The sequence below is a fragment of the Coregonus lavaretus genome (assembly GCF_964263955.1).
Source record: "Coregonus lavaretus genome assembly, contig: HAP1_SCAFFOLD_353, whole genome shotgun sequence".
Classification (NCBI taxonomy): Eukaryota; Metazoa; Chordata; class Actinopteri; order Salmoniformes; family Salmonidae; genus Coregonus; species Coregonus lavaretus.
The window spans coordinates 54,386-126,474 of record NW_028162578.1 but is presented as its reverse complement, the minus strand read 5'-3'; the positions used below and the strand labels follow the sequence as shown (position 1 = coordinate 126,474).

Here is a 72,089-nt window from a genome sequence, read left to right as displayed (position 1 = left end):
CGCATACGATAGACACATACTTGATAGAGGTCGAACGACCGTCTCTAACATGTTTGACTGGAATTCTCAACAGACATGGACCCTCAAGATTCCTCACTGATCTTACAGAATGAGCTGCTGGAACCTGCCCATCTATCTCTAATTTTCACAACAGAAGAATCAAACCACTCCCTTTAGTTTCTCTCTCCCCTAACGAGCGGTACTGATCAGATACCTCTCCTTGTCTGTCATTAAAATCAAAGACCTCATCCTGTCCTCCATGATGAATCTATATTCTCTCTACTACTATCTGTTCTCCTATTTTAAGTCCTTAAAAGTTGTTGTCGATTTCATTCTTCCTACATTTGCTATTGCCATCGTATCATTAATCCCTTCCAAAGTTACCATTAAAGTAGTTGATGTATTAACCTTAATTCTTTCTAGTAGCAAAAGTTCCCATTATCCTCTGTGTATTATCTACTGTTGGAGTGACTACTGTAACATATTCTTCCTGAACTCCCTTGGTGACTGTGGAACTTCAACAGATTTCAAATCTTCCATCATAAGCGTTACTTTACGAATTACATATCCTTTTAACCAATAATTCTTAACCGGAACAACTTCTAATGCTTGCCCTAGATAAGTATACTTCTTCTCCATAATTATCTCTCCATGTGGGAGAACGTCCCCATCCTAACCCTAATAAGTATTTTTCCCCTAAAATTGGTACTGTATTGGTTCCCTTATAATCAAATGCGATATATTTATGGCTTTAATAACTATCAATGTTGAAAGAGTTAAATTGCTTCTCACTGTTGTTATAATAGACTGAAGTGTTAATGTCCTTAGTTACTTCTAGTTTTCCCCAAAGTAAAGTTGTCTTTGCTTGTACTTCCATCTATCACCACTAGTGTCACTTTTTCCTCAAATCTCAGTCCTTTCTCTAATCCCTGACTTTCAAACTTTTGATTATAAAAAATACACCTATAATTACCTTGATCTTCCTACTCTAAAGTGTCATTCACCATTGTTCTCTCTCTTACTACTAACTTTGAAACTTAGCTTACTGTCTTAGAGTTCCTTCAACCTAGTTCTCCTAACTTATTTTAATCTAATCTTTTCCTCCTAACATTTAAAAACGTTTTCCACTGATTTATTCACAAAATCCCTTTACCACCAAATTTTTAGAATATGTGATTGGGAAGTCCCCACCTGCTTCTGACTCATTACACACAGACTTGGCAAACGTCTAAACACCTTTTAGCCTAGCCTGAAATCTCTTAGTGTAAGAATGTAACCCAGAATAACAGTCTCCCCTTTTAAACTTTATTTTTCAGACAGATTGTCTAATAGATTATCATCCTATTGTACAGTTCCATTTACACAATGCATCTCTTTCCAATAATGCAATAGGTATATGCTCTAATATTAGTATCTTAAGAGTAATTAACTGTTTTACTACCTCAAATCCCTATCCTAATTAGTCGATTTTACATAGTGATATGTTTAACCTCTTTAGGCTGAACACAGATAAGTTTTTCCACTATTCACCATCACTTCTCATGGTCCTCTGGTTTTACTTCAATTGTTAGCTATTTTCTCTTCTTCTCTAATCGATGCTATCAGCTAACACCCCCCTTCCGGATCTTCTAGGCACTCTAGAATCCTTAGGGTTCACCTGGAGAACAGGTGATCTTGAATTGCCCCTGTATCTTCCTTAAAAATGTTCTCTGTTTTTCCTCCTGACTTGTTGCACTCACAGGTAAAGTAACCAACCTGTCCATAATTATAACAGTCTTCTGAAAGCTGCTGGAAGTGTAGCTGAAATCTTCCTCCTCCTTCTAAGTCTTCTCGTCCTCTTCCTCTCCAATTCTGTGTCTGTCCAGAAACTGGCTGTGGATATGGAACATTTGGTACCCCCCTTGGCTGGTACAATTGCATTTGATATTGTTCAGTTGAAGCTGTAACAGTGATTGTTGATTTGGTTCACTCTGATTCTTCATAACCAAAACTTATCTTCTCCACCAGTTGTATGATTGAGTTCTCAGAGTTTCTTCGTCCTGTTCCTTTTCGCCGTTGACATATCAGTATTCTTCAACAGCTTATACTCTAAGTTCTGTCCTCGAAATATCATCTTCCATCATCTTCTTACTAGTGGCCTTTTCTTGACCTCAATCTTCTCTTCCAGACATCTCATTTTCTTCCTTCTGGAGTTTTGATTCATCTTCATCGTCGTTTCTGCTTACCCTCTATCTATTATTCGTCTTCATCTCTGATGTAACAATCACCCTGCTGGATGATCACTGAAAGCTGAGGATAAACATCCCTAAGCTCTACTTTTTGCTGAATCCGTATGTGAGAAAGGTGTACTAACTTCTGCCATTAGTTTTTCTAACACTACTTTCTAACACTACTTTAGTTAAAGGATTACAATTTTTTCCCTATATCAATCGGTGTAATCACCTTCATCTAGCCTTGCTGTCCTTTCTCCCCATTGTAACAACCCTTTTATATTCCTTTATTATGAATTATCTTATTTTAGACTATATAGGCTATGGCTTCCCCCCTGTAATTATTAATATAAAACTAACAACTCCAAAAAAAAAAAAAAAAAAAAAATTTTATTTTATTTTAAATAAATCAATTAAAAATCATGAATAATTCAAACCAATTTTTATTCCTATATCCTATGTCACCCATTTATCAACTAGTGTTGGCTATCTTACCACAACCCATCACATGCAAGTAAATGTAAGTTAGTCAACTCTAAAGCAATCTCAAAAACAAAGCCTGTAACCCCTTGCTCTGTAATTACCATAAACCCTTTGATCTATAGGCACCTAATTATCATAAATTTACAGAATAATGTCAGTCCTTGATTCCCAACACAATTCCAATCAAACCCCAGTGATGCACAGAGCCTCAAAAATGAAAATTTTAATGAAATAGTATTTGCCAAGCCTATGTAAAATTGTCATAACATCACATATTTTGTAAAGGATGATTTTGTGAACTAGCCTGACATCTGATCCTCTGCCTCGTCACACCTTGTCACATGACGCACGTCAGTCACACGTTAGCCCCTCCTCTCTCCTGTCGTATCGTATTGCTCCTCTCATATGACAGAAAAACAGAGACACAGAAACAGCTTTTAGTAGTTAATGCAATCACTGAGTTATTTCAACCATTCAATATTCGTTCGTTCTTCATTCGCTCCAAGAATTAACTCAGGAATAATTATCGATCGCTCAAAAACATTTTTATTTAATTTTAATCCGTCATTTAATTCAATTCATTATACTTCGCCAACATATATTTAATTTATAAATTCAATAGGTCACAAAACAAGTTTCATCTTTAACCAGCCGCAGATGTAACAACTAGAATACTCGTGTCCAAATATCTCTTTGTCTGTGTGTTTCTGTCTCCCCCTGCAGCCCCCAGATGGGACCTATGACCTTTACCCACCATTTTGTTTTGTAGGCTTAGCACAACCGCATGTCGTAGTTTTAGCCCCGTAAAATCAAGCGCATGCGCACCTCCATTTAACCCCATGCTTTTCCACCATAGAATGATAGAATTACGCTACAGCTTCACTATTTTATACCTTCTACTCACACAATTACACATAACAGAGCTCACATTTGCGTAGAACTTTAAATTCCACACACACATACATATTTTAAGAGGCTTAGTCCATCGCAATGGGACCTCTAAGGATACCTTAGCATGTAGCACACCACACAATTAGCATTAGCCGCCCTGTACCATGTAGCATGAAACACACTCCCAGTTAACATTAACATTAGCCTTAGCCTTTAGCTAACTGCGGCCTACCCAGCCCTAAGTAACCTGCACTGCCCTATCAATTTTAAACATATTTATCCTACCGTTTTTGTTACCGGGACTTAATGACCATTACACCGAGAAATTAGACCCAACAAACCCCCCGTCGGACGAGAGTCAAATCATAATCACAATCAGATAAACCCCATTTAATCCGAGCTTTCCCTTAAAAAAAAAACACCGTCTGCCCATTCTATCGTGCAAACGGATTTGCCGGCCCAACATCTAAAATGGCCCCCCCTGGGGGTCTTAAGTGGTACAGTGCCCTAATGATGCGCATATCCGCCTTAATTGTACACTTCAATACTTAAATCCTACCGTTTAATGCTCTAAATGTCCAATTATCTGCCGTTTCCAATGGAATAAATTATAACAGACTCTAGTCGACCGCAATAACGCCACCCGAGGCAAGGTCGTAATGGTACGTCTCTCCAGTGTACACAAGTCGTATCCAATCTAACAAACTCCGAAGCGGTAAGAAAAACTCACCCTTTTTGGCCATGCTTCAAAGCGAGTTGGCCTGGCGGTTGACTGAAACAAAGAAGAGACGCAAACCAGCCCCACGTTGGGCGCCATTATGTCGTATCGGGTGAATGGTGGCATATTATTGCTGTCAACAAAGAGTCCGTTTATGCTGCATCGTGTTAGAGGCTTTTATTAAAATCACGAGCTTTCAGCATAAGTGACAGGTGACATGACACCCGGAGAGCGACGCCTCAGAATGGCTGCTCGTTCTGACTTTCTTCTTCGTTTTCCCCCCTATTTATAAACAATGATGCTCCCTCTTCTGGCCAATCCCCAGTCTCCCCTGTCTACAACACACTTCCGGTCTGTTGTATGTGGCGTTACACCTAAAACATTCCCTCTTGATACTAACATAAACAACATTCCATTTCTTCATGAAAAACATTTAACACCATCATAATCTTAATACACCACATTGTTCTTTCAAAAGAAAATAGTACAATAAATGCTAAGTCCGAAGACCTCTCGCATTACCAACCTTACTACAATGGCAGCAAATGTTTTTATGAATTCAGTAACACAAAATTAAAGGAAACTTTATTTATATCACCCCTTTTCCTGAAGTGAATGGTTTCACCCACTACTCCACCACGAACTGCACCGTTCTTTGATGTCTACATTGCACCCAGGTTGATGGAAACTTTACATTTTCACTTTGCTACACTTTATCTTTGCCAGAATCTTCCTATTTGTCTTAACTCATCATTTTTTAAGACTTTGGACTCGGCAATCTTGTAATTTGTCTGGGGTTACAAAAACCATCGTATTCGTAAAGCCCACTTGCAAAAGCCCAAGGAAAGTGGCGTCTTCGGCCTCCCCATCTTTAAGCATTATTACTGGGCAGCAAATGCCAGGGCATTAACATCCTGCCAACTGGGTTTCCCTGATCAGTTGGACACTGTTGTCCCCCTGTGGCATTAACGTCCTGCCAACTGGGTTTCCCTGATCAGTTGGACACTGTTGCCCCCCTGTGGCATTACAGTTTTTCTCAATTGCTAAAACACTAAAACCCATTGGCTGAACAAAGTTCTCAGTTGCCTGGACTCATTTAGCTAATTATGCAGTCTGTTGTCAATACCTTAAACCATTTCACATGGTAAAACACAATTTGCAGATCTCACTTAGACTTTTCAGCAAAACTCTAAACACATTCTCATTCTCCAAACACATTCTGCACTCTAATGCACATGTCATCCATACTGGTAAACACAAGAGGCAACAATCAAATACAAATAGAGAACACATGTCATTGATTGAACACAACCACTCAAAATGGATTTAACCTGTTTCAAATGATGCGACACAACCAATATAAGGCAGTTCAGAGAGCAAACAGGTTGTTGAAGGTGGGAACAGGGGCGGTGTGTTCATTAGGGCGATATGGGCGACGCACTGCCAAACGTGAAAAGGAAGGGATTTTTTTTCTAATCAATTATATCACGGCAACAGTAGTTATCAGTGTTGTAATCTAGACGTCTGATCTGCCACAGTGCCACTAAATGTCCAATCAGGCTAAAGTCGTGCTTCAAATGCCCCCCCCCCCCCTTTTGGGGCGATTTCAGTCAGGTTGAAAATCGCCCAGAAGTCTGTCATAGACTCCCATGTAAAATCTATTTTTTTCAAATATCAGAGCTTTCAATACAATCTCTATGGGTGTCTGAGGGCTTGCACTTACGTGCTTTCGTCATACGTAAACATAACCATGAACGTAACTAAGAAAAGAGCGGGTAGCAGCGTCTCTGTTGCGACCTGCAGTGTGTGTGACGTTTGGTGTGGCGTTATCTTATGTTTTTAATCTTATGTTTTTAATTTGTACACTTAGTGGCGTTATTTTATGTTTTTAATTTGTACACTTAGTTTACAAACATTCTGCCAACCATGGATTTCCAGTGGTGGGGTGTTGGACTGATCTTGTTGATCGTGTACATACCCGCTACGAATGGACTAAATAATGAAAACGCTGCTGGCAGCGGAATCCAATACAGCAGGGAGTTTTTACTACAATGCAACTCAAATACCAACGCGATGGATATCCCAATGGCCCATCTAATACCTGATTGTCTGCGAGTGGATTACAAACCCAAATGCAAACGTGGAAAACGCGGGGGAATCAGACAACGACTTAAAAAAAATTAAGAACAAACTTCCCTTACCCACCACCTTGCTGATTAATGCCCAGTCACTGAGGGGGAAAGCGGATGAGTTGTCAGCGAATCTGCGCTTCCAACACGAATATCGGGAGGCCTGTTTGCGGGCATTTACTGAGACTTGGCTGGATGACAGAGTCCCGGACAGAGAAGTGGAGCCGGCCGGCTTCACCCTGGTCAGAGCGGACCGCGATCTGACAGTCACAGGGAAACTTCACGGCGGGGGCGTCTGTCAGGGACCAGTGGTGTAAATCGATCCTGGTAAGAGAGCGACTCTGTACCCCCGACATTGAACTGCTTTCTGTGTCACTGCGACCTTACTATCTGCCCCGTGAGTTCCCCCAATTGTTTGTTACCGTTGTGTACATTCAACCAAAAGCTAATATAACAAAGGCATCAGAGATTATTTATAATCTGTCACAGAAACTGGAATCCATCTCCCCCGACGCACCCACATTTATTTTAGGGGATTTTAACAACTGTACCTTGCACAAAGTCTTGCGCACATACCATCAGTATGTGAAATGTCACACTAGGAAAAATAGGACTCTTGATTTGTGCTATGGGACAATACCAAAGGCGTTCTCTGCCACCACCAGTTTGAGTTAGCTTTGCGAGGCAAAGATGAAACTGAGGGCTCCACCAACCCTGGTAAGCCAACACTTTTGAGATCAGTCAATAAATGCTTCTGGTATTGACTTATATGCTGCCCCTGTCTTCATGTTGTTGCTGGACATATCTTTTTTAAAATGTGTGTAGGTCACCTAAATCATCAGAAAAATTGCCCCCCCTGAGAATTTTTTCAGGAGCCGCCACTGGGTGGGAAGGAGAAAGTCTGAGAATGGATAGAAGAAACAATGTGAGAGGATGAGGACCAGTGCGTATGCGAGGTGGGCGACGAAGAGGAAGAGGAGGAGGAGGAGGGCAAGAAAGAGGAAGAGGAGGACAAAGAGGAAGAGACAATGATGGAAAAACATGACATTTGTTTTGAGATTTAAAATGTACTTCTCCCTGAGAACTGTATGTTTTGAACAATGTGTTTTCTATTTTTCTGTGTATTGTTTACTGACTGCTTGAGTGTTTATCATTTTGATCACTTTGTTTATGATTTGAGAGCAGTGTTTGATTTTGAACACAGGTAAAAACTGTTTTGAGTCAGAGGTTTTGTAAATAGTGCTTGAAGATGAGGTTTTGTGTTTAATGTTTTCAGGAAATGGAGCAAGGTTTCAGAAATTGTGTTTTAGCAATTGAGAACAACTGTAATGCCAAACACCACAGACTACAATTAAAATGTACTTTCCATAAAAATGACAATTTACGTCACATTAAATTAATCTCTTTTTCATATATCACTTCTAAACTGACAAATAAACATCAAATATACCTTTTACAAATACATCAGCACGTTTAATACATTTGTTTCAAGCAATAGAGCATATGTTTGAATACCAAATATGCAGTTTTGGGCAAATTCTCATATCAATTTGCTCAATGTGTCACATCCAAGGCTTTTGTATGGCTGTTGAAATGTGCAGAACAGTAATCAGCTATGCCTGCCCCATATGTACGGCCCTCTTTGAGTTGTTGCTGGTGCTGCTTTACTTTCTTGACTGTGTCATGTGACCTGCGCCTCACGTTGTCACACTCCATTGAAGCAGCATCAGCTCTCACAACTCCTTTCTGATTGCTTCCAGTGTCACCAAAGTGCTGCCAATACACAATTAGTCCATCACATCTGATATAGCAGTGGCTCCCTCATTGAACGTGGCTACTGCCATACTGGCAATGAGGCTTTTGCCCAAGAAGACAGTTTTGGGGCGTCGCGACCATATTAGAGTTCAGACATTCATATGCATTCTGGGTTCCTCCGTGCTACATTCTTTTGAGGACGTTATCATTTGACATCCTATGATATACAGGTACCATTTTCTGTGCATCCTCTCAATTAAAGAATGTTTTTTGTGACTTCACCATTTTCTAGGGCTCGCTGGTACAGTGGGGAAAAAAGGTTTTAGTCAGCCACCAATTGTGCAAGTTCTCCCACTTAAAAAGTAATTTTCATCATAGGTACACGTCAACTATGACAGACAAATTGAGAATTTTATTTCCAGAAAATCACATTGTAGAATTTTTAATGAATTTATTTGCAAATTATGGTGGAAAATAAGTATTTGGTCACCTACAAACAATTAAGATTTCTGGCTCTCACAGACCTGTAACTTCTTCTTTAAGAGGCTCCTCTGTCCTCCACTCATTACCTGTATTAATGGCACCTGTTTGAACTTGTTATCGGTATAAAAGACACCTGTCCACAACCTCAAACAGTCACACTGTCACGATCGTTTATGAACGAGACGGACCAAGGCGCAGCGTGATAAGCGTACATATTTATTAAAGTACTGAACACGAACAAAACAACAAACAAACGATACGTGAAGTCCAAGGTAGACTAATAACATACCTATACAGAACAAGATCCCACACAGACTGGTGCCAAACAGGCTGCCTAAGTATGGTCCCCAATCGGAGACAACGAACTACAGCTGCCTCTGATTGGGAACCACCCTGGCCAACATAGATCTACACGATCTAGACACTAAACATAGAAAACTTAACATAACACGGAATATACACACCCTGACTCAACAAATAAACGTCCCCTGAGTCAGGGCGTGACAGTACCCCCCCCCAAAGGTGCGGACACCGACCGCGCCACATAAACATAACAGGGTAGGGGCCGGGTGGGCATTCCGCCTCGGAGGCGGATCCGGCACCGGGCGTGACCACCACTTTCTCTCCACCTCCCTGTTGCGCTCCTGGTCTGGTCTGGCACTACTGACTGGAGCTGGACCCGACGACAGTGGATCGAACTGTACAGGCTCCGTACTGGAGCCGCTGACCGGAGCTGGACTGGGCACCGGTGGAGCGGCCTTCTCTGGCTCCGGAGTGGAGCGGCTGACCAGAGCTGGACAGGACCCCGGTGGAGCGGATTACTCTAGCTCCGGAGTGGAGCAGCTGACAGGCACCGGTGGAACAGGCACGGGCCGTGCCGGACTGGACACACGCACCACTGGCTTGGTGCGGGGAGCAGGAACGGGCCGGACCGGACTGGACACACGCACCACTGGCTTGGTGCGGGGAGCAGGAACGGGCCGGACCGGGCTGACGACGCGCACCACTGGCTTGGTGCGGGGAGCAGGAACGGGCCGGACCGGGCTGACGACGCGCACCACTGGCTTGGTGCAGGGAGCAGGAACGGGCCGGGCCAGACTGGGAACACGCACCACTGGCTTGGTGCGGGGAGCAGGAATGGGCCGGGCCGGACTGGGAACACGCACCACTGGCTTGGTGCGGGGAACAGGAACGGGCCGGGCCGGACTGGGAACACGCACCACTGGCTTGGTGCGGGGAGCAGGAACGGGCCGGGCCGGACTGGGAACACGCACCACTGGTTTGGTGCGAGGGGCAGGAACAGGCCGGGCCGGGCTGGTGACGCGCACCACTGGTTTGGTGCGAGGGACAGGAACAGGCCGGACCGGGCTGGCGACGCACCCCACTGGCTTGATGCGAGGAGCAGGAACGGGCCGGACCATACTGGGAACACACAGCTCTGGCTTAGTGCGGGGATCAGGAACGGGCCGGACCGGACTGGCGACACACACCACTTGCTTGGTGCGAGGAGCGGGACTGGGTTCCCTTATAAACCCCCTCTCCTTCTGCTGCCTAACCAGCTCCTCTCGCCGTGCCTCTACACTCTCCTTCTCCCTTATAGCCTCCTGTAGCTCCTCCCTCTGACCAATTACAGTTTTTCTCAGTCGCTTTGGTGCATTTCTTAGATCAAAAGTGCAATTCTTGATACTACTTGTACAAATTCCAAATCATCTAGTCACTTGTGCACATCATTAAAGCAATTTCTTATTCCTTTGAACAAATTGCAATTGCTTTTGTACATATTGCAATTGATAATGTACAAGTGTCAGCTTTTTTCCACATTTTCAATTGCTCATGTCATGTTGATCAAAATATAGTAGATGGTTCTCTGTTGAATAGTCTTACCCCTCAAAACATCTAGGCATTAGTTCCTTGCATAAGCCATTACATGCAAAATTGTTGAACTATTTGTCATAAACTGTCAAGCATAGTTTTACACATTTCTATTAGACCTTTTGTACAAAAACGTAAATTGCTGAATCGTGCAGGTGAAATTAACCCTCACTCATGAAGGAATGTAAAGTGTTAGTTCAACCAACAATCAACCAGTTGTCTAAATTGCTCAAAGGTGCATCTCATGAAGAATCAATTGGCAAGCATATATAGACAGACCACAACACAGAGTTGCAATTTTCCAATAATGGATGGACCAGGAAACGAACAGGGTCAACAGCCAAGAGGAGGAAGAAGAGGAGCAAGGATGCGTGGTGGAAGGCAAAACAGAGGAAGAGGCAGAAGAGGACATAGGCGCATATCTGATGACATAAGGGCCACTATTGTAGACCATGTTGTCAATCATGGCCTTACAATGGCTGAGGCGGGTCGAAGGGTGCAGCCGAATATTGGGAGATCAACCGTGTCCTCAATAGTACAAACGTTTCGAAGAGAGAACAGGTATGTCCACCAATGTACAGTGCACTGTTACTGTATATAAGCAGTATACTGTATACTTCCTACAATGCTTCATATTACAGTAGTCCACTTGTATTTCACAGCATACAGAAATATACTCTATACAGATACATACTGCACCTTACATGCACCCACCTGTATGTTTTACAGTAAAATGTGTGTTCGCATAGTTTTTGTCTATGTGAAAGTGTGCGATGCATCACTGCATTTTTCCACACATAGGACTGCAAGATTACCTCAAACCGGTGGCAGAGGACGCCTTTTCACACCTCAACAGGAGGAGGCTATTTGCACCATGGTCCGAGCAAACAATGCCATGAGACTCAGGGAAATACAAAGGACCATTATAGAAGACAACGATGTCTTTGAAAACATCAAAACGGTTAGCATCTCAACCATCGACAGGGTGCTGCATAGAAACCAGATGAGTATGAAACAGCTGTACCGTGTACCATTCCAAAGGAATGAGGACAGAGTTAAGGAGCTACGGTACCAGTATGTACAGGTAAAACATATATCTATGTAACTACTTTACAGCAACATTTTATAGTGTTACATAGTACAGTAAGCATAAACTGCACACATTTCCATTGCTGTGGAAGGAACATGCAATATATGTACATTTTATGTCACTCTTCCTTACCAAAACAAATTCAACTGTGTGTTCTGGGATATAGCGTATAATGGAGTTGGAATCAAGTGAACCCTCTCACAACTTTGTATACGTGGATGAGGCTGGCTTCAACCTGACCAAATGCAGAAGGCGGGGTCGGAATATCATCGGTCACAGAGCTACTGTGGATTTGCCAGGCCAACGGGGAGGAAATATCACCATGTGTGCTGCTATTTCGGAGCATGGTGTCCTAACCCATATCCCCCTTTTAGGGCCATACAACACCCAGCATCTACTCAACTTTTTAGAGACTCTCTACAGGGCTCTCATCCCTGATGATGAGAGGGGTCTGTTTAGAGAGGATTTGCCAAAGTATGTGGTCATTTGTGATAATGTGAGTTTCCATCGATCAAACATCATAAGGCAATGGTTTGTGTCCCACCCGAGGATGCTCATAGAATTCCTCCCACCTTATTCACCATTCCTTAACCCAATTGAGGAGTTATTTTCAGCATGGAGGTGGAAGGTGTACGATCGTCAGCCACACACACAGATGACCCTGCTGGCTGCAATGGATGCAGCATGTGAGGACACCACAGTAGACGCCTGCAGAGGATGGATAAGGCATTCCAAAAGATTCTTTCCACGTTGCATTGGAAGGGAAAATATCCGGTGTGATGTGGATGAGAATATGTGGGCTGACAGACAGGAACGTCTGGATGTGTAGAGACAGCACTAGAACAGTGCTGTGGGCAAAGTTGTGCCTTAGGGGTGGTTTCCTGTGTTTCTTTCTAATTTAGTTTTTTTTTCCTTTGTGCCCCTTGGGTTGTCCAGTCTCTTTCAATCAATAACCCACATACAGTAATATGTAAATAGTACTGTTGAAATTGATATATGCCATAGAAGTGCAGCCTTGTGCATTTTCAATACAGTAACTGTCATCCAAACTGTAGCCTAAGTTTACATCAGGTAATACTGTCAAAGTACACAGTTCCATTGACAACATGCCTAAACATTTTGACAACCTTGTTCGTGAACAATGACTCAATGACTTATCATTCTGATGACACTGACATGATCATTAGCATGAATATTTACTTTTGAGAGATGTACTAAGGATTTTTAGTGACTGACTAGCTTTAGAAACATATCTATTGTATATTGCAGTTTGTACAAATTGTTCTGAGAAATGCACTTATTATTTTGCACATGTTAGGGATGATGTGAAAAATGCACCAAAGCGACTGAGAAAAACTGTAACTCCTGCTCCCTCTGGACCAATAGCCCCCGTAACCTGGTGGTCTCCTCTCCTAACCTGCAGATTCGCCCTGTTGCTGCCTCCTGCTGCCTCGTCGTCCACACCGTGTGCCCCCCCAAATTTTTTTATTGGGGTTGCCTCTCGGGTCTCCGTCGTCGGCACTGTTGGCGCCGTTTCTCCTCTCCTACCTGGGCATCCTCATTCATTGCCCTCCGGTAACGGACGGCCTCCTCCTCCGTGATTCTCCCCCAACCGAGGAGGACATCCACTAACGTCACCTCCTGTTTAGTTCTCGGCGTTTGCTTGCGCTGCTTGGTCATATTTTGATGGGATCTTCTGTCACGAACGTTTACGGATGAGACGGACCAAGGCGCAGCGTGATAAGCGTACATATTTATTAAAGTACTGAACACGAACAAAACAACAAACAAACGATACGTGAAGTCCAAGGTAGACTAATAACATACCTATACGGAACAAGATCCCACACAGACTGGTGCCAAACGGCTGCCTAAGTATGGTCCCCAATCAGAGACAACGAGCTACAGCTGCCTCTGATTGGGAACCACCCTGGCCAACATAGATCTACACGATCTAGACACTAAACATAGAAAACTTAACATAACACAGAATATACACACCCTGACTCAACAAATAAACGTCCCCTGAGTCAGGGCGTGACACACACTCCAAACTCCACTATGGCCAAGACCAAAGAGCTGTCAAAGGACTCCAGAAACAAAATTGTAGACCTGCACCAGGCTGGGAAGACTGAATCTGCATTAGGTAAGCAGCTTGGTTTGAAGAAATCAACCGTGGGAGCAATTATTAGGAAATGGAAGACATACAAGACCACTGATAATCTGGCAAGATCTCACCCCGTGGGGGTCAAAATGATCACAAGAACGGTGAGCAGAAATCCCAGAACCACACGGGGGGACCTAGTGAATGACCTGCAGAGAGCTGGGACCAAAGTAACAAAGCCTACCATCAGTAACACACTACGCCGCCAGGGACTCAAATCCTGCAGTGCCAGACGTGTCCCCCTGCTTAAGCGAGTACATGTCCAGGCCCGTCTGAAGTTTGCTAGAGTGCATTTGGATGATCCAGAAGAGGATTGGGAGAATGTCATATGGTCAGATGAAACCAAAATGGTGGAAACATCATGCTTTGGGGCTGTTTTTCTGCAAAGGGACCAGGACGACTGATCCGTGTAAAGGAAAGAATGAATGGGGCCATGTATCGTGAGATTTTGAGTGAAAACCTCCTTCCATCAGCAAGGGCATTGAAGATGAAACGTGGCTGGGTCTTTCAGCATAACAATGATCCCAAACACACCGCCCGGGCAACGAAGGAGTGCCTTCGTAAGAAGCATTTCAAGGTCCTGGAGTGGCCTAGCCAGTCTCCAGATCTCAACCCCATAGAAAATCTTTGGAGGGAGTTGGAAGTCTGTGTTGCCCAGCGACAGACCCAAAACATCACTGCTCTAGAGGAGATCTGCATGGAGGAATGGGCCAAAATACCAGCAACGGTGTGTGAAAACCTTGTGAAGACTTACAGACAAAGGGTATATAACAAAGTATTGAGAAACTTTTGTTATTGACCAAATACTTATTTTCCACCATAATTTGCAAATAAATTCATTAAAAATCCTACAATGTGATTTTCTGGAAAAAAAAATCTAATTTTGTCTGTCATAGTTGACGTGTACCTATGATGAAAATTACAGGCCTCTCTCATCTTTTTAAGTGGGAGAACTTGCACAATTGGTGGCTGACTAAATACTTTTTTTCCCCACTGTACCAGCACCAATGTACACACCTATCCCGTAGTTGGAAGTGAATCCTCTCTTGTGCCAAGAGCCATCAAAGGATCCATGAATGTCTATGATGGCATCCTCATCCTCCTTCAGCAACTCTGCTATGTCTGGGTCTATATCTACATATTCTAATTAGCTTTGCAGCACTCCCCATTGGCTGTTGCCCTCTCTGAATCTCTGCTACTAAAGTGGGTGGAAAAAGTACTTATTTTGATGTCTGTCGACATTACAGTCATAACTGCAGGACTAAATATCAGCATGTTACCCTATGTACATATTAGCATATCAGCATGCATTTACTTTATGTAAAGCTAATTTCTCAGTAATCACAGTTGTCTACTAAATAGTATTTATACACAGCAAGTCACCTGACAATAATGGACTACTCTCCCTTTTTATTGACCTGTCACTCTCCTGTCCTGTCTCTGATATGAGCTGTGACTCAAGGAAGGAATCCCTAGGACTTTGTTTGTTTTCTTTAGAGCTGCATAACCAAGTCCAAGTTTGTGTGCTAGAAGAACCATCCTCACATTTATATAAAATGCCACATCTCCCCCTGGAGCACTCCTTCAGCCTGGAGGAAGTGTAAACACTCCTCCTAAATGTATCACGATCAAATCAAATCAAATCAAATCGTATTGGTCACATGCGCCGAATACAACAGGTGCAGACATTACAGTGGAATGCTTACTTACAGCCCTTAACCAACAGTGCATTTATTTTAAACAAAAAAAGTAAGAATAAAACAACAACAAAAAAAGTGTTGAGAAAAAAAGAGCAGAAGTAAAATAAAGTGACAGTAGGGAGGCTATATATACAGGGGGGTACCGTTGCAGAGTCAATGTGCGGGGGCACCGGCTAGTTGAGGTAGTTGAGGTAATATGTACATGTGGGTAGAGTTAAAGTGACTATGCATAAATACTTAACAGAGTAGCAGCAGCGTAAAAAGGATGGGGTGGGGGGGCAGTGCAAATAGTCCGGGTAGCCATGATTAGCTGTTCGGGTATCCATGATTAGCTGTTCAGGAGTCTTATGGCTTGGGGGTAGAAGCTGTTGAGAAGTATTTTGGACCTAGACTTGGCACTCCGGTACCGCTTGCCGTGCGGTAGCAGAGAGAACAGTCTATGACTAGGGTGGCTGGAGTCTTTGACAATTTTGAGGGCCTTCCTCTGACACCGCCTGGTATATAGGTCCTGGATGGCAGGAAGCTTTGCCCCAGTGATGTACTGGGCCGTACGCACTACCCTCTGTAGTGCCTTGCGTTCGGAGGCCAAGCAGTTGCCATACCAGGCGGTGATGCAACCAGTCAGGATGCTCTCGATGGTGCAGCTGTAGAATTTTTTGAGGATCTGAGGACCCATGCCAAATCTTTTTAGTCTCCTGAGGGGGAATAGGCTTTGTCGTGCCCTCTTCACGACTGTCTTGGTGTGTTTGGACCATGATAGTTCGTTGGTGATGTGGACACCAAGGAACTTGAAGCTCTCAACCTGTTCCACTACAGCCCCGTCGATGAGAATGGGGGCGTGCTCAGTCCTCTTTTTTTTCCTGTAGTCCACAATCATCTCCTTTGTCTTGGTCACGTTGAGGGAGAGGTTGTTGTCCTGGCACCACACGGCCAGATCTCTGACCTCCTCCCTATAGGCTGTCTCATCGTTGTCGGTGATCAGGCCTACCACTGTTGTGTCGTCGGCAAACTTAATGATGGTGTTGGAGTCGTGCCTGGCCATGCAGTCATGGGTGAACAGAGAGTACAGGAGGGGACTGAGCACGCACCCCTGAGGGGCCCCCGTGTTGAGGATCAGTGTGGCAGATATGTTGTTACCTACCCTTACCACCTGGGGGCGGCCCGTCAGGAAGTCCAGGATCCAGTTGCAGAGGGAGGTGTTTAGTCCCAGGATCCTTAGCTTAGTGATGAGCTTAGAGGGCACTATGGTGTTGAATGCTGAGCTGTAGTCAATGAATAGCATTCTCACGTAGGTGTTCCTCTTGTCCAGGTGGGAAAGGGCAGTGTGGAGTGCGATAGAGATTGCATCATCTGTGGATCTGTTGGGGCGGTATGCAAATTGGAGTGGGTCTAGGGTTTCTGGGATTATGCTGTTGATGTGAGCCATGACCAGTCTTTCAAAGCACTTCATGGCTACAGACGTCAGTGCTACGGGTCGGTAGTCATTTAGGCAGGTTATCTTAGAGTTATTGGGCACGGGGACTATGGTGGTCTGCTTGAAACATGTTGGTATTACAGACTCAGTCAGGGACATGTTGAAAATGTCAGTGAAGACACTTGCCAGTTGGTCAGCACATGCTCGGAGTACACGTCCTGGTAATCCGTCTGGCCCTGCGGCCTTGTGAATGTTGACCTGCTTAAAAGTCTTACTCACATCGGCTACGGAGAGCGTGATCACATAGTCATCCGGAACAGCTGGTGCTCTCATGCATGCTTCAGTGTTGCTTGCCTCGAAGCGAGCATAGAAGTGGTTTAGCTCGTCTGGTAGGCTTGTGTCACTGGGCAGCTCGCGGCTGTGCTTCCCTTTGTAGTCTGTAATAGTTTTCAAGCCCTGCCACATCCGACGAGCGTCAGAGCCAGTGTAGTATGATTCAATCTTAGACCTGTATTGACTCTTTGCCTGTTTGATGGTTCGTCGGAGGTCATAGCGGGATTTCTTATAAGCGTCCGGGTTAGAGTCCCGTTCCTTGAAAGCGGCAGCTCTACCCTTTAGCTCAGTGCGGATGTTTCCTGTAATCCATGGCTTCTGGTTGGGGTATGTACGTACGGTCACTGTGGGGACGACATCATCGATGCACTTATTGATGAAGCCAGTGACTGATGTGGTGTACTCCTCAATGCTGTCTGAAGAATCCCGGAACATGTTCCAGTCTGTGCTAGCAAAACAGTCCTGTAGTTTAGCATCTGCGTCATCTGACCACTTTTTTATTAACCGAATCACTGGTGCTTCCTGCTTCAGTTTTTGCTAATAAGCAGGAATCAGGAGGATAGAGTTATGGTCAGATTTGCCAAATGGAGGGCGAGGGACAGCTTTGTATGCGTCTCTGTGTGTGGAGTAAAGGTGGTCTAGAGTTTTTTTCCCTCTGGTTGCACATTTAACATGCTGGTAGAAATTAGGTAGAACGGATTTAAGTTTCCCTGCATTAAAGTCCCCGGCCACTAGGAGCGCTGCATCTGGATGAGCGTTTTCCTGTTGATTAATGGCCTTGTACAACTCATTCAGTGCAATCTTAATGCCAGCATTGGTTTGTGGTGGTAAATAGACAGCTATGAAAAATATAGATGAAAACTCTCTTGGTAAATAGTGTGGTCTACAGCTTATCATAAGATACTCTACCTCAGGCGAGCAAAACCTCGAGACTTCATTTTACATTTTTATATTTTAGTCATTTAGCAGACGCTCTTATCCAGAGCGACTTACAGGAGCAATTAGGGTTAAGTGCCTTGCTCAAGGGCACATTTACGTCATTTAGCAGACGCTCTTATCCAGAGCGACTTACAAATTGGTGCATTCACCCTATAGCCAGTGGGATAACCACTTTACAATTGTTTTTTTTTTTTGTTTGTTTTTGGGGGGGGGGGGGGGGTAGAAGGATTACTTTATCCTATCCCAGGTATTCCTTAAAGAGGTGGGGTTTCAAATGTCTCCGGAAGGTGGTGAGTGACTCCGCTGTCCTGGCGTCGTGAGGGAGCTTGTTCCACCATTGGGGTGCCAGAGCAGCGAACAGTTTTGACTGGGCTGAGCGGGAGCTATGCTTCCGCAGAGGATGGGGAGCCAGCAGGCCAGAGGTGGATGAACCTTGATTTTGTGCACCAGCTGTTGTTTACAAATATACACAGACCGCCACCCCTTGTCTTACCAGAGTCAGCCGTTCTATCCTGCCGATGTAGCGTATAGCCTGCTAGCTGAATGTTATCATTGTTGTCGTTCAGCCACGACTCCGTGAAACATAAGATATTACAGTTTTTAATGTCCCGTTGGTAGGATAACCGCAATCTTAAATCGTCCATTTTATTCTCAAAAGCTTGAACGTTGGCTAATATGATTGATGGAAGAGGCAGTTTACTCGCTCGCCGTCGGATCCTTACAAGGCACCCGGATCTGCGTCCGCGATATCTCCGTCTCTTCCTCACGTGAATGACGGGGATTTGGGCCTTGTCGGGTGTCTGTATGATATCCTTCGCGGCCGCCTCGTTGAAGAAAAAATCTTCGTCCAATGCGAGGTGAGTAATCGCTGTCCTGATATCCAGAAGCTCTTTTTGGTTATAAGAGACGATGGCAGAAACATTATGTACAAAATAAATTACAAATAACGCGGAAAAACACACATAATAGTACAATTGGTTAGAGGGTTGGTTAGAGGGCTGTAAAACGGCAGCCATCTTCTCCGGCGCTGTTCTGGATGTGCACCTTCACAGTGTGCACATTCTATCATGACAGAATTACAGAATCCCTGGTTGGTGGGGGTCTATGGTGATTTTCAGTCCAGTGTTTAGACACTTAGGGCAAATCAAATAATGTACAAGTTGGTTTCTTTGTGACATGTGGAATAAAAGCCTCTGTCTGCTGTCTGGTTGATCGCTGCTAGCTGTCATCTTCATCTCAACTAATGTGCGTCTCGACGCGCTGCTGCCGGCCTCCTCCTTTTCCTCCTCTACCTGTACTGCCACTGCCTGGATCGGCTGATCAGGCTCATGTTTTCTTTCATTCACTGCTTTTCTCGCATTGGCTAACTGAGATCGCCTATTTTTTATTCACATACTGTAGGTAAATTCTTCGAGATTTTCTCATTTTGTCTCTCTTTACGTGGATTCCTCGCGGGAGATATTTTCAAACGAGGAAGAGCTGTGTGGCACGTGAGGCCTTTTAACCAATCAGGTTGCCGGAAAGTGCCATTAAATGCCAGTAACCAATCAGGTTGCCGGAAAGTGCCATTAAAATGTCAGTAACCAATCGGATGTCAGTAAATGCCTCCTCTTTCAGCACTACGTTACAAAGGATATAGCCATGTATGGACTAGTAACGATCTGCTCCGGAAAACAAGCTGTTAAATTATATATGATTCAACATGGAGAGTTTGAAGAATAGCTGTTGGATTATATATGATTCAACATGGAGAGTTTGAAAAATAGCGGTTGAATTATATATGATTCAACATGGAGAGTTTGAAAAATAGCGGTTGAATTATATATGATTCAACATGGAGAGATTGAAAAATAGCTGTTGAATTATATATGATTCAACATGGAGAGTTTGAAAAATAGCGGTTGAATTATATATGATTCAACATGGAGAGTTTGAAAAATAGCGGTTGAATTATATATGATTCAACATGGAGAGTTTGAAAAATAGCGGTTGAATTATATATGATTCAACATGGAGAGATGGAAAAATAGCGGTTGAATTATATATGATTCAACATGGAGAGTTTGAAAAATAGCGGTTGAATTATATGATTCAACATGGAGAGTTTGAAAAATAGAGGTTGAATTATATATGATTCAACATGGAGAGTTTGAAAAATAGCGGTTGAAGTTCTACATGAAACATGCAATTTTTGCCTGTGGTGCCTGGCCTTAATATTTTACAATTGGTTTCGATTTATAATGTCCGATTATCAAATGGGCATGAACAGGGTCAGGGGAACAGCTCGACTAGTGAATGGAGGCTGCTTTCCTGCCTGTTCGTTTTTAGTTCTATATCGTGGAGCTCCGCCCCATAGGGGAGCTCTGCTCCTAGTGGTTTACCCTCTGCCCTAAGGCAGCATCAGCCTGAGACAAAATTATGCACACACCTGCAGCCAATAGGAGTACAGGTGTCCCTATAAGAGGGGATGCCTCCCCTCAATCAGCCTCCCTTTATCTTCAGCGACTGGACTAGAGAAGAAGCCAAAAAGACGAAAAGAAGACTCAAGAAGAGATACGCCTTCTAAAATGAGCACCCCTGGAGATTTTCCACCCCCAAAAGCTCTTTTCAGAGCTTTTCACCCCCATGACTTGTGTTTCGTGTGCTTGGGTGCGCAGCATGCCAAGGACGGAACCGGCGTTCCCCCTAACTGCGCCTCCTGCGCCCTCCTTCCTATGAAGGAGAGGAAGCAGCGTTGGGCGTTTTTTAGTGAGGATATTCCCTTGGAGGATGTACTGTCTATACTAGCCTCTGCTTCAGAGGCGTCGTCGGACGGCGCGGACTCCGAGGATGACAAGGAGAGAGACGAGGAGTTGGATGTTCCAATGGAACAATCCGACACTCTTACTCAGACCTTTAAGACCCCCTTCCCTCTGGGAAGCGAGAGGTCTTATGGCTCCTTGGGCGAAGACGACACGGGCTCTGACACGTCAGTAGCCCTGTCCTTCGCAGCGGCCTCTCTGAGTTCGGATTTTCCTGGACTCATTGAGCGGGCCGCTAAGTGACTCGAGATAGCACTGCCCCCTATCCCTCCCCCTGCGGAGGTGGATATGATGGAAGGCGGTCCTTACTCTCGGCCGAGGAAAGCGGCTGAGCCACTGACTCCTGCTATGCCTTCTCTCGGTAAATATGTCGAGGGCTCATGGGAAGCACCCCTGGCGGCGCGTTCGCCGGCCAGGATGTACTGCCCATTCACTAGAGTGGCTGGACGTGAGTGGGCTGCCAAGGGAATTCCTAGGCTCGAGAGCGCCATGGCGGCGTATCTAGTGCCGGGTTCGAGTCTCTGGGCGGCCTCCAAGAAAGCCATTCTGCCAACACCGAAGGACAGGCTCACAGCACAGCTGGCTGACAAGTCCTTCACGTTGGGAGCCCAGGCTGTGTCAGCGGCAAACAACATTGCTCTCCTCACGGCCTCCCTATCCCGTCTAACAACGGGAAGGTCAGAGATGACGAGTGAGGAGGTAGAAGAGGCGTCCAGGATTTCTGGCGCCATTCTACACCTGACACAGGCGTCCGCAATATGCGCAGGCAGGTCAATGGCCACCTCTGTGGTTATTGAACGTCACCTCTGGCTGTCATTGACAGCCATGAAGGAGACTGACAGAGCCTCGCTGCTAAACGCCCCCCTCTCTGACGACGGGCTCTTCGGAGTCGCCGTCAAAGAGGCGACGGAGCGTTTCGCCAAGATGGACGAGGAAAAGAAGCAGCTGGCTAGACACCTGCCACTGGCAGGGAGGTCCAGCCACACGCTACCTAAACCGTCAACCTCCAACGCCCCCAGTAGGTCTACAGGGAGGCTGCGTGCCAGGCGACAGACGTCGACCACCAGCAGCAGGCGAGAGGGCTCCGCCCCCCCAGCAGCACCTGTGGTTGCGACGATTACGCCGGCGAGGGAGGTCGTGATGAAATCGCCCTGGCAGCACCCCAAGGGCAACCAGAAGAGGCGACGTCAATGACGGGATGAGGGGGAGAGAACGGGAGATGGCTAGGCGCTGGACGCGACAGAGCCCACTGTTCCCCCCCACCCCTTGGTTCGGGGCATGGAGGGAAATGTTTGTTTTCGGGTTCACAATAAAGAGTTGGCTCCCACTGACTCACACTTGAGAACGTTCAGAGTACTTCACGCCCCATGATTTTCTCCCACCATTCTGAGTGTAGCTCAACCCACCAGAGGTGCGTAGTTGAACACATACAGGAGAGGAAGGAGAAAAGGGTAGCAAGGCGTAGCCTTAGCTCACCTCATAAAGACCTTACACTACAGGCTTCTAGGAGCACTGTAGTGAAGGTTTCACATAGCCGGCAGCAGTCTCAGTCTGAATATGACATGAAGATGCAGCCGCTAGCTGGGAATGACGCCTTGTCTCAGGCTAATGCCTCAGTCAGCGCAGTTCAGACCCGTGCTGCGTTCACGGAGGGCCGGAATACTAGAGTTACGGAAGTAACCAACGTATTGGCGCCCCCACTTACCACAGAACACGTTAGCCCACCGGAGGTGTGAAGCTGAGAAAACACAGGAGGCGAATGTGAGGAAGGTATCAGGGCACAGCCTTAGGTTACCAAGGAGAGACCTCGGGTCACAGACTCTTAGGAGCTCTGTAGAGAGAGTCTCTCATGACAGATTGCAGTCTCGGTCAGAATATGACATGATGAAACGATCAGCATTTGGGGATGTCGCTCTGTCTCAGGCTAATGCCTCAGTCAGTGTTGTACAGACTCATACTGCGTTCAAGGAGGGCCGGAATACTAGAGTTACAGGCGTAACCAATGTATCGGTGCCCCCGTTTAACACAGAACGCAATGATACCCACTACACTGAGTACAGCTCACCACACCAGGAGTGTGCAGTTGAGCAGACTCATGGGGCTAGTGAAAAATAGGTATCATGGCGCCACCTTGTGGTACCAGTTAGAGACCGCACTTTGCAGACTCTTAGGAGTACTGTAGTGAATGGTTCTCATGACAGGCAACAGTCTCGGCCAGACAATGGCATGATGACGCAATTGCTATCCGGGGAAGGCGCTCTGTCTCAGATCGACACCTTAGTCAGTGCAGTTCAAACCCGTGCTACGTTCACGGAGGGCCGGAATACTAGAGTTACAGACGTAACCAACGTATTAGGGCCTCCGATTCTCTCAGAACGTGCTGATATTTCCTCTCCCTTTCGAGGGGGGCCCGCCTTGGGCTGTTCCACCACCTCAGTGTTGGGGAATGGCGGCGGCAAGGGCCATAGAGGAATACAGGTCCTTCCTACTGAGTGCACCACAGCTTCGTGCGCGCCCGCTTTCTCTGCATTGCTGGCAGTGGCAACGAAGCTGTACCCTCTCATGCTGGCTAGAACAGACGTTGCAGAAGGGTTATGCCCTCCAATTCCACCGAACCCCACCCCCGTTCAGGGGAGTGGTGGAGACGGTGATGAAAACGCCAGAAAAAGTGGCCGCTCTGATGTCAGAGATTACGGAACCTTTGGCGAAGAAGGCGGTCACAGTAATTCCCGGGAGCAAAGGAACAAGGGACTATATTCGCCCTATTTCCTAGTGCCCAAAAAGACGGGGGGAGTGAGGCCGATATTGGATTTACGCATTCTCAACGAGAGCGTAACCAAACGGCCCTTCCGAATGCTGACGACAAAACGTCTACTGGAATGTGTCCAGGAAGGGGACTTTTGTACAAGCATAGACCTAAAGGACGCGTACTTTCATGTGCCGATACAATCGCACCACAGGAAGTTTTTGCGGTTCGCCTTTCAAGGGGTGGCGTACGAATTCACGAGGATGCCATTTGGGTACGCCCTGGCACCTCGAACGTTTTCCAAGTGTGTGGAGGCGGCATTGGAACCGTTGCGTTATCAGGGAATACGGATATTAGCCTACCTAGACGACCTACTGGTTCTCGCCCCGTCAGCAGAGCTGGCGTTCACTCACACGACACAGACAGTGATTCATCTCACACGTCTGGGGTTCGCTGTGAATTGGAAAAAGAGCGCGCCCTGGCCCAGTCATCAGATTGTCTACCTGGGGATACAGCTAGACACTGTAATGATGAGGGCTCGAATTTCGGACCCCCGAAGGGTAGCCTTGTTGCTAGCCCTGAGGAAGTGTCGTCCGAATCACACGGTGACGGCGCTGTCGATCAGGTCACTCTTGGGTCTCATGTCGTCAGCCCACTCTGTGGTTCCGCTGGGACTCCTGCACATGCGCAGGACGCAGCGATGGTTCGCCCAACTAAGACTAGACCCATTGCATCAACGTCATCGGTTGGTGGTGGTTCCTCTCTCGCTAAGAGCAGACCTGGACTATTGGATGAATCCGAGCGTTCTCACGCACGGAGTCCCGATAGGCAAGGTGTCATCCTACATTCCAGTATTCACAGATGCCTCTCTGACTGGATGGGGAGGGACATGTCAGACTCAAGCGATAGGAGGTGTGTGGCCTCATTCGAGCCGCCACATAAACCTCTTGGAGTTGGAAACGGTTCGACTGGTTCTGACCCACTTCGCGTCCACCCTTCGGGGTCGCAATGTGTTGGTCTGGTCAGACAACCGGACCACAGTAGCTCACATAAATCGCCAGGGAGGAGTCAGGTCTCCTGCTCTCCACCGGGCGGCAGAGGAATTGTGGCTGTGGGCTCACAAGCACCTTCGCTCGTTGAGAGCAGCACATATTCCGGGCTACTTGAACGTAGGAGCAGACCTCATGTCAAGAGGGGGTCCTCGAGACGACGAGTGATGGCTGCATCCGGACATTGTTCTCCAAATTTGGGAACAGTTCGGGAGAGCCGAGGTGGATCTATTCGCATCACGCGTGAACGCGCAATGTCCCCTATGGTTCTCTCTGAGGGAACAGGACAAACCACCACTGGGCAGAGACGCATTCGCGCACCACCCGTGGCCGAATGTTCTTCTGTATGCATTCCCTCCGCTGTCCTGCATTCTCCCACTGCTAGCCAGGGTGAGATCAGGAGGGCTGTCAATAATATTGATAGCCCCCGATCGCCCAGGGGCTCCATGGTTTGCGGAGATGAGTCAGATGTTGATTGCGCCACCTTGGCCAATTCCACATCGACGGGACGCGTTGACTCAGGCGGGAGGCTCGATAGGGCAGTTGCCCAACCACTGAAAACTTGGTTCCTGAAAGGGACAGGTTGAGGCGCCGTGGGTTATCTGATGCAGTGATCAGAACCATACAGGGTGCATGAGCCAGTTCCACTTCTAGGATGTATGCCAGCAGATGGAACGTTTTTTCACGATGGTGTGACACACAAGGTGTGGACCCCATGAACTGTCAGGTTGAGAGTGTGCTCTCTTTTCTGCAGTTTATGTTTGATAGGCAGAGATCGCCCGCCACCATTAGAGTGTTTAGAGCGGCGATTTCAGCTGGTCATGAGGGGTTTGGCAGAACGAATGTGTTCAGCCACCCTCTAGTGAAATGTTTCTTATTGGGAACACGGCGGCTTAGGCCAATGCCTAGAGCCACGCTGCCCCAGTGGGATTTGGCTTTGGTACTCGAAGCGCTATGTAAGTCGCCGTTCGAGCCATTGAATCAAATACCCCTTAAGATGCTGTCTATGAAGATGGCACTGTTGCTCGCTTTGACTACCGCTAAGCGTGTCAGTGATTTGTGTGCTCTGTCGACGAGACCCGACTGCCTTGCCATTCATGGCGATCTGAGCAGAGCGGTGTTACGTCCTAACCCGGCATTTGTGCCGAAGGTTATTAGGAGCTCATATAGGTCACAGACCGTGGAGCTGTGGGCTTTTTCTCCCCCTCCTCATAGGGAGAGGAGTGAGGAAAAGCTTCATTGCTTGTGCCCAGTGCGCGCTTTGGCGTGCTACGTTGAGCGCACAGCAGCGATTAGGTCATCGCCTCAGCTGTTTGTGTGTCACGGTGCGGCTGCAGTAGGTAGACCACTTTCAAAACAGCGATTGTCTCATTGGCTTTGTGAAGGCATTGAGACAGCTTATGAGGCAACGGGGCGACAATTGCCTCAGGGTATCAGAGCTCACACCACTCGTGGAGTGGGAGCTTCTACTGCCCTTTTCAGAGGAACAGGGGTAGAGGATATTTGTAGAGCAGCGTCATGGTCGACGCCGTCTCCATTTATCCGTTTCTATCTCTTAGATATGTCTTCTAACTCTTTGGCTCGATCTGTACTCAGCGTGGCTGAAGGGAGATCTTGAGCTAGAAGGAGAGGAAAAGCAGGACTGTGGACATAGGTTTCCATCAGGTCCGCTTTGGATAGGAAGACATGTTTTTTAGATATGTCTTCTAACTCTTTGGCTCGATCTGTACTCAGTGTAGCTGAAGGGAGATTTTGAGCTAGAAGGAGAGGAAAAGCAGGACTGTGGACACAGGTTTCCATCAGGTCCGCTTTGGATAGGAAGACATGTTTTTTGGCATGACTCCTGACTGACAGGTTCAGTACAGTAGAGGGCATGTATTGATCTGCCCACCAGTGATTCACTGGAGTGTGGCGGAATGATGGGTGATAATAGTAGTAACTTGGTTACGTGCTATTAGACTTGTCATAACAAGGTAATGGGATGTGAGGTCATCTTCTGCTTGTTCAGATTAGTATGAATCATGTTCTGTTTTCTGCCCACTAATCTCTGGGGTTCCATTGAGTGAGTGAGGCGGTCTACCGTGTACACAATGTAGAGTGACACTTGGTGTCATTCCATTAGTGGTCGGTAGTGTTTTTACAGGATATTGAGGCACATCTATCTGCTAGTACAGATTAGTATGGCTTCTATTCTGGTGATCTGCCCACTAGTCATTGGCATTGCCATTGGACTAGGTGGGGCGGGTCTTTAACCGATGACGCGGTATATTGTGACGCCCGTATGGGTTTTTAGTTGCAGTACTGCGGGAATTGGTTGCAGCCATTGCTAGGCCTGACCTTTTCATTTTTGATGGGAAGTGTTGGGCTCGGCAGGGAGTACATTTTGGAGCGCTACGCTCCGCCTTAAACCAATAGGAGCAGAGCTCCCCTATGGGGCGGAGCTCCACGATATAGAACGATTAGTTACCGGAGTGTAACTCCAGTTCTATGAGTGGAGCGGAGCCCCATAGGACTTAAGGCCCTGCCGACCCTCTCTAGTCTCGCTGAAGATAAATATCTCGGGAGGCTGATTGAGGGGAGGCATCCCCTCTTATAGGGACATCTGTACTCCTATTGGCTGCAGGTGTGTGCATAATTTTGTCTCAGGCTGATACTGCCTTAGAGCAGTGGGTAAACCAATAGGAGCAGAGCTCCCCTATGGGGCTCATCTCCACTCATAGAACTGGAGTTACACTCCGGTAACTAATCGTTCTACATGAAACATGCTAACAAAAATGACATTTATGCTAGGTGTAGATGACGGAGTTGGGATAAAATGATACAAATCAAGTATTTATATACATTATTGCCGATGTATTGTACATTTTATGAAAGTATGGAAGTTATAGTTCCAAAATATCCCAAAATCGGAACATTGACAGATGGAAGCAAAATCATAATTTTTGCCTGTGGTGCCTGGCCTTAATATTTTACAATTGGTTTCGATTTATAATTTCCGATTATCAAATGGGCATGAACAGGGTCAGGGGAACAGCTCGACTAGTGAATGGAGGCTGCTTTCCTGCCTGTTCATTTTTAGTTTTTCAATCATATGCTGTGTATACTCTGGTTATTTCACTCCAAAAATCCACCACTGTTTGAGGAGCATGCAGCCTCTCGCTGCTGCGACAGGTGATATTCCGCCCAAACTCTGTATGCCATGGGCTCTCCAACCCTGTTCCTGCAGCTACCCAGTGCTTCATTTGGGAAACCAGGTGGAATCTGTTTTGATCATCAATAGTAACATGTTTTCACAAGGAAACATATTTCACTAAACTGTTGACAGCCCTTCTCTCTGCACGCTCGAAAAATGAATGAAGGATAGAGGGGAGGAGATGGAAACGCACGGTGGTGAGATATTCTGTAGCTAACGGTAATATGTCTGCCTATCAATTATGAACATATTTGTTTTCTTCCTATTACTAGACTATATTCAAATCTTATTCTGTAAACCGGAAGGCTAACTCTGTAAGCTGCCCTGCACAATCAATGAACCAACAGCATGGCCTAGGCCTATACGTTCTCTCCCAGACTCATGGATAGGAAGTGTGGAGTGTAACATAAGGTAACCAGTCCATCCAGGATGTATAATAATACAGTCATCACTCAAAGGCCATTACTAGAATTTGTTTAATTGTGGAGTCAAGGCTTGACCAATTATGTACAGAAGACATCTTCAATCTTTTTTCAGTTTTTAATGTTTTTCTGCCGTGTGTAATATGCAGTAGGCCATTTATTGTATAATGGCAAAATCATTATTTTATCATTAGTTTTTTTCGGGTTTGGGCTCATATATAGCCTGTGTGTATACATAATATACAACATCCACAACAACCATGTTTTTCACTCAGTTTCAACCTGTTGAACTTCTTTCTTCAAATGGATCAATCACAGTGATGTGAGATTTAAAAGCACAATGCTGTTTTGATAATAAGTGTTTGATGTGATTTTTTAAAAATGTTGTGTGTGTGAAAGAGAGAAAGAGAGAGAGAGAGAGAGAGAGAGATCTGTTTTGGATCATCAATAGTAACATATTTCACTAAACTGTTGACAGCCCTTCTCTCTGCGCGCTCGAAAAATGAATGAAGGATAGAGGGGAGGAGATGGAAACGCACGGTGGTGAGATATTCTGTAGCTAACGGTAATGTCTGCCTATTAATTATGAACATATTTGTTTTCTTCCTATTACTAGTGTTAAGTTGCATCAATTCAAATCTGGTATTAGGAACAAAAGAGGTCAATACACGTCTTCTAAATAGACTAGTATTTTAATTAATGCAAAACCTTCAATGGTAAATATGATGTTCGTATATACGGGCTCCCTGAAATACCTCGCAGGGCATTCAGAGAACTAATCCATTGTTTCAGATTGTTCTTCAAATACTCTTGACAGTTCTCAGTTCCTGCTCTCTGCTGGCCAATCAGAGTAGACGCTGAGCGTGGTTTAGACTTACTCAGCCAATCCGTTGGCGCACAGGCTAGTCCCAGCCCCTGTTACCAGGCATACGTTTATCATAACAACCTGTCATGGTGAGAAGAGCCAGCTCCCCTAGACACCATTCCTACGTCCAAGGAAGGTTCACAGATCACAAAGAAACAGTATAGTCTAGTATTTGGAGACACAAATTATTATCTTATCTTACCCCCTAAAACAGCTCTTCACATCAATCACAGCTTGCCAGGTAAAACAACCTACATCAGCCCAGTCTAGAATGCATTCTTTCTAAGTTAGTCATCCCATCAATTATGAGAATAATAAATCCCCCACACTAGACTATATTAAAATCTAATTCTGTAAACCGGAAGGCTAACTCTGTAAGCTGCCCTGCACAATCAATGAACCAACAGCATGGCCGAGGCCAATACGTTCTCTCCCAGACTCATGGATAGGAAGTGTGGAGTGTAACATAAGGTAACCAGTCCATCCAGTATGTATAATAATACAGTCATCACTCAAAGGACATTACTAGAATTTGTTTAATTGTGGAGTCAAGGCTAGACCAATTATGTACCGAAGACATCTTCAATCCTTTTTTCAGTTTTTAATGTTTTTCTGCCGTGTGTAATATGCAGTAGGCTATGTATTGTATAATGGCAAAATCATTATTTTATCATTAGTTTTTTTTTTTTCGGGCTTGGTCTCATATATAGCCTATGTGTATACATACACTGTAATATACAACATCCACAACAACCATGTTTTTCACTGTTTCAACCTGTTGAATATCTTTCTTCAAATGGATCAATCACAGTGATGTGAGTTTTAAAAGCACGATACTGTTTTGTTTGATGTGATTTTTTTAGTTGTTGGTGTGTGTGTGAGAGAGAGAGAGAGAGAGAGAGAGAGAGAGAGAGAGAGAGAGAGAGAGAGAGAGAGAGAGAGAGAGAGAGAGAGAGAGAGAGAGAGAGAGAGAGAGAGAGTTTGTGTACTGTCGGATTCTTTAATCAGTTTGGCTCATTGGACAGGTCAGAGTCTATGTTTTAAAGTTCTTGAGTGATTTTTGGCAATACACTGTAGATGTATGTGTTCCATGGTAGAGAGTGTTCCAGAGTAGAGAGTGTTCCAGAGTGAGAGAGTGTTCCATGGTAGAGAGTGTTCCAGAGTAGAGAGTGTTCCATGGTAGAGAGTGTTCCAGAGTAGAGAGTGTTCCAGAGTGAGAGAGTGTTCCATGGTAGAGAGTGTTCCAGAGTAGAGAGTGTTCCAGAGTAGAGAGTGTTCCAGAGTAGAGAGTGTTCCATGGTAGAGAGTGTTCCAGAGTAGAGAGTGTTCCAGAGTAGACAGTGTTCCAGAGTAGACAGTGTTCCTGAGTGAGAGAGTGTTCCAGAGTAGAGAGTGTTCCAGAGTAGAGAGTGTTCCAGAGTAGAGAGTGTTCCAGAGTAGAGAGTGTTCCAGAATAGAGAGTGTTCCAGAGTAGAGAGTGTTCCAGAGTAGAGAGTGTTCCAGAGTAGAGAGTGTTCCAGAGTAGCGAGTGTTCCAGAGTAGAGAGTGTTCCAGGGTAGAGAGTTTTCCAGGGTAGAGAGTGTTCCAGAGTAGAGAGTGTTCCAGAGTAGAGAGTGTTCCAGAGTAGAGAGTGTTCCAGAGTAGACAGTGTTCCAGAGTAGACAGTGTTCCAGAGTGAGAGTAGAGAGTGTTCCAGAGTAGAGAGTGTTCCAGAGTAGAGAGCGTTCCAGAGTGAGAGAGTGTTCCATGGTAGAGAGTGTTCCAGAGTAGAGTGTGTTCCACAGTAGAGAGTGTTCCAGAGTAGAGAGTGTTCCAGAGTAGAGAGTGTTCCATGGTGGAGAGTGTTCCAGAGTAGAGAGTGTTCCAGAGTAGAGAGTGTTCCAGAGTGAGAGAGTGTTCCAGAGTGAGAGAGTGTTCCATGGTAGAGAGTGTTCCAGAGTAGAGAGTGTTCCAGAGTAGAGAGTGTTCCAGAGTAGAGAGTGTTCCAGAGTAGAGAGTGTTCCAGGGTAGAGAGGGTTCCAGAGTAGAGAGTGTTCCAGGGTAGAGAGTGTTCCAGAGTAGAGAGTGTTCCAGAGTAGAGAGTGTTCCAGAGTAGAGAGTGTTCCAGAGTAGAGAGTGTTCCAGAGTAGCAACTGTAATTGAGTACTGACAGTGTCTGCTGTGGCAGGTGAGAAGGTGCAAATTACCTGAGAAATATCTAATCTCTTAATGTTCTAATCTCTCAATGTTCATCTCAAAGTGCACCAAATTCATGCATTTATCTGTTGAAATGCCCTGAACCCCCATACTGGCTTTGTCTTCAAATCCTAGAAAAGTCCCTGGACAGGCCTCACTCCAGTCACAGCTACAACCACCACCACCGACTACCACTACTGCTACCTCTGGGAGAGAGGAACTTCTACCCCTGGAGAGAGAGGAGCTGCTACCCCTGGGGAGAGAGAAGTTGCTACCCCTGGGGAGAGAGGAGCTGTTACCCCTGGAGAGAGAGGAGCTGATACCCCTGGGGAGAGAGGAGCTGTTACCCCTGGGGAGAGAGGAGCTGTTACCCCTGGGGAGAGAGGAGCTGTTACCCCTGGGGAGAGAGGAGCTGTTACCCCTGGGGAGAGAGGAGCTGATACCCCTGGGGAGAGAGGAGCTGTTACCCCTGGGGAGAGAGGAGCTGCTACCCCTGGGGAGAGAGGAGCTGTTACCCCTGGGGAGAGAGGAGCTGCTACCCCTGGGGAGAGAGGAGCTGCAACCAGGAGAGACTGCGACCCTGCTTGGGAAGAGCTTAACGATTGGTGATTGTTGGGGCATGTTTGGCAGGAGCTTCTGTGATGAAGACTGCTCAACTTCAGTTATGAAGACTGCTCAACTTGCCGATGTTTCACGATATGCCATGGCCGTCTCAGTAACCAGGTCTCAACCCCATTGAACACTTATGGTCGATTCTGGAGCGGCGCCTGAGACAGAGTTTTCCACCACCATCAACAAAACACCAAATGATGGAATTTCTCGTGGAAGAATGATGTCACATCCCTCCAATAGAGTTCCAGACACTTGTAGAATGTATGACAACACATCTACACCAAGGAGCATTGTTCTGGTGGCTCATGGAGGCAAAACGCCCTGTTAAGACACTATGTTGGTGTCTGAGTGAGAGAGTGTTCCATGGTAGAGAGTGTTCCAGAGTAGAGAGTGTTCCAGAGTAGAGAGTGTTCCAGAGTAGAGAGTGTTCCAGAGTAGAGAGTGTTCCAGGGTAGAGAGGGTTCCAGAGTAGAGAGTGTTCCAAATATAACATATAGTTTGATTTGTTTAACACTTTTTTGGTTACTACATGATTCCATATGTGTTATTTCATAGTTTTGATGTCTTCACTATTATTCTACAATGTAGAAAATAGTAAAAAATAAAGAAACAACGGTTTTGGAAACAGCTTGGAGATTTAACAACACTCCTACAAAGGTTCTAACGATTAACTTAGCCTTCAGGTGCTTTTGGGAAACCGGGCCCAGGTGGTCTCTTTAGGAAATGTTTTGAAAATATTTGGCCTAGACTACATGCCCTGTTATTTGGACTTAAAACCGATTTGTAGGTGATCAATCCTGCTACTGATAGCCTATGTGAACTGATATGAACAGGTTTAGGCTGGTCATCTAGGATATGTAGGCTACATCTGAAGTACAGTACCAGAGTAGAGAGTGTTCCAGAGTAGAGAGTGTTCCAGAGTAGAGAGTGTTCCATGGTGGAGAGTGTTCCAGAGTAGAGAGTGTTCCAGAGTAGAGAGTGTACCAGAGTGAGAGAGTGTTCCAGAGTGAGAGAGTGTTCCATGGTAGAGAGTGTTCCAGAGTAGAGAGTGTTCCAGAGTAGAGAGTGTTCCAGAGTAGAGAGTGTTCCAGGGTAGAGAGGGTTCCAGAGTAGAGAGTGTTCCAGGGTAGAGAGTGTTCCAGAGTAGAGAGACCCACAGTAGCAACTGTAATTGAGTACTGACAGTGTCTGCTGTGGCAGGTGGGAAGGTGCAAGTTACCTGAGAAATATCTAATCTCTCAATGTTCTAATCTCTCAATGTTCATCTCAAAGTGCACCAAATTCATGCATTTATCTGTTGAAATGCCCTGAACCCCCATACTGGCTTTGTCTTCAAATCCTAGAAAAGTCCCTGGACAGGCCTCACTCCAGTCACAGCTACAACCACCACCACCGACTACCACTACTGCTACCTCTGGGAGAGAGGAACTTCTACCCCTGGAGAGAGAGGAGCTGCTACCCCTGGGGAGAGAGAAGTTGCTACCCCTGGGGAGAGAGGAGCTGTTACCCCTGGAGAGAGAGGAACTTCTACCCCTGGAGAGAGAGGAGCTGCTACCCCTGGGGAGAGAGAAGTTGCTACCCCTGGGGAGAGAGGAGCTGTTACCCCTGGAGAGAGAGGAGCTGATACCCCTGGGGAGAGAGGAGCTGTTACCCCTGGGGAGAGAGGAGCTGTTACCCCTGGGGAGAGAGGAGCTGTTACCCCTGGGGAGAGAGGAGCTGTTACCCCTGGGGAGAGAGGAGCTGATACCCCTGGGGAGAGAGGAGCTGTTACCCCTGGGGAGAGAGGAGCTGCTACCCCTGGGGAGAGAGGAGCTGTTACCCCTGGGGAGAGAGGAGCTGCTACCCCTGGGGAGAGAGGAGCTGCTACCCCTGGGGAGAGAGGAGCTGCAACCAGGAGAGACTGCGACCCTGCTTGGGAAGAGCTTAACGATTGGTGATTGTTGGGGCATGTTTGGCAGGAGCTTCTGTGATGAAGACTGCTCAACTTCAGTTATGAAGACTGCTCAACTTGCCGATGTTTCACGATATGCCATGGCCGTCTCAGTAACCAGGTCTCAACCCCATTGAACACTTATGGTCGATTCTGGAGCGGTGCCTGTGACAGAGTTTTCCACCACCATCAACAAAACACCAAATGATGGAATTTCTCGTGGAAGAATGATGTCACATCCCTCCAATAGAGTTCCAGACACTTGTAGAATGTATGACAACACATCTACACCAAGGAGCATTGTTCTGGTGGCTCATGGAGGCAAAACGCCCTATTAAGACACTATGTTGGTGTCTCCTTTATTTTGGCAGTTACCTGGAGACAAAACGCCCTGTTAAGACACTATGTTGGTGTCTCCTTTATTTTGCCAGTTCCCTGTAGGTGTATGTCACTCATCACTGCAATCCATCTGTTCTTGTACTTTATGCTGCTCTGCATTGACATAGATTTCACACAATCATGTCTCTTACATACATTCTAATGACTCAAATGAATTAGTTAGTACTGTAAAATAATATTTCTTGGAACTTATGAGTCAAGGAAATGTTTCTGTACATGTCTGTTTTATTCAGTTAATTGTTTATTTGTTCCATTGGTTTGCTGTGTGTGTATCTGCGCGTGTGTGTGTGTGTGTGAGAGAGAGAGAGAGAGAGAGAGAGAGAGAGAGAGAGAGAGAGAAGAGAGAGAGAGAGAGAGAGAGAGAGGGGGGGGGGAGAGGGGGGGGGAGAGAGAGAGAGAGAGAGAGAGAGAGAGAGAGAGAGAGAGAGACAGAGAGACAGAGAGACAGAGACAGAGAGAGAAAGAGCCTGACATGTAAATGAGTTGAGCAAACAAAAGTAACTTTCGACGACCAAATGATTATTCCAGACTCTGCTTCTGTTCAGAAGGTAAGACGACGATTGTTATGTGTGTTAATATAGTTGATGATATTGTTATGTGTATTAATATAGTTGATGATATTGTTATGTGTATTAATATAGTTGATATTGTTATGTGTATTAATATAGTTGATATTGTTATGTGTATTAATATAGTTGATGATATTGTTATGTGTATTAATATAGTTGATATTGTTATGTGTATTAATATAGTTGATATTGTTATGTGTATTAATATAGTTGATGATATTGTTATGTGTATTAATATAGTTGATGATATTGTTATGTGTATTAATATAGTTGATATTGTTATGTGTATATAGTTGATGATATTGTTATGTGTATTAATATAGTTGATTATATTGTTATAGTGTTATAATAGGCCTACTCGCCTTAAAATGTTTTGGATATAAATTAGATGCGTGGGGTGAATTCGTTCTGTTTCCATTTGTGTGCCCCAGGGTGATCACTCCTACGGTATCTAGAATCTAAAAGGGTTCTTTGGCTGTCCCCATAGGAGAACCCTTTGTAGAACCCTTTTTGGTACTAGGTAGAACCCTTTTGAGTTCCATGAAGAATCCTTTCCACAGAGGGTTCTACATGGAAGCTAGAAGGGTTTTACCTGGAACCCAAAAGCGTTCTCCTATGGGGACAGCCAGAGGACCCTTTTGGAACTCTTTTTTCTAAGAGTGTACTGTATCATAGGTCTATAGACTTGTATTCTCAAAACAGGCTTAAAACACAACAAGCAACAACATTTTCTCTTTCTAATCTACTGTTAACTCTTTTCACTCAGGAAGGTATTTTGTGTGAAAGAGAGACAAATAAATATTGTGGAAAGACTGTGTGTTCATTAGTGCCCACCGTAGCAAAACGTTTGGCAACAGAAATCGTTTAGGTCACGTTGTACAGCGTTTGGAGTAAACTGTTTATGGAACATTTTAAACCTGTTGGCTGCGGTGTAAACTAATGAATACGACCCAGGTAGTAGCCTACAACTCGGCTGTTGATGTCTGCCTGATGCTGTAACCTGTATGTAGCCTGAGGGGTGGACTATGATGCCAGCTAGATATACTGTTTTTTCAAAGCTTATCTAGATTTCAGTTAGCTTCACATTCCAGATTAGACTTCACCCATTAGAATACACAGAGTGCTAGTCATCACGAAGGTGCTCTCTCAGCAGAACAGTAGATATCTCAATGACTTGACATGTTCTGGTTGTGAATTCAGGCTACAAGGTGAGAATCCTGCCAGGAATGATTGTAAAGTGTGTAGAGAAATGAAATGTATGGTGTAATTTTAGTACAGTGAATGGAAGTAAAACACTCAGACCTAACAGTCGACTTCTACTGAGACAGGTTTGTGTCAGTCTAATCATACAAAATGGCGCTAACTGAATGTGGGCAAGTCAAATTCAATATATGTATATATTATAGTTCTCCATTGAACATTTGATATGATAACTGTAATTGTATCATAGTTCTACTATACTGTAGTGATCCTCGCTAAATGAGCCACGTCCCAATTCCAACCAAGTAACCCAATTGGCGCCAACGGAGCGATGCGTAGGATGTTTGCCTTTTACACATGCAACCTGGGTTCGCTTCCCTGCCCCGCTGTTCGCTACATTGGTGTCAGAAGTAGTATGGTGTCTGTGAGGCCATCAGAATTGATGGTCCGGACGTGTGAGGGATCTGAGTAGTCGAAGCACATGACTTGCTTTTGTAGGGGACAGTGTGAGCCAGGTTACAATTCCCATTGCTGCAATAGGGTTAACCCCACTGCTGCGATGCGTAGGGTGTTTGCCTTTTTCGCCAGCGACCTGGTTTACCGCCCTGCCCGCTGTTTAGACTTAAAACCGATTTGTAGGTGATCAAACCTAGCCTACTTTACATAATATAAAATCTCTTACTTGTTGCAAAAAACCTTTCTGTACGGATCACTGATCCCCCTCAGATCAATCATATGTCCATTTTAGCCCTTCTGTCTACATTCTCAGATACGTTTAGAAAAGAACAGATTAAAAGAAATAGTCTACTTTTAATAAATACACATTAGCCTGAGAGAGTGGAAGGGCTGAGAGGAATGTGGCCTTGTGTTGCTGCACTGTCTATAACTACCTTAACAAACAGTAACAGGGAGATGAGGTGAAAGATATCAGTCACGACTACATGTTGTTACAGGCTTTGGTATTTCCATTTATATTTTGAGGTTGGACGTTAGCACGTTGGCCGCACCTCTTGGCGCCACCTCAATAGACAGTATGCTTATGCCTGTGCTGGCTTGTCATCTCTTTAGTCAGAAGGGTTCCATCTGTTATGTGATATTTAAGAGCAGCTGGTCCAGTGATCTGGTTGGCCTTAGAGATGTTAGGAAGACTGGCACCTCTTTGTAGCTCTGCTTCTTTAAGTTGAAGAACAAAGTCTTTCTGTCTTGTATCTCCCAGGATTTGGTTTGGTTTGGTTTGGTTTGGTTTGGTTTGGTCTAGTTTGGTCTGGTTTGCTCTGGTCTGGTTTGGTTTGGTGTGGTCTGGTCTGGTCTGGTCTGGTTTGGTTTGGTCTGGTTTGGTCTGGTTTGGTTTGGTTTGGTCTGGTTTGCTCTGGTCTGGTTTGGTCTGGTTTGGTCTGGTTTGGTTTGCTCCACTTGTTTTTTTACTCCATATTGTAAGTTGGAGGGTTTTTATTTCAGATGTCCTCGTCTGGAGCCACTTCAATGGGCACTCATGGTGGGAGTCTTTTAGGTACCACTTTCTTGTTGCTAGTCAACATTCAGTGGACACTAGGGATTGGACGATTAATACCGGAGCTACGATGCACGTTGCAGTTTTCAAAATCTCTACTGATTTGACACAACGTATCAATGCTTGTATCAAAGTAACAATACTACGTGATGATGACGGTCGAAGCTTCGGACATCACACTTCCATCTGACAGGTGTCAGAAGAGCACTGACCTCTGCTGGAAGCTTTGTGTTTTTATCGTTACTGAACAAAAATATAAACGCAACAAATAAAGTGTTGGTCCCATGTTTCATGAGCTGAAATAAAAGATTCCAGAAATGTTCCATTCGCACAAAAAGCTTATTTCTCTCAAATTTTGTGCACAAATTTGTTAACATCCCTGTTAGTGAGCATTTCTCAGTTGCCAAGATAATCCATCCACCTGACAGGGGTGGAATATCAAGAAGCTGATTAAACAGCATGATCATTACACAGGTACACCTTGTGCTGGGGACAATAAAAGGCCACTCGAAAATGTGCAGTTTTCTCACACAACACAATGCCACAGATGTCTCAGGTTTTGAGGGAGCGTGCCATTGGCATGCTGACTGCAGGAATGTCCACCAGAGCTGTTGCCAGAGAATTGAATGTTCATTTCTCTACCAAAAGCTGCCTCCAACGTTGTTTTAGAGAATTTGGCAGTACGTCCAACCGGCCTCACAAAATGCGAGCGATGTCGCTGATTTCTCCCTGGTGCCAGTGCTTTTTTTTTTTACATGTAAAGTATCTTTCAAACACTGACCTCTACTGGACACCTTATTTATACATTTAGTTTGATGTCTTCCAGTTTGTAGCCCCTGAATGGGAGCTCAGCAGGTAGGGACGGGGATTTGGATTTCCCATTGTTGTTTAAATAATTTGTTTTATTTAGTGTAACCTATGATAATCTTCTGTATTTAGTATCCTAAATAATACCACAGATGTATCGTTTTTGAAAACATAACTAACTAAATGTTGTTTATTAGTCCTCAAATCTATCCATTGCGTTTTCTGCAAAATGTGTTGAAAGCCCCAAAGCGTTCAGAAAGCCTCTGTTTCCCACCACTAGTGGACACCCCCATGAGTGTCTTTCAGAACCCCTCCTAAAACCACCTGTTTCGTTTTGGTTGTTGTTAGTGACTCTTTGTTAGTTCCTTCTTCTGTTTGAGAGACAATGTTTTATTTATTGTTGAGGAACGTAACAATGTTCAGATGATTAAATTAAATCACCCGACTGTTTGGATATGTCTGTTAGTAAATGTTTTATTTCTAAGAGATCATGAGTAAAAGAGAACAATTGACATTCTAGAATGAATTGTCACTGTGTTCACCACAACCAACATGCTGCATCTCTGTTTAGGGGTCAGTTGTCTAAAATGAGTCTCTCTGGGGAGAGAGAGGAGGGGGGCCCTGCCTCTAAAACGAGTCTCTCTGGGGAACATGACACCAAAGCTAAGAGGTGAGCTGACAATATTATGAATAATTTATTATGTTTATTTCCAAAACGCTATTTCCCCCAAAAAATCACATTTGTGTTTTAAAAAATATATAATTTATTGCTAATATTACTTTTCTCAGATTTTTAATTCATAGATTTTAAATGTGTATGCATTTTTTGTTGTTGTTTGCAAAACACTACAATTCCATTGTTTAGCTAGAATAAAATGTTTATATCCTGTATATATGACTGTGATATGTGGTTGTCTCACCTAGCTATCGTAAGATGAATGCATTTACAGATACCATATCTTAATTTCACCCAGTTTCTCTCAGCAGGAAAATAATCCTGCAGCAACAGGAAATGTGAATTATTATGTGGATTATAATTAATGGACATTTTTTGTAGGGGTTGATACATTTTTCATTATAGCAAAATAAGTCTGACATTTTGAAGTGGTAATTATAAACTTTAGAAGCCTTTTTAAACCTTGAATACATTTCCTGCTGTGTGGGAAAATTCTTTTTCAAATTTAAAATGTAAAAAAGAGAAAAGTAAAAAGAAAGTAAAGTAAAAGAGAACAATTGACCTTCAATAATTAGTTGTCACTGTGTTCACCACAACCAACATGCTGCATCTCTGTTTAGGGGTCAGTGGTCTAAAATGAGTCTCTCTGGGGAGAGAGAGGAGGGGGGCCCTGCCTCTAAAATGAGTCTCTCTGGGGAGAGAGAGGAGGGAGGCCCTGCCTCTAAAATGAGTCCCTCTGGGGAGAGAGAGGAGGGGGGCCCTGCCTCTAAAATGAGTCTCTCTGGGGAGAGAGAGGAGGGGGGCCCTGCCTCTAAAATGAGTCTCTCTGGGGAGAGAGAGGAGGGGGGCCCTGACTCTAAAATTAGTCTCTCTGGGGAGAGAGAGGAGGGGGTCCCTGCCTCTAAAATGAGTCTCTCTGGGGGACATGGCACCAAAGCTAAGAGGTGAGATTACAATTTTATGAAGAATTTATTAAGTTTATTTCTAAAATAAATAGCTATCTTAAGATGAATGCACTTACTGTAAATCACTCTGGATAAGAGCATCTGCTAAATCAGGAGTTCTCAATCCCGGGTCAGCGGAGGCACTGCAGGGGTTCTGCAGCACCCTGACTGGACTCGTTGCAATGGAAGACATTTGATAGAATTTTAACGACATGAACACTTTGCCTACTCTTCATTATTGCCTAATATAATGAAATGCATATTTCTTTAACCAATTCTGATGGGTGTTACAAGCAGAATTTTAACAATATTACCGTCATACCAACACACTCTTCACACCCGTTTAACAACTCTAAATAGCTTTGACATCGTAGGCATCAAGTCCCTTGCCAATAATGTTGCCTACTACGTTGCATACAATGTTCATTTTCATCGAACACATATTTCGCCCTAGATGCCTTCAATTGCTCAATTTATAGCCATGGCAAATTTAGGATTATTTTTTAACAACGTGATGTTGCGCTCCAAAAGGATAACTTGAAAAAACATGATGTAGGTAATTAAATAATCAAAAGAAAAGCGTGTTTATTATACACTTAGAAAAGAAGGTTCCTTATAGAACCAGAAATGCTTCTATCACTTCCTTAATATATGGAACCACTAAGAGTTAGATATATTTTTGGGTTCAGTGAAGAAGAACCTCTAGAGTTCTGATCAACGAAAGGTGATTGTTTTGAGGATGTGAACCCAGCAGCCTTCCAGTGGTCAGACCAAGCCCGCCCGTTTTTTCCAGCGCCCGGCCCGGGATTCGAACCAGCCACCTTCATGCCATAGGTCCAACTCCTGCCACAGCTCCAACTCCTTAGCCGCTGGGCGAAAACCTGAGTTACTCTTCACAAATAAGCTTGAGTTAATATGCCAAAATGAAGACAACATGCTATGCAGACATTAATGGTATCACTTCTACATAATTATTATACAGAAATCATTGCCAAAAGCACAAGACATACGGTTGCATGTAGGTCTATATTATTTATGGATTGATCATATAGAAATATAAAAATATTATTTTAACTACTCCAAAGCAATTACATGTGGCGCAGGAACCACTGACTCGCTGCATTATTCTATAGTATTATCAAGACACCTGCTGTTAACTCTTAACTGGTTAGGACAGCTCATGAGGTGTCCTAAATATCTGCTGACTAGGTGGGACTAGAGGCTTCATGCATAGCTTTAATTTATACCCATAAGTGTAAAATGCCTTTATTCTCAGCACTTATACGACCAATGTTCTACTCTGAGACACTTTGTGGATATGGGCCCAGATCTCAAAATATTGTTATAAAAAAACTTTGAATGTTTGTTTTACATATAAAAATAAATAAATGAATATTACTAATGTAAGCCAGTGTAAAGACTGGGTTATGTATGCACTCACTAACTGTAAGTCGCTCTGGATAAGAGCGTCTGCTAAGTGATTAAAATGTAAATGTAAATGTATTGTGTGGCTCTGCTCATGTCCGCGTTCTGGAACTGTCCGCGTCCCCGTACAGAACTGCCCGCGTCCACGTAAGGTTTGGCGCCAAGCATATTGTCCAGTTACGCGCTGAGTGGACTGAGGTGATGTTAGGGAATAACGACGGAGTTCGTTACAGTGTTGAGACGCCGAAGTTTATTGTTCAATTAGCTTTTTTGCGTAATGGTCAGTGACAGTATGAGTGTAGCCAGATCCTTTTCACTCGCTATTCTTGTTTAATTGTGTGGTTCACCGGATTCGTCATCATCCTCGAGGGACAGACGAACGACCTGCTAGCTATCCAAGCTAGTCGGTACAGCTAGCTAAGCTAGCTACCACTACATCATCACCGGCTGCCTGCTTTTCTTGTGGACCGATGGAGCTCCAGGGTTGTTTCTTCCACCTGTTAAATACTGTCGTATCGAGTGAGTGGTGGCCAGTTATTGCTGTCAACAAAGAGTCCGTTTATGCTGCATCGTGTTAGAGGCTTTTATTAAAATCACGAGGTTACAGCATAAGTTACAGGTGACATGACACCCGGAGAGCGACGCCTCAGAATGGCTGCTCGTTCTGCCCTCTCCTTCGTTTTCCCCCCTATTTATAAACAATGATGCTCCCTCTTCTGGCCAATCACCAGTCTCCCCTGTCTACAACACACTTCCTGTCTGTTGTATGTGGCATTAGACTAAAACATTCCCTTTTGATACTAACATAAACAACATTCCATTTCTTCATGAAAAACATTTAACAAAGACATAATCTTAATACACTACATATTCCCCCTTCGAGACAAACTAAAAGTCTCGAAAACAAACAGAATAGGATTATGACAAGTAACAGTTTATCTTATTGAGTATCTTTAACATTAAACCAAAAACATTCTCCTCTAGAGTGTAAATACCTTTCTATGAAATAACTGTTTATGAAGTGTGAATACATTACTATGAAATATGAACAAATCTCTATGGAGTGTAAGAGCGAAAAACTGTCCGGCAACCTTCCATCCATCAATCAAGACAGTAAAATTCTCTCACGGTCCCTCTGCCCCAGGCAACCACCTTCGGTACTCCAGATAAACTCATAAACCATATAAATGCATTTGAAACTATGATGCAATTAAATACACATGTAAGCCCCTGCAAACAAAATCCTATCCAATAAATATCCATTGTAAGGCTGGTCAACCCATTGGACCCTACAGTGAACCTCTCCCTGCCTAAATTCCCTGTCCCTAAACATTCACGAAATAAACAAAAACATCTAAGATCCTCACATGTATTCAATAACATCAAACATCATTCTACACAAATTAATACCTAAGAATATGACACAATTATGTATTACACATGTCTATATTTCATTGCAGACACTGGAATGTAGTCCACTACACTTCATCTCCCCGTAGTCTCCTCTTCCACTGGATTTGTTGATGGAATCGGCCACACCCTCCTTGTTTCATCTCCTCCAGTCATATTATCCCTTCCCATGTTCCCCCAAATGCTTCTGGAAGAAAAGGAAAAAACCAAACAGTATCTTTTGCAAAACAACATTTTCAAATTAAACATCACTATCAACTAAGAATATAAAAATGATATATAAATGATATATGAATCACATAAACCCATTCCCCCCTTGATTCATAAAATCATACTAAGAATCACACTAATATTGAAAAAATTGAAAAATTATCAAATACTCAAAAAGGATATTTATCCATCAGTAGTCCATCTAGACCCCCTCGTCCATCTTCATCCAGATCAGGAACAATCAACAATGGCATCTGAGTGTTGTCTCCAGGCATCACAACACCAACCCATCTTCATATCATAGCTTTTGCAAAGGTCAGTAACAAAGTACAAAAGCAAAACATGACACACAACGCTATCAGAGCTGCGACTAAAATCTGAACCATCACTGCCCCTACTGGGCCTAACTGATCTTGCAACCAAGTCTTCTCAGATCTCCCAAACGCATCCCTTATATTCTTCAATGCATATATAACCCTCGTGATATTATCGGAACTATCTGGACTCAAAGTATCTACTAATATTATCAATATGATCTTTCCAAATGTTACACCATACCATGGAAAAAGTCCCCCCTTCTCCCTTAGATTCATCCTTCAATGATAGGCTTGAAGACTATGACATGTCTTCATGTCTCTTTCATCCAATTTCAAACCTAGCTTCAGATTTCTGTGTCCGGTGCTACCCCTCTTATAATGGTAGAAACCTCATATGGAAACTTCAACGTTGACATGTAACAACATCCTGTCTATCCATAGGGTAAGAATATATATGCTTTATCACCACAAACCCTCCAAATATCTCTAAAATTCCCCATAGTCACATTGTCAGGTTAAAGCTAATCTTTTAACCATCAAAGTCCTGCTGTTCTTACTACCTGGTAGATAAAAAATAACATATTTCTCATTCCTACCCTTAAGGTCATGCATACCCAAAGTTATCATATAACATCACAATCTGATATTCCCATAAACATACCCCTTACCTCATATGTTTTATTAGAACAAACAACTTTTAGCCCTCAATGGTTACACCTCAAATGCTTCAGTTACGCTGTTACCTGATTTTTCTTTACCATCCAACAAATTCACACGAGTTAATTCACTTAACCCAATAACACCTAACCCTAGGCTTAAACAAATGTTTTGACAACGACATTATTTTATCTGTTACTGACTGTTGCTGATACCACAGTCATGACAAAGCATAAAATTGACACATACTTGATAGAGGTCGAGCGACCGTCTCTAACATGTTTGGTTCTGGAATTCTCACCAGACATGGACCCTCAAGATTCCTCACTGATATTACAGAATGAGCTAACCGCTGGAACCAAAGATTCCTACCTGGCCATCTATCTCTAATTTTCACAACAGAAGAATCAAACCACTCCCTTTAGTTTCTCTCTCCCCTAACGAGCGGTACTGATCAGATACCTCTCCCTGTCTGTCATTAAAATCAAAGACCTCATCCTGTACCTCCATGATAAATCTATATTCTCTCTACTACTATCTGTTCTCCTATTTTAACCCTATTCGTACTATAATTGACAGCACTCTCCATCCGTAACATAACCCATGAGTCTAAAATTCCCCATTTAATTTCAGAAAAGTTGTTGTCGGTGTCATACCTCCTACATCTGCTATTGCCATCGTATCATTAATCCCTTCCAAAGTTACCATTAAAGTAGTTGATGTATTAACCTTAATTATTTCTAGTGGCAAAGCTACCAATATACTCTGTGTATTATTTACTGTTGGAGTGACTACTGTAATCTACTCCTCCTGAACTCCTTTGGTGACTGTGCAACAGCTTCTACTCCTGGTCCTGATAACAATACTTCTTCTCCATAATTATCTCTCCATGTGGGAGGAACGTCCCCAATAAGTATTTTTTCCTAAAATTGGTGCTGGAGCTATTGGTTCCCTTATAATCAAATGCGATATATTTATGGCTTTAATAACTATCAATGCTGTAAGAGTTAAATTGCTTCTCACTGTTGTTATAATAGACTGAAGTGTTAATGTCCTTAGTTACTTCTAGTTTTTCCCCAAAGAAAAGTTGTCTTTGCTTGTACTTCCATCTATCACCACTAGTGTCACTTTTTCCCAACTCTCAGTCCTTTCTCTAATCCCTGACTTTCAAACTTTTGATTATAAAAAAATACACCTACAATTAACTTGATCTTCCTACTCTAAAGTGTAATTCACCATTGTTCTCTCTCTCTTACTACTAACTTTGAAACTTAGCTTACTGTTTTAGAGTTCCTTCAACCTAGTCCTCCTAACTTATTTTAATCTAATCTTTTCCTCCTAACCTTTAAAAACCTTTTCCACTGATTTATTCACAAAATCCCTTTACCACCAAATTTTAGAATATGTGATTGGGAAAGTCCCCACCTGCCTTTGACTTCTTTACACAGACTTGGCAAACGACTAAACACCTTTTAGCCTAGCCTGAAATCCCTTGGTGTAAGAATGTAACCCAGACTCTTTAAAATCCTCTACCAGACAGCCGTTTAGTGTACATTTTATTGTACAATTCAATTTAAACAATGCATCTCTTCCCAACACTGCAATAGGTATATGCTCTAATATTAGTATTGTAGTATCTTAAGAGTCTAGAAATGCTGACCGCTGCAAAAAGTAGGAAACTTGGCTCTAAGATTTTGCTGATGTGGCAAAATGGTGCAACGGATGAACTCTACTCTACAGTGCTGGAAACATCTGGAAAACATTACTGTGGTTCATGGAAAGATGATATGGGGAGAGAGGTGAAAAAGACCAGGGATTGGTTTTTAGAATCACACCATATTACGTCATAAATTATATAAAACCATGTCTTGAACAATAGGAGGGGAGAATAGCAAATTACTGATTGGCTGTGCTGTCTCACAGATATCTGCAGAATCTGTCAAATTCCGATGCTGGAACCTTTGTTTTAATAAACCTTTGAAAACAGAGTACAGTGTCGGCGGATCTTCTTATCACTACGGCATTACCAGCAAAAGCTCGGTCTTGTTTACCACAGTATCTTAAGAGTAATTAACTGTTTTACTACCTCAAATCCCTATCCTAATTAGTTAATTTTACATAGTGAGATGTTTAACCTCTTTAGGCTCAACACAGATACGTTTTTACACTATTCACTATCACTTCTCATAGTCCTCTGGTTTTACTTCAATTGTTAGCCATTTTCTCTTCTTCTCTAATCGATGCTATCAGCTGACACCCCCCTTCCGGATCTTCTAGGCACTCTAGAATCTTTAGGGTTCACCTGGAGAACAGGTGATCTTGAATTCCCCCTGTTTCTTCCTTAAAAATGTTCTCTGTTTTTCCTCCTGACTTGTTGCACTCACAGGTAAAGTACCCAATCTGTCCACAATTATAACAGTCTTCTGAAAGTTGCTGGAAGTGTAGCTGAAATCTTCCTCCTCCTTCTAAGCCTTCTCGTCCTCTTCCTCTTCAATTCTGTAATTCTGTGTCTGTCCAGAAACTGTCTGTGGATATGGAACATTTGGTACCCCCCTTGGCTGGTACAATTGCATTTGATATTGTTCAGTTGAAGCTGTAACAGTGATTGTTGATTTGGTTCACTCTGATTCTGTCACGATTCAGACAGACGACCAGAGGACCACAATTGCGTCACACCAGAAAGTTTATTAAACTTAAGGGAAAAGGGAAGTAGGGAGTGAATGAAGGCTCCAGGGGTAACAGGGATCCCGTCCAATGCGCTGGGTCTGTGCCCCCCCCAGTGGCAGCGATGCGTCCTATGAAGCCGGTGGTGGGTGGTCCAGAAGTCCTGGGGGGGGGGAGACACAGACACAACAGGGCGGAATGAAACCAGGCAGCAGTACAGTTCAAGGGAAATCCAAAATACGTAGTAGCAAGGCAGAAGGCTGGTCAGAGTTACCGGGATTGAAGAGTAGGCAGGAGTCGTAATGGCAGAAGCAGGTCTGGATCTCCTGAGGCAGAAGAGTATCCAAAAAACAGGCAGGTCCGGGGTCACAAAACCAGGGTGAGCCAGAAGCGCGAGCAAACAGGTTCCGGGTGTGAGCTTTGCAGACGATCTGACACCGGAGAGCTGAAAGACAGGGCCTTAAATACTGGGAGAGGTAGTGGGTAATGCAGCGCAGCTGGCAGAGTAATTAGAGCAGAGCAGAGCAGGGACAGGTGGAGCTAGTTAGGCTGAGTAGAGAGAGTGGTGAGCAGAGTGGAAGAAAATTAAGGTGGTAACCCGGTGGAGTGAGAGGCCCATGACAGAACCCCCCCCCCAAGGGACGGCCCCAGAAGTCCCAAGAGCAACACCACGCCGGGCGGGAGGAGGGGAGCCGGAGGAGGGCTAGAACTCCTCCGAACGGTCCGAGTGAACGTCCTCATCCTCGGAGGAAGCCGGAGGGCCGTGGTCGGGAGATGGGACAGGTCCCGAGACAGGATCAGGCACAGGACAGGAAGCCGAGCGGGCCGGACGGTTAGGGACCCCTCTGGGGCGGCCCCTACGGATTGCAGGTTGATCAGGATGCCGTTGGTGGAAAGCGGTGATGAGAGTCCTATCCACAATCCGACTAGCTGGCACCCAGGTCCTTTCCTCAGGTCCATAGCCCTCCCAGTCAATGAGGTACTGGAGACCCCTACCCCTCCGTCTGGACCGAAGCAGGCGGCGGACGGTGTAAACCAGACCACCATCGACGAGCCGTGGAGGAGGAGGACCAGGCGCAGCAGGGACCAGCGGACTCTCATGGATGGGCTTAATCTTAGACACATGGAAAGTGGGGTGCACCCTCAGGGAATTAGGCAGTTGGAGCCGGACAGCAGTTGGGCTAATCACTCTTATGATAGGGAATGGGCCAATGAACCGAGGTGCCAGCTTCTGCGACTCCACCCTGAGTGGCAGGTTCTTCGATGACAACCACACCCTTTGACCAACATGGTAGGTGGGAGCAGGAATTCTCCGACGGTTGGCCCCGGTAGTGTAGCTGGCAACGGACCTGAGGAGTGTGGCTCGGGCTTGTGACCAGGTGCGGCGACATCGACGGGCAAAAGCAAGTGCAGATGGGCAAGTAACCTCCTCCTCCTGGCTGGCAAATAGAGGAGGCTGGTATCCATAAACACATTGGAAAGGGGACATACCGATGGCAGAGCAGGTCAGAGAATTGTGTGCGTACTCCACCCATGTCAATTGCTGCGACCAGGAGTGGGGGTTGCGTGAAGTCATGCATCGCAGTGCCTTCTCGAGCTCCTGATTAGCCCGCTCTGACTGCCCATTGGATTGGGGATGGAATCCGGAAGTCAGACTGACTGTGGCTCCCAGCAGGTGACAGAACTCCTTCCAAAAAGCGGAGGAGAATTGTGGACCACGGTCAGAAACTACATCCTTTGGCAGTCCGTGGATCCGGAAGACGTGTTCCAGGACCACCTGGGCGGTCTCCTTGGCGGTTGGGAGCTTGGGGAGGGGAATGAAGTGTGCCATCTTGCTGAAACGGTCAACGATGGTGAGAATGACGGTCATGCCACTTGAAGGGGGCAGCCCCGTGACAAAGTCAAGGGCGATGTGAGACCAGGGACGTCTGGGCACAGGCAGGGGCTGCAGCAATCCGGCTGGGGGCTGGCAGGACGACTTGTGTTGGTTGCAGATGGGGCAGGCTTGGACGAATTCCCGTACATCCTTCCTCAGAGAGGGCCACCAGAACCTCTGGGCGAGCAGGTTGTAAGTGCGGGTGGAGCCAGGGTGACAAGCTAGGCGGGAGTCATGTCCCCACTGAATGACCTGGGACCTCAGGTCTTCGGGGACAAAAAGGCGGTCAGCTGGGCAAGTGCTGGGACCTGGCTGGTTACGGAGAGCCTCCAGCACCTGTTCCTCAACAGCCCAGGTCAGAGCTGCAACGATGCAGGGACTTGGCAGAATCGACACAGGGTCCTTGGAGGGGGTGTCATCCTTCTGGAATTGACGGGAGAGGGCGTCTGGCTTGGTGTTGCGTGATCCAGGCCGGTATGACAGAGTGAAATTAAACCTGGTGAAGAACAGGGCCCAGCGGGACTGCCTGGAGTTCAACCGTTTGGCCGTGCGGATGTACTCCAAGTTCTTATGATCGGTCCAAACGAGAAATGGAATGGTGGACCCCTCCAGCCAGTGACGCCACTCCTCCAAGGCAAGCTTCACAGCCAGCAGCTCACGGTTCCCTATGTCGTAATTGCACTCAGAGGGGGACAACCGACGTGAGAAAAAGGCACAGGGATGGAGCTTCCTATCCTCCGCAGCCCACTGAGAAATCACAGCACCAACTCCCACATCCGAGGCGTCCACCTCCACAATGAATTGCCGGTCCACATCAGGCATCTGGAGGATGGGAGCGGAGGTGAACCTCACCTTGAGGGTACTGAAGGCTTTGTCGGCTGCTGGGGTCCAGGTGAAGGGTTGCTTGGTGCTGGTTAGAGCAGTGAGAGGGGCAGCAACGGTACTGTAGTTCCGGATAAACTTCCTATAGAAGTTAGCAAACCCCAGAAACTGTTGCAGCTTCTTTCTGTTCTCCGGAACTGGCCATGAAGTGACTGCTGATACTTTGGCAGGATCCATTTGGATACTTCCCTCTGCCACTATGTACCCCAGGAAGGCCACTGTCTTGACGTGAAACTCACATTTCTCTGCCTTGGCGTAGAGGGAATTCTCCAGAAGACGATGAAGGACTTGCTGGACATGGCGGGTGTGTTCAGACAGGTTTCTGGAGTAAATTAAGATGTCATCCAGGTAAACGAAGACAAACTTGTTTAACATGTCCCGCAGTACATCATTCACTAGAGCCTGGAACACAGCAGGAGCATTGGTGAGGCCAAAAGGCATAACCAGATACTCGTAGTGGCCTGTTGGTGTATTGAATGCGGTTTTCCATTCATCTCCCTCCCGGATCCGCACTAGGTGGTAAGCGTTTCTGAGATCCAACTTGGTAAAAACAGTGGCTCCCTGGAGCAACTCAAAAGCAGAGGTGAGCAGAGGCAGAGGGTAACGGTTTTTCACTGTGATGTCGTTGAGTCCCCTGTAGTCGATGCAGGGGCGAAGAGATCCGTCCTTCTTCCCCACAAAGAAGAAGCCAGCACCAGCAGGAGATGAAGATGAACGGATTAATCCTGCGGACAGAGAGCCATTGATGTAGTCCTCCATGGACTTTCTTTCAGGAGCAGACAACGAATAAAGACGACCCCTTGGAGGAGCTGTTCCAGGGAGGAGGTCGATGGCACAGTCGTACGGTCGGTGAGGGGGCAGAGATGTGGCTCTTGCTTTGTTAAACACCTCTCTGAGGCCATGGTAGCATTCTGGGACATTGGAGAGGTCAGGAGCGGAGTTAGTAGGTACTGGCCGAGGGGGTAGTGCGGCAGCAAGCAGGCAGGTTCGGTGGCAGTCCTCTCCCCACTCCCTGATCACCCCGGTCACCCAGTCGAGCTGAGGGTTGTGCCGGCGGAGCCATGGGTAACCCAGGATGAGGGGTTGGCCTGGAGAGGGGAGCAGGTGAAACTGGATAGTTTCTTGATGGTTTCCGGACAGACCCATCGAGACCGGGGCCGTGACATGAGTGACCGATCCGAGTAAGTGTCCGTCCAGTGCCCGGGCAGGAATAGGAGGTGTCAAACGGAGGTTCTCCAGTCCCAGTTGGCGTGCCAGCTTGATGTCCATTATGTTGGCTTCGGCGCCAGAATCCACCAGAGCAGCCAGGGTGTGAGTTGAGTCAGAGAGGCGGAGGTGAACTTGCAGCAGGGGTTTGCGGTCGGAGGACTGGATGGTCATTGAACTCAACCGGACTCCCCCTACGCCCGGTGAGCTTCGGCCCTTTAAAGGGCAGGTTACCACACGATGTCCATCACCTCCACAATAGAGGCAGAGGTTTGAGGTGAAGCGGCGCTGGCGCTCTGCAGGAGTGAGGGAGGCTCGCCCAATCTCCATAGGCTCAGACTGATCAAGCTGACCTGGGTGAGTGGCAGTAGATGACAGGAGCCCAGTCGGATCTCTCCGAATGCCGGTAGTAGGTGGACCTTGGCGCCCCCTCTCACGACGACGGGTCTGTATCCTTCTGTCGATCCTGACAGTCAGTGCGATGGCTTCATCAAGAGTGGAAGGCAGTTCATGGGAGACCAACTCGTCCTTGATATAGTCAGCCAAACTATGGAAGAACGCGTCCACCAACGATGGTGTGTTCCAAGAACTTCGTCTAGCCAGGGTTCGGAAGTCGATGGAATGGTCTGCGACTGTACGTCTGCCTTGTCGAATACTGAACAGTTCACGAGACGCCTCTGCGGTGGGTGAATCCAGGTCAAACACCTTCAGCATCTCCTCAGCAAACAGGTCGAAGGTTGCACATGCGGGGGTTTGACGTTCGAACTCTGCTGTTCCCCAGAGTCGAGCTCGGCCCGTCAGGTGAGTGATGGCATACCCAACTTTAGCCCCCTCCGTGGCGAAGGTCCTTGGCTGCAAGGAGAACTGAAGTCGGCAGCTAGTCAGGAATGGCCGGACCTGGGTTGAATCGCCGTTGAACCGCTCGGGGTTTCCAATCTTGGGTTCCGGAGCAGCGGCTGCAATGACCGGGGCAGGTAACTCGGGGGCTGGGCTGGTGGGCAGACTGGCTGGGGTAAGGTTGGTGAGGAGTTGAATGATCATGGCGAGTTGTTGTTGCTGCTGCTGGAACTGCTGCTCATGCTCATCGGTTTCCATGTCGGGGAAAGTGTGCGCTGAGTCCATAATGGTCAGATCGTACTGTCACGATTCAGACAGACGACCAGAGGACCACAATTGCGTCACACCAGAAAGTTTATTAAACTTAAGGGAAAAGGGAAGTAGGGAGTGAATGAAGGCTCCAGGGGTAACAGGGATCCCGTCCAATGCGCTGGGTCTGTGCCCCCCCCAGTGGCAGCGATGCGTCCTATGAAGCCGGTGGTGGGTGGTCCAGAAGTCCTGGGGGGGGGGAGACACAGACACAACAGGGCGGAATGAAACCAGGCAGCAGTACAGTTCAAGGGAAATCCAAAATACGTAGTAGCAAGGCAGAAGGCTGGTCAGAGTTACCGGGATTGAAGAGTAGGCAGGAGTCGTAATGGCAGAAGCAGGTCTGGATCTCCTGAGGCAGAAGAGTATCCAAAAAACAGGCAGGTCCGGGGTCACAAAACCAGGGTGAGCCAGAAGCGCGAGCAAACAGGTTCCGGGTGTGAGCTTTGCAGACGATCTGACACCGGAGAGCTGAAAGACAGGGCCTTAAATACTGGGAGAGGTAGTGGGTAATGCAGCGCAGCTGGCAGAGTAATTAGAGCAGAGCAGAGCAGGGACAGGTGGAGCTAGTTAGGCTGAGTAGAGAGAGTGGTGAGCAGAGTGGAAGAAAATTAAGGTGGTAACCCGGTGGAGTGAGAGGCCCATGACAGATTCTTCATAACCAAAGCTTCTCTTCTCCACCAGTTGTATGATTGAGTTTTCTCAGAGTTTCTTCGTCCTGTTCTTTGTTGTTGACATATCAGAATTCTTCAACAGCTTATATTCTAAGTTCTGTCCTCAAAATATCATCTTCCATCATCTTCTTACTTCTCTTCTGTGCCAGTCCTTTCTGCTTGTCCTCTATCTATTATTCGTCTTCATCTCTGATGCAACAATCACCCTCCTGGATGATCACCGGAAGCTGAGGATAAACATCCCTAAGCTCTCCTTCCCTTAGCCTTATCTCTATAGCTTTGTTTATCTTATCGCTGGAATCTTTTATCCGTTTTTGTTTGAGAATGAAGGGCAACTTTTTTTTCATTTGCCGGATAACCTCGCAATACTTTAGTTAAAGGATTACCATTTTATACTATATCAATCGGTGTAATGACTTTTATATCCTTGATGTCGTTTTCTCCCCATTGTAACTACTCTTTTATATTCCTTTATTATGAATTATCTTATTTTAGCCTATATAGCCTATGGCTTCCCCCCTCTAATTATTAATATAAACCTAACAACTCCAAAAAAAAAAAAAAAAATAATAATAATTAAATCCTGAATAATTAAAACCCATTTTTATTCCTATATCCTATGTCACCAATTTATCAATTAGTGGTGGCTATCTTACCACAACCCATCAAATGCAAATGTAAGTTAGTCAACTTCAAAGCAATCCCAAAAACAAAGCCTGTAACCCCTTCATTACTACAATTCCCATAAACCCCCTTGCTCTACAGGCACCTAATTATCTTAAATTTACAGAATAATGTCAGTCCTTGATTCCCAACACAACTCCAATCAAACCCCAGTGATGCACAGAGCCTCCAAAATGCAATTTTTAATGAAATAGTATTTGCCAAGCCTATGTGAAATTGTCATCAAATATTTTGTAAGGGATGATTTTGTGAACTAGCCTGATATCTGATCCAATCGTCTGCCTCGTCACGTGATGTCACGTCAGCACTTCCTGTATCTCCTCTCTCTCTCCTCTCCTGTCTCTCATGACAAGGGAACAAAGACACAGAAACAGCTTTTAGTAGTTAATGCAATCACTGAGTTATTTCAACCATTCAATATTTGTTCGTTCTACATTCGCTCTAAGAATTAACTCAGGAATAATTATCGATCGCTCAAAAACATTTTATTTAATTTTAATTCGTCATTTAATTTAATTCATTATACTTCGCCAACATATATTTAATGTATAAATTCAATAGGTCACAAAACAAGTTTCATCTTTAACCATCCGCCGTTTAAACTAGAATACTCGTGTCCAAATATCTCTTTGTCTGTGTGTTTCTCTGTCTCTTCCTGCAGTGTTACCCCACAGAATATGACACGTTACCCACAATGCTACTATACCCTCGTGTTGTAGTTTAGTGCCGTAAAACAAAACGTGTCCTAATCTCGTGTCATAAACTCCCCCTTTCTGTAGTGTAGTGTCGCAAAATTAAACGCATGCGCACATGCATTCTAAAATACTTTTTCACCGTGGAAGGTCTTAGATCTCTCCCCAATCCCAAAATAGACGGTTAACAGTCCAGCTGTAACTCCCGTTTCCCCCTCATAGTCAAACAACATTTAACAGCGCTCACAAAACATATAACCTGACTTACACACACAGAGACAAGTTTAAGAGACTTTAATCCAACGCAATGGGGTCTCTAAGGATATCCATTAGCATGTAGCACGCAACACAATTAGCATTTAGCATTAGCATTAGCCGCTATGTAGAATGTAGCATGACCCACACTTCAGCATTTAGAATTAGCCTTAGCCTTTAGCTAACTGCGGCCTACCACACAAATCCATATCCTGCACTGCCCTATTTATTTTGAACATATTTCTCCTACCATTTTTTGCTACCGTGGATTAATGAGCATTACACCGAGAAATCAAACCCAATCAAACCCCCCGTCGAACGAGAGTCGAATCATAATCACAATCAGATAAATCCCATCAAACCGAGTTTTCTTTAAAAACTCACCGAATGCACATTCTATCGTGCACGCGGATTTGTCGGCTCATTATCTAAAATGGCCCCCCCTGGGGGTCTTTAAGCGGTACAGTGCCCTAAAGAATGCGCATATCTGCCTTAACTGTACACGTCAATACTTAATTCCTACCGTTTTATGCTCTAAAAACTTCCAATTATCTGCCGTTACCAATGGAATATATTTTAACAGACTCTAGTCATCAGCAATAACGCCACCCGAGGCAAGGTCGTATGGTACATCTCTCCAGTGTACACAAGTCGTATCCAATCTAACAAGCTCCAAAGCGGTAAGAAAAACTCACCCTTGTCTGGCCATGCTTCAAAGCGAGTTAGCCTGGCGGTTGACTGAAACAAAGGGGAGGTGCAGACCAGCCCCACGTTGGGCGCCATTTGTCGTATCGAGTGAGTGGTGGCCAGTTATTGCTGTCAACAAAGAGTCTGTTTATGCTGCATCGTGTTAGAGGCTTTTATTAAAATCACGAGGTTACAGCATAAATTACAGGTGACATGACACCCGGAGAGCGACGCCTCAGAATGGCTGCTCGTTCTGCCCTCTCCTTCGTTTTCCCCCCTATTTATAAATAATGATGCTCCCTCTTCTGGCCAATCACCAGTCTCCCCTGTCTACAACACACTTCCTGTCTGTTGTATGTGGCGTTAGACTAAAACATTCCCTTTTGATACTAACATAAACAACATTCCATTTCTTCATGAAAAACATTTAACAAAGACATAATCTTAATACACTACAATACCGTGGAGGGCTCCTCCCTCTCTCGTTGATGGATGCTGGCTACCTACCATCCCTCTGTCCGGTTCTCCTCTCTTCACTTGATGGACGGTAATTTTAGTGTTTAACCCCTCTGTGTCCAAGGACTGAACTTTTGAATATTATTTTCGGGGTGCCTCAAGTGACATTTTTTACAATGTTTATTTCTGATAAAATTAGTTCATTGCATCCGCCATGGAGCCCAGTTTCATAATATTACCTTCTGTCGCTGGTTATGAAGTATTTGCGAAAAAACAGACCTTATGTTTGGGCATGTTTCACCCTACCAGCTCCTATTAGTTCTATTGAGCTCCGTGACACCGACTCGCCTTCAGAACGTTCTATTCTCAGCCCATTGTTCTGCGTCACAATGCCAGCTTCACTATTGTTATCAATGAGACCTGCCTGCGTTAACCCTGTAGGTTTACCTCAGGTAACTTATTATTAACACAGTTACGGCTACTTGGTGAGCGTTAACCCTGTAGGTTTACCTCAGGTAACTTATTATTAACAAGGTTACTGCTACTTGGTGAGCGTTAACCCTGTAGGTTTACCTCAGGTAACTTATTATTAACAAGGTTAATGCTACTTGGTGAGCGTTAACCCTGTAGGTTTACCTCAGGTAACTTATTATTAACAAGGTCACGGCTACTTGGTGAGCGTTAACCCTGTAGGTTTACCTCAGGTAACTTATTATTAACAAGGTTAATGCTACTTGGTGAGCGTTAACCCTGTAGGTTTACCTCAGGTAACTTATTATTAACAAGGTTACGGCTACTTAGTGAGCGCGCTCACTGTTCACCTGAGTACATGTTGTGGTCACTCATAGTGAGGTGAGACACAGTTTAAGAGGCAATGGCTGGCGGATAGCCATCAAACATTAAACAGTTTCTGGTTATGGTTAGCCATATTTGTTTTAAGAAAAAAGTGTACAATCTAAACAAAACGCATGTCCCTGTACACTTTTTCAAGATGTGGCAGATTTAAACAGCCAGAAGACATTTTTTAATTAAGAAATAACAATTTTTCTGATGACTTGTTGTTTCTAAATGGCTGCTGGGTAATTTGATATGCATCGAAATCTTCGTTCGTAGGCATCAAATTGAGCGAATGCTGCGCAGGTTCACTGAGTTGCAAACCAAATGGGTATAATGGGGTGATTGTTGTCTAATCGGGTGGTCTAGCTAATGGATTTGTAGATCTGACGCAGTTGCTACCTCAGATTATGAGCCTAGCAAGTGTCATATAGCTCAGTTGGTACAGCATGGCGCTTGCAACCCCAGGGTTGTGGGTTTGTTTCCCACTGGGGGCCAGTATGAAAATGTATGCACTCACTAACTGTAAGTCGCTCTGGATAAGAGCGTCTGCTAAATATGTCAAATGTAAATGTAAAAAATGTAATGAATGAGTTATGTAGTACCCACATATGGCCAAAGGGAGGCGCAAGAGTGCTATAAACCCATACAGTTTTTTGCCATAAAAACCCTAAACCTAACAATCAATCAAATGTATTTATAAAGCCCTTTTTACACCAGCAGATGTCACAAAGTGCTATACAGAAACTCTTACCCTACTTATAACCTATTTTAGCTGTAACCCCTAATTCTAGGGTAGGGTAGCCTAGAACACTTTTAGAAACTATTTTAGTAATAATATTATATTAGTAAATACAATTATAGTATTAAATTGTGTTTTGATTATTTTGTTGTTATTTTATTATATGTATAATTGCAAGACAGAACACTTGATAAATAAGACACATTTGTTTTATTTTTCAAATGTGGTTTGAATTGGTTGACCTAATAACCTCTGTGTGAAAGTCCAGCAATTGGCGTGGGGCAGGATTGAGACTGATCTTATACACTTTATTTCTCAGCTGCCTCACCAATGTCTGTACGTGAATTAATAACTTTTAATAGCTAAATATTTCCAATAGATGGCAGCATAAGACCACGAAGCATCAGTTATAGGCTACAAGCAGCAATATGATTGACATAAAATAGCATGCAACCAAATACTATATGTCCCATGATTTTCTGAAATGGTCACGCATTACTTTAGTTAGCTATATATCTCGTATTAGGCCTGTGATGCTTTTGGAAGAGCAATTAAATAGTGACTATAGCAGGTGTTGAACCCCGGGTAAATAATCACTAGTCAGATGCTCCAACCTCAACCCTAGTATACATGCATTTTAAATATCTAATATTGCGATTAAACAACCTCAGAATAGATAAGACAAGAGTGCGTCTTCCAGCCCGCCAATAAATTACATAATGCAACCCTCGCGGTTAGCAAATGTACCTCAACATGCCCCTCGCTTGTGCTAGAAGGCAGAGTGCTCGCTGCTGGTTGATGAATCTGACAATGAATGTACTAGGATAATACGTTTTTCTCAACCAGAGGTGACTAATTTAATGTTCAGGGTTATTGATAATCGTTATAGTAATGAAGTATAATTTCAAAACATGAGCATAAAAACAGCTAATAATAAACATGAATCATCATTATATTATTTCACAGTAATCTGTTAAATGCTTTTTCAGTCGTTCCTCTTGCGTTAGCAGTGTGGAAAGGGACAGTAAAAAGCGTGTGCAGGAGTTTTCCTGTGAGGGGGAGTGGTGGTGTATCCAGGGAGAAAACTAAACTGAGCTTCTGAAATGTCATTCCTGGTCTTATGCTGCCATCTATTGGAATTATTTAGCAACTGCAGTAGTACTGAATAAAGTATATCCTTACTAAAGTAGTAATTACTCAGAATTGCAAAATATGACATTTTCTAGTTCATTTTACCACTTACAACCATAACATAACAATTTATAGCATAACAAACAATGAAACTGACATAAACCAAAAACACCATACATTTAGTTAACTATATATATATATACTATATATTTAGATGGGTGACATTATCTGCCAAAGTAACACCACTGTAGATAAAGAAGAGCTCTCCAGTAGGTGAACCAAAACTTTCAAAGGCCATTTTCTCAAAAGTGGGGTTACAAGTTTATCATCTTTCAAAGCAGAATTACTTTCCCATTGTTCCTCAACTGTAGTATATGATATACCTTTTTCTAGCTGAGTCTCTACTTTTATCCAATGTAAAAAACACACATTTCAAATTTTGCTACATAAAATTGAGCTGATGGGTCACATTTGACTATGTAAAACTTAGCAGTACTACTTATTTCTCTGAGAGTGAGCCAGATATATATTATTACTGTGTAAAACTTAGCAGTACTACTTATTTCTCTGAGAGTGAGGCACTTATTTCTCTGAGAGTGAAGCAGATATATAGCATTGTGCAAAAAAACATGATTATTTTTCTATCTGAAATGAAACCATCAAGTGATAGATTTTAAACAAATACATGTCTGTCATTGAACAACCCCATACCATGATTAGATACTGAAAAAACACACCAATCTCTTTCATAATTTCTTTAAACAATAAAAGCTAATTTACCAACATTTCTGAAAATGGATATATAGCGTTTTGGGAGGGAGCCTTTTCTACTGAACAAAGGTAAGAAGAACTCATGGGTCATGGTCAGTGAGTTAAACATTATTGTCTCTAGTCATTTCTCCACTCCCATTTTCCCATTTCTTGTTGTTTTTTTCAATTTTCATAGTCCTGAAACAATATTAAACTAACACAACATTCCCTCCCTGTGTGTGTGTGTGTGTGTGTGTGTGTGTGTGTGTGTGTGTGTGTGTGCGTGTGTGTGTGCGCACTCCCTGGATGAGGAGATGTAATCTCTATCCTGATTGCCTAGTCACTTTTACCCCTACCTACATGTACATATTACCTCAACTACCTGGTACCCCTGGGCATTGACTCAGTACTGGTACTCCTTATATATAGTCTAGTTATTACCTCAACTACCTGCACATTGACTCAGTACTGGTACTCCTTGTATATAGTCTAGTTATTACCTCAACTACCTGCACATTGACTCGGTACTGGTTCTCCTTGTATATAGTCTAGTTATTTCCTCAACTACCTGCACATTGACTCGGTACTCCTTATAGCCTCACTATTGTAATTTTATTATGTTACTATTTGCTTTTTTATTTAGCAAATTTTTATTACTTTTTAACTCTGCATTGTTGGGAAAGGGCTCTTAAGTAAGCATTTCACGGTAAAGTGTACCACTGTTGTATTCGGCGCATGTGAGAAATAAAATTTGATTTCATTTGAAGCTCATGCGCAGAAATACGTCATTGGGTCTAATGGTCGTCTTGTGTTGAACTGCACATGTGCAGGCCGTCAAATCAAAGGCACTCCTTCTATATAAAGTTGTTTTTGACTAACATGAAAATGTGTCAGTTTGTTAAACTACTTAAGACAGAACATTTTCAAAATGAACAACTAAGGAAGTCATTTTTACCTCTCATTGACTTCTCAAACCCCAAACCCAGGCCTGGTCTGCTTCATATGCGTTCCCAGAATATTTTTTTTACATCAGCAGTTGTCACAAAGTGCTTATATAGAAACCCAGTCTAAAACCCCAAAGAGCAAGCAATGCAGATGTAGAAGCACGGTGGCTAGGAAAAACTCCCTAGAAAGGCAGGAACCTAGGAAGAAACCTAGAGAGGAACCAGGCTCTGAGGGGTGGCCAGTCCTCTTCTGGCTGTGCTGGGGGGAGGTTATAAGTGGATATGGCCATTAAGGCCAGATCATTCTTCAAGATTTTCAAATGTTCATAGATGACCAGCAGGGTCAAATAATAATGACTGTGGTTATAGAGGTTGCAACAGGTCAGCACCTCAGGAGTAAATGTCAGTTGGCTTTTCATAGCCGAGCATTCAGAGGTCGAGACAGCAGGTGTGGTAGGGAGAGAGAAGGAGAGGGAGAGAGAGAGAGGGTCGAAACAGCAGGTTCGGGACAAGGTCACACGTCAGGTGAACAGGTCAGAGTTCCATATCCGCAGGCAGACCAGTAGAAACTGGATCAGCAGAATGACAAGGTATCACGTCCGGTGGAGCATGTATCGATACTGATAGGATCGAAAGAAGGGGAGCGCTGCTCTCGGATCAGTTTTCTCCATTAAAATCTTTCCTTAACATTATAATTATTTCACAATACTGACCACGGATCAGCTTATAGAAAGATATTTATTCCTACGGCTGCAAATATTGAGGTAGTTTATTCTAGTGCTTACCCAATAAAAATGCACCAAATCACAGATTCGGCACATCAAATGTAAATGTAAATGTAAAAATGTAAATGTAATCATTGTGCACATGTTAGGCTACACATCATTAAATATATTGAGACAAATTACAGATAGTAGCCTACAAGTAGCAAAATAAAACTCAATTAATTGAACATTAAATGTATTTCAATATGATTGAAATAGGACTATAGCCTGCTGTTTACAATTTAATGCAGTTATCTCGGTTTTCATTTGAAGCAAATTTGTGTACGTCCCTTGTTTGCATCAATTGCAAAGACATTGGCAACTTTGTATTTGTACTCAACTTTGTTCTGAATTTATCGGCGGTCACAAAGAGACGGATAAACCATGTGATTCTATGTTTAGCGGAGATCTTCTGTGTATAAAGTCATGTGGGAGGGCAAAAAAGCATCTATGATGCTCCTAGGAAGATTCTAACAATGAACTTAGCCTTAAGATGCTTTTGGGAAACCAGTCCTGGATAAGAACATCTGCTAAATGACTAAAATGTCAAATGTAAATGTTTATATATATATTTACTGTGTTAAACCTAGTATTACTACTTATTTCTCTGAGAGTGAGGCAGATATATTATTACTGTGTAAAACCTAGCTAGATATTTAGCATTTTGCAAAAAAAACAACATTATTTGTATCTGAAATTAAACCATCAAGTGATAGATTTTAAACAAGCATTTTCTACATCAGCAGTTGTCCCAAAGTGCTTATATAGAAACCCAGTCTAAAACCCCAAACAGAAAATGCAAAAAAACAACATTTTTTCTCTCTGAAATGAAGCCATTAAGTGATCGATTTTAAACAAATACATGTCTGTGATTGAACAACCCCATACCATGATTAGATAGTGAAAAAACACATCAATCTCTTTCATAATTTCTTTAAACTATAAAACCTAATTTACCAACATTTCTTAAAATGGCGTTTTGGAATGAAACTCTTTCTCTGTTTCCCCATCTGAGCTCAGAGTAGATGAGAGACGTAATGTTTGTCTCTGTTGTGTTGAAGCCCAATCAAGCAGGAGAGACCAGCCTCCCCTGTACCCAGCTGTGTGTCCATGAAGAGTGACCGGTCTATGGGTCTTCCTATATCCTTCAGAGAGGGAGACTTTTTTAGTGAACAAAGGTAAGAAGAACTCATGGGTCATGGTCAGTGAGTTAAACAACACTGTCTCTAGTCATTTCTCCTCTCCCATTTTCCCATTTATTTTTGTTGTTTTCATAATCCATTGGCCAATCCTTTTTTCAATTTTCATAGTCCTGAAACAATATTAAACAAACACAACATTCCCTGTGTGTGTGTGTGTGTGAGTGTGTGTGTGTGTGTGTGTGTGTGTGTGTGTGTGTGTGTGTGTGTGTGTGTGTGTGTGTGTGTGTGTACTCCCTGGATGAGGAGATGTAATCTCATGTTTTGTCCACAGAAACCAACAGGAGAGATCAGAGTCAGAGATTCTCAGTGGTCAGTCTTCCCAGAGTCATCAAACAGACCTGGCCTCCATATTCATTGTATGTGGTCCTGTTATGTACATTTGTTTTTGTTTACCTCAAGTAAAGTTGATCTGTCAATCATTCATTAATGTGTTAATGAGAAAGCATTTAGTCTCTTGCTTAACTTATTTACTTGATTTATTTCAGTTGCTTGAAGAGAATATTATGACATTTGTGAAGAACGAGCTGAAGATGTTCAAGAGGATTCTTAGTCCAGAACTCCCAGAAGGCGTTGAGAGTCAGAAGCAGGATAAGGAAGTGGTGGATGCTGAAGATGAGAAGCAGGAGAGCAGTGCCAGAGAGGGGGCTCTGAAGATCACACTGCACGTCCTGAGGAAAATGAACCAGAAGGAGCTTGCTGACACACTGGAGAAAAGTAAGAGCTGTCTGCCTCATGTTGAATGCTGTTTTAGAACGTTTAAAAGCTGTAGCTAAAGTACAGCTAAAGTAGCTGTGTAACTAAATGATATTGTAGCAGCCTTCACACAACACCTAGTGACCTCATCAAGTAGCAGCAAGGATGTGTTGTGGTGATTAATTTAGACAGAGAAGAGGAGAGACAGAGAGAGAGAGAGACAGAGAGAGAGAGATGACATTAATTATACCATCAATAATACGAATAATGATATAAATCAGTCACAAAAGTGTGGAATGCATTATGAAAACATTTACAGATTTATACTGTCAGTAAAGAGAATAAATTATTATAATTTTAAATTTTATAACAGTCCTACAAACTGTAGGCATTAAAACAGATGTAATATTAATATCCTCTGTGTTATTTCTAGATTCAGATGAGCTTGCTGTGATTTGCCAACGTGAACTCAAATCTAATCTAAAGAAGAAGTTTCAATGTGTATTTGAGGGGATCGCTAAACATGGAAACCAAACACTTCTCAATAAGATCTACACAGAGCTCTACATCACAGAGGGTGGAACAGGAGAGGTCAATAATGAACATGAGCTGAGACAGATTGAGACAACAACCAGGAAACAAGCAAGACCAGAGACTGCAATCAAATGTAACGACATCTTCAAACCCTTAACTGGACAAGACAAACTTATCAGAACTGTGCTGACAAAGGGAGTCGCTGGCATTGGAAAAACAGTCTCTGTGCAGAAGTTCATTTTGGACTGGGCTGAAGGAAAAGCAAATCAGGATGTCCAATTTGTATTTTCATTCCCTTTTCGGGAGCTGAATTTGATGAAAAAGGAAAAACACACTTTGATTGAACTTCTCAATCACTTCTCAATGGAAACCAAAGAATCAAGAATCTCCAACTACGACAAGTACAAAGTTCTGTTCATCTTTGATGGTCTGGATGAGTGCCGACTGCCCCTAGACTTCCAGATGAACAAGATCTGTTGTGACGTCACAAAGTCAACCTCGGTGGATGATCTGCTGACAAATCTCATCAAGGGAAATCTGCTTCCCTCTGCTCTCCTCTGGATAACTACCCGACCTGCAGCAGCCAATAAGATCCCTTCAGGGTGTGTTGACCAGGTGACAGAGGTACGAGGGTTCAATGACCCACAGAAGGAGGAGTACTTCAGGAAGAGATTCAGTGATGAGGACCTGGCCAGCAAAATCATCTCACACATAAAGACATCAAGGAGCCTCCACATCATGTGCCACATTCCAGTCTTCTGTTGGATTTCTGCAATAGTCCTTGAGCACATGCTGAAACATAAGAGAGAAGAGATGCCCAAGACTCTGACTGAGATGTACTCACACCTTGTGGTGTTTCATACCAAACAGAAGAATGAAAAGTATCTTGGGAAAGAAGAGACAGGTCCACACTGGAATAAAGAGAGCATTCTGTCACTGGGAAAACTGGCTTTTCAACAGCTTGTGAATGGCAATCTGATTTTCTATGAAGAAGACCTGAAAGAGGCTGGCATTGATGTCAATGAAGCCTCTATGTACTCAGGATTGTGCACACAGCTCTTTAAAGAGGAATGTGGGCTGAACCAGGACAAGGTGTACTGCTTCGTGCATCTGAGCATTCAGGAGTTTCTGGCTGCTGTATATGTGTTCCTCTCATTCATCAACAACAATGAGAATCTAATGGATGAACCTCAATCAACGTCCAGCAACTTTTCTGTGAAGATCAGACACAAGCGTAAAGTTACTTTGTACAAGAGTGCTGTGGATAAAGCCTTACAAAGTGAGACAGGAAACCTGGACCTGTTCCTCCGATTCCTTCTGGGCCTCTCACTGGAGTCCAATCAGAAGCACTTACGAGGTCTACTGACAAAGACAAGAAGCAGCTCACAGAGCCATGAAGAAACAGTCAAGTACATCAAGGAGAAGATCAGGGAGGATCCCTCTCCAGAGAGGTGCATCAATCTGTTCCACTGTCTGAATGAACTGAATGACCATTCTCTAGTGGAGGAGATCCAAAGCTACCTGAGATCAGGAAGTATCTCAGAAACCTACCTGTCACCTGCACAGTGGTCAGCTCTGGTCTTTGTGTTGCTGACTTCAGAAAAGGAGCTGGATGTGTTTGACCTGAATAAATACTCCAGATCAGAGAAAGGTCTTCTGAGGCTGCTGCCAGTGGTCAAAGCCTCCAGAGCTGCTCTGTGAGTACATAAAATGACATTTAAGTACTAATCATCAGGAAGAAATATTCAGTAGAGAAATATATGTATTATTGAAAAACATATTGAATCAATGCATTGATGTTCACATTAGTATAACAATATGACCATACAATTCTAGGAGATGGAAGATGAATATATATGTTGTTTAAGAGAATAAACCAAATGCATCTGCCATTGTCCTTCTACACTACTGGTGTTAAATTAACAGTGTGTTTGTGAAATCATGATGATCTCTCTGTCAGGCTGTCAGGCTGTGGACTCACAGAGAAAAGCTGTGCTTCTCTGGTCTCAGCTCTGAAGTCAAACCCCTCACACCTGAGAGAGCTGGATCTGAGTAACAATGACCTGAAGGATTCAGGAGTGAAGCTGCTCTCTGCTGGACTGGGGAATCCCCACTGTAAACTGGAGACTCTGAGGTCAGTATTCCTGTATCACTCAATGACCACACACACACTGGACACACTCTGGACACACACACACACACACACACACACACACACACACACACACTGGACACACACACACACATAAACACACTGGACACACACACACACACACGCACACACACACACTGGACACACCCCCACTGGACACACACACTGGACACACACACACACATACTGGGCACACACACACAAAAACACAATGAAACACACACACACACTTAACACACACACACTGGACACACACTGAACACACACACTCTGAACACGCACACTAAACACACACACGCATGACACACACACACACACCACTGGACACACACACACACATGACACACACACACACACTGGACACACACACCCAATGGGACACACAACACACACACAGGGACAGTCAAAAGTTTGGACACACCTACTCATTCAAGGGCTTTTCTTTATTTTTACTATTTTCTACATTGTAAAATAATAGTGAAGACATTAAAACTATTAAATAACACATATGGAATCATGTAGTAACCAAAAAAGTGTTAAACAAATAAAATATATTTGTTATTTGAAATTCTTCAAATAGCCACCCTGTACATTGATGACAGCTTTGCACACTCTTGGCATTCTCTCAACCAGCTTCACCTGGAATGCTTTTCCAACAGTCTTGAAGGAGTTCCCACATATGCTGAGCACTTGTTGGCTGCTTTTCCTTCACTCTGCGGTCCGACTCATCCCAAACCATCTCAATTTGGTTGAGTCGGGTGATTATGGAGGCCAGGTCATCTGATGCAGCACTCCATCCCTCTCCTTCTTGGTCAAATAGCCCTTACACAGCCTGGAAGTGTGTTGGGTCATTGTCCTGTTGAAAAACAAATGATAGTCCCACTAAGCCCAAACCAGATGGGATGGCGTATCACTGCAGAATGCTGTGGTAGCCATGCTGGTTAAGTGTGCCTTGAATTCTAAATAAATTACAGACAGTGTCACCAGCAAAGCACCCCCACACCAAAACACCTCCTCCTCCATGCTTTATGGTGAGAACCACACATGCCGAGATCATCCGTTCACCCACACCGCTTCTCACAAAGACACAGCGGTTGGAACCAAAAATCTCAAATTTGGACTCCAGACCAAAGGACAAATGTCCACCTGTGTAATGTCATTGCCCGTGTTTGTTGGCCCAAGCAAGTCTCTTCTTCTTATTGGGGTCCTTTAGTAGTGATTTATTTGAGGCAATTCGACCATGAAGGCCTGATTCACACAGTCACCTCTGAACAGTTGATGTTGAGCTGTGTCTGTGACTTGAACTCTGTGATGCATTTATTTGGGCTGCAATTTCTGAGGCTGGTAACTCTAATGAACTTATTCTCTGCAGCAGAGGTAACTCAGGATCTTCCATTCCTGTGGCGGTCCTCATGAGAGCCAGTTTCATCATAGCGCTTGATGTTTTTTGCGACTGCACTTGAAGAAACTTAAATGTTCTTGAAATGTTCCTTATTGAATGACCATCATGTCTTAAAGTAATGATGGACTGTTGTTTCTCTTTGCTTATTTGAGCTGTTCTTGCCGTAATATGGACTTCTGTATAGCCCACTACCTTGTCACAGCACAACTGATTGGCTCAAACGCATTAAGAAGGAAATAAATTCCACAAATTAACTTTTAAGAAGGCACACCTGTTAATTGAAATGCATTCCAGGTGACTACCTCATGAAGCTGGTTGAGAGAATGCCAAGAGTGTGCAAAGCTGTCATCAAGGCAAAGGGTGGCTATTTGAAGAATCTACAAAATAAAATATAGAAAATTTGTTTAACACTTTTTTGGTTACTACATGATTCCATATGTGTTATTTCATAGTTTTGATGTCTTCACTATTATTCTACAATGTAAAAAATAGTTTTAAAAAAACTAAACAAAAACTTGAATGAGTAGGTGTGTTCAAACATTTGACTGGTACTGTATATATACATATATGAATAGATATGGCAGGTTTCAGGACTCTGATGTATCTGAAAATGTTGAAAAAATATATTTTCACCACCAAAGAATAGCATTGTGGTTTTAATATGATTTGACTCTTTGCAGGCTGTCAGGCTGTCTAGTCACAGAGGAAGGCTGTGCTTCTCTGGTCTCAGCTCTGAAGTCAAACCCCTCACACCTGAGAGAGCTGGATCTGAGTAACAATGACCTGAAGGATTCAGGAGTGAAGCTGCTCTCTGCTGGACTGGGGAATCCCCACTGTAAACTGGAGACTCTGAGGTCAGTATTCCTGTAGTTGGTCAACAAGTGATAACTGTTCACCAGATCCACATGTGTTTACCAGGCACACATAGTCCACACCATATGTGTTTGGACAGTGAAGCTTACAGTTTTACATTTGGTGCTATGCTCCAGCATTTTGGATTTGAGATAGAATATTTCATATTAGGCAACAGTACAGAATGTCACCTTTTATTTGATGTTAATGGTGAGAGGTTAGCATGTTTTGTTGTAGCCTCTGTAACTTTCTCATTCATAATTTTTCATGATTCATTCATGATCTTTCTCAATCATGGCAATCACAGGCTTGATTTAGTCATTGCATTCAAAGAATATGGGACCAAATACTAAACTTTTGACTACTTTAATACACTATAAGTTAATTGGTCAGAATAATTGACTTCTTGAAAAAGGGGGACTAGATACATAAAGGGCTTTTATTTTTCTAAATGGTGAAACACATATGTATAAAAATTCCCTCAAATTAAAGGTGACATTATATACTGTCACCTCATATAAAACATTTGATCTCAAATCCAAAATGCTGGAGTATAGAGCCACATTTAAAATGTTATCTTTACTGTGAAAATAGATGTGGTGTGGACTGTATACTCAATACAATCTAAATCTGATACCTCACTGTCTGTCTTTTGACTGATACTGCTTTTTAAACTGCTCTGGTCAGTCTACTCAAATATTTGTAATATACATTTTTCTCTCTACAAGCAATACTTTAATAATTTGTCATTTATAATAATGATACATTAATTTATGAATAGATATGGCAGGTTTCAGGACACTGATGTATCTTAATATGTAGAAAAAATATACTGCCACTATTTTCACCACCAAAGAATAGAAGTGTGGTTTTAATATGATTTGACTGTTTGCAGGCTGTCAGGCTGTCTAGTCACAGAGGAAGGCTGTGCTTCTCTGGTCTCAGCTCTGAAGTCAAACCCCTCACACCTGAGAGAGCTGGACCTGAGCTACAATCACCCAGGAGACTCAGGAGTCAGACTGCTCTCTGCTGGACTGGAGGATCCACACTGCAGACTGGAGAAACTCAAGTATGTAGAGGGTTTATGTCAATGTTCATATCAGACATGTTGGAGTTATCAGGCTAGTTAAGACAAACATTCTGACCACCACTTGGACTAAGTTATATAAAGACTGTGTGTGTGTGTGTGTGTGTCCAGATTGTGTGTGTGTGTGGTGTGTGTGTGTGTGGTGTGTGTGTATGTGGTGTGTGTGAGTGTGTGTGTGTGTCCAGTTAGTTTGTGTGTGTGTGTGGTGTGTGTGTCCAGTGTGTTTGTGTTTGTGTGTGTGTGTGTGTGTGTGTGTGTTTGTGTGTTTGTGTGTGTGTGTATGTGTGTATCCTGTGTGTATGTGTGCACGTGTATCAGTGTATCACTCACACACTCACACGGACACACACACACATTCACACTGGACACACACATACACACACACTGGACAAACACACACACATACCGGAAACACAAACATACTGGACACACACACACACACACACACACTCAAACTGGACACACACACACACACAATGGAGACACACACACACACTGGACACACAAACACACTGGACACACACACATACACACACACACTGGACACACACACACACACACTGGACACACACACACTGGACACACACACACACACACACACACACACTAACACTGGACACACACACAAACACAAACACTGGACACACACGCACACTGGACACATACACACACACACACACACTGGACACACACACACACTGGACACACACACACACACACACTGGAAACACACACACTGGAGACACACACACTGGACAAACACAAACACAAACATACACAAACTCACAAAGGACACATACACACACTCACACTGGACACACACACACACACGCACACACACGCTGGACACACACACACACAACTGGAGAAAAACACACACTGGACACACACACACACAACTGGAGAAACACACACACTGGAAACCCACACACACACACACACACACTGGATCACACACACACACAAACACTCACACTGGAGACACACACACACACTGGACACACACACACTGGACACACACACACACACACTGGAAACACACACACTGGAAACACACACTCTGGACAAAAACACACACACACATACACACACACACACACACACTGGTCACACACACACACACTCACACTGGACACACACACACACACACTCACAAATGGACAAACACACACACACACACACACACAGGACACACACATACTCACAAACACACACACACACTGGACACACACACACGCACACACACACACTGGACACACACACACACACTCACAAATGGACACACACACACACACACTGGACACACACATACTCACACACATACACACACTGGACACACACACACACACACACACACACACACACACACACACACACACACACACACACACACTGGAGACACACACACTCTCTCATTCATTTACATTACATTTTAGTCATTTAGCAGACGCTCTCAACCAGAGCGACTTACAGGAGCAATTAGGGTTAAGTGCCTTGCTCAAGGGCACATTAACGTCATTTAGCAGACGCTCTTAGCCAGAGCGACTCACAAATTGGTGCGTTCACCCTATAGCCAGTGGGATAACCACTTTACAATTTGGGGGGGGGGGGGGGGGGGGGGGGTTAGAAGGAATACTTTAGCCTATCCCAGGTATTCCTTAAAGAGGTGGGGTTTCAAATGTCTCCGGAAGGTGGTGAGTGACTCCGCTGTCCTGGCGTCGTGAGGGAGCTGGTTCCACCATTGGGGTGCCAGAGCAGCGAACAGTTTTGACTGGGCTGAGCGGGAGCTGTGCTTCCGCAGAGGAAGGGGAGCCAGCAGGCCAGAGGTGGATGAACGCAATGTCCTCGTTTGGGTGTAGGGACTGATCAGAGCCTGAAGGTACAGGGGTGCCGTTCCCCTCACTGCTCCAAAGGCAAGCACCATGGTCTTGTAGCGGATGCGAGCTTCAATTGGAAGCCAGTGGAGTGTGCGGAGGAGGGGGGTGACGTGAGAGAACTTGGGAAGGTTGAACACCAGACGGGCTGCGGCATTCTGGATGAGTTGTAGGGGTTTAATGGCACAGGCAGGGAGCCCAGCCAACAGCGAGTTGCAGTAGTCCAGACGGGACTCATTCACACTGGACACACACAAAATTGGGGAAAAAACACACTGGACACACACACACACATTGGAAAAAACACACTAGACACACACACACACGCTGGACACACACACACACAAACACTGGACACACACACACACAAACACACACACACACACACACACTGGAGACACACAAACACACTCACACTGGACACACACACACACACACACACACACTGGACACACACACACAGACACACACACACATACTGGACACACACACACACACGCACTGGACACACACACACACACACACACACACACACTGGACACACACACAAACTCACACACACCCACCCACCCACACACACACACAAACTGGAAAAAAAACACACTAGACACACACACACACGCTGGACACACGCACACACAGACAGGACACACATAGACACAAAAAGGAAACACACACACTCACACAGGACACACACACACACACACACACACACACTGGATCCATACACACACTGGACGGACACACACAGACACACACACACATACTGGACACACACACACACGAAATGGACACACACACACACACACACACACACACACACTGGACACACACACACACTCACACACACTCACACACCCACACACACACAATCTGGAAAAAAACAATACTAGACACACACACACACACAAGCTGGACACACACACACGCACACATACACACACAAACAAACACCCTGGACACAAACCCACACACACACACTGGACACACACACACACACACACACACACTGGACACACACACACATACACTGGACACACACACACTGGACACACACACACATACACTGGACACACACACACTGGACACACGCACACACACACTGGACACACACACACACACACTGGACACATACACAAAAAGGACACACACTGGACACACACACATACTGGAAACACGCACTCTGGACACACGATCACACGCACACTGGACACACTCACACTGGACACACACACACACACACTGGACAAATACACACACAAAAGGACACATACACAAAAAGGACACACACAGGACACAAACACTGGACACACACACACACATGCTGACTGTGTGTGTGTGTGTGTGTGTGTGTGTGTGTGTGTGTGTGTGTGTGTGTGTGTGTGTGTGTGTGTGTGTGTGTGTGTGTGTGTGTGTGTGTGTGTGTGTGTGTGTGTGTGTGTGTGTGTGTGTGTGTGTGTGTGTGTGTGTGTGAGTTCAGGTGTATCCCTCAATGACTGTCTGTTCTTCTGCTTACCGCTACAGTGTGGAACATGGTGGAGAGAACACAATGAAACCTGGACTTAGAAAATGTGAGTGTTGACTGCTGTGAAGAATATGACTAAGAATAAGTCTTAATTCAAGTGAAGTCAAAGTCAAAGACCACCATCATTACTTACTTGGTCATATTAAATATCAGCTGTAGTTCTACAGAAGCACAAATCAGGGACACCAAAGTTTACTAAGAGTTGATTTGACAATATGTGTGTCTGTGTGTGTGTTTGTTCAGGATGTGTGTGTGTGTGTGTGTGTTCAGGATGTGTGTGTGT

At 44.3% G+C, this 72,089-nt stretch overlaps 1 protein-coding gene across 1 annotated transcript; it reads left to right on the top strand.

Moving 5' to 3' along the window:
- Positions 1-39,697: 39,697 nt before the first annotated feature.
- On the top strand, positions 39,698-67,338 carry LOC311119143 (NLR family CARD domain-containing protein 3-like; the record flags this gene model as incomplete). Its single annotated transcript, XM_084193888.1, has 7 exons — positions 39,698-39,960; positions 61,554-61,663; positions 61,959-62,043; positions 62,173-62,401; positions 62,814-64,611; positions 64,875-65,048; positions 67,149-67,338. The coding sequence occupies exons 1-7, from the start codon at positions 39,772-39,774 to the stop codon at positions 67,336-67,338; spliced, it is 2,775 nt and encodes a 924-aa protein (XP_084050014.1). The 5' UTR covers positions 39,698-39,771.
- Between the last annotated feature and the right edge of the window lie 4,751 nt (positions 67,339-72,089).